The sequence below is a fragment of the Nelumbo nucifera genome, chromosome 3 (assembly GCF_055504915.1).
Source record: "Nelumbo nucifera cultivar China Antique chromosome 3, China Antique-T2T, whole genome shotgun sequence".
NCBI lineage: Eukaryota > Viridiplantae > Streptophyta > Magnoliopsida > Proteales > Nelumbonaceae > Nelumbo > Nelumbo nucifera.
The window spans coordinates 61,084,128-61,156,216 of record NC_142651.1 but is presented as its reverse complement, the minus strand read 5'-3'; the positions used below and the strand labels follow the sequence as shown (position 1 = coordinate 61,156,216).

Sequence of the window (72,089 nt, the reverse complement as noted above, 5' to 3'; positions counted from 1 at the left end):
GTGAAGAATAATAGCAGCAGCAATCAGCTAGGGGAGGGAGTGGACTTCGTATTGCAGTGGGGCAACCGGAAGCGACTTCGGTGTTGTTAAAGACAACTCCACCGATAAGACTACGGTTTGAGTTGACAGACGCATCATTAAAACCGAAAGAGAGACTTCAAATCGAACCACTTCCATCTTCGTCTCCTCCTATTCAAACTCATCACATACTCAGGTAGAGTACAAACCTCAATAGTCTTTCTGTTTTTCTCAGTCATTTTGGACTTCGGAGAAATCAATCAACATCTAATGTAACGAAGATTTATGGTCCCACCACACACCTCCCAAGTTCCAATCCCATGACTCCCATATCTGAAATTGCACAGTGTCATCACCGTGTCTTCCACAACAAATGCCTTAGAACTCTAGGCGACGGGGTGTGAACAGTAAAGCCAATTTCCCTTCCAACCAAGTTGTCGTTCTTTCACATTTGCAGGTTTTTGAAGTATCAAATTCACACCTTATTCGTTAGGTACATCCAATATGCAAAGCAATTGCATCCATCAGCAACATTGGCAACAAACATACAAAAATGAAAGAGAGAATAAAGGAAATAGGGGTTTTCAGGTGTTGCTTCGAGTTTTCTCTTCTTCGGCGATGGTGATCACTCTCTGGAATGTCAGATTTCTCATTTCTCTAATCCAAAAGGAATTTAGATTCATAAGAAGCTTCCCCAACTCGGTCCTCCACAAATGGGTTCATATGAAGCAACAAAAGTGTGATGGATCAGCCACCATCATCACCATCTAAGTGTCTTCATGTGTCTTGGGTTGGGTCACTGTACTCTTTTTGTAAATGGGGGTAATGCCAATGGCAATTATGTAAATAGTAGTATGAATATTCAATATTTTGATGTATCCTTCTATCACTTCTCCAAAAGCTTAATGTACTCTTTGAGGGGAAGTAGGTAGTCGAGTGAATCAATAGCGTGTAAAGGTTAAGCACGAGATCCCCTCGATACTAAACTATGTGCTTGTGCTTGCCACCAATTTATGCAATACAAAGAGCCTTTTGACTAATTTGTGTGCCTTCGTTGTTGCTTGTTGCTTTCTTATTGAATCCATAGGCTTACTCGTCGACTAGCGAGTGCCGCATGGGGCCCCAACACATAGCCCTGTGACAGTTGGTATCAAAGCCTTGTGGATGCCAGCGGCTATCAAGCCAAACGAGTCCCTGTCGTGCCCCACAACAACGCCAGTCCGATGAAGAAGCAAGATACGCTAGAGGAGATCCAAGAAGGGATCTCACGGGTTTATGATGAGGATGAGCCTAGAGGTAGCCCTCCCAAAGACAAAAGCGCCGGCTCAAAGCCTAGCAAGCATGATAAGTCAGTTGACAAGCTTGCGACCATGGACAAGTGCATCATGCGCTATGAAGCAATGGTTGGGGAAACTCGTGATTGTGTGGACAAGCTTCAACTCAACCTCGAGACCGTGGCAACGGTTATTGAAAGATTGGAAGAGCAGTCTGTTGACAACTCCAACAGGCCAAGCAACCCACTAGAGGACTTGGTGAAGTGCCTACAGGCCCAGCTCGACGACTTGAAGGGCGAGGTCACCCTCTTGAAGAGACTGATGGCTAGTACAACAAGTGCCCCTATTGCTCTAGTCCCGCCAAAGATCAAAGTCCGCGAGCCTACCCCATATGTAGGGACCTGAGATGCTTGGGAACTTGACAACTTCCTATGGAAAATAGAACAATACTTCACTGCCACTGAACTTGTTGAAGAGGCGGCCAAGGTGCGTACTGTTGCAATGTATCTTACTGAAGTTGCTATGTTATGGTGGCGCAGGAGATGTGCCGATGCGGAGCAAGGATTATGCTCCATAGATACCTGGTTCATGTTCAAGAGTGAGATAAAGCGCCAATTCTATCTAAAGAACGTGGAGTACCAAGCCCGTCAGAAGCTCAAGAATTTAAAGCACACGGTGTCATTGCACGAGTACGTGAAGGAGTTCTCAGCACTATCGCTCGAGATCACGGACATGTCAAACAAGGATTTGCTCTTCAACTTTATGGACGGCCTACAACAATGGGCTGAACTGGAACTCCAGCGACCAAACAAGGATGGCCCTAAATCCAACCCATATCAAGGCCAAGGGAAGACAGGAGGTGATAAGAAACCTTACTATGGGCCCAAGGGGGACTCCGAGCCAAGCAAATCCAATACATTCAAGTTCTATAGGAAACCTGAGGGGGACTCTAGCTACAAGGGTGGCCAACCTGGGAAGAGGACACCTCCCTCACCATGCTTCATCTGTGAGGGAAAACATTGAACCAAGGATTGCCCTAGCCGGGGGAAGCTCAATGCCTTGCTTGCAAAACACAGTGATGATGAGCACAACGAGGAGGAAAAAGAACCAGAGGAGACAAGAATGGGGGCTCTATGGAGACTCAATGCAATGAAGAAGAAGGCAAACTTGCAAGAAGCACCAAAGTTCAAGCTGAAAGGACTGATGTATGTTGATATCCGCTTGAATGGTAAACCCACAAGAGCCATGGTGGATACAGGTGCTACACACAACTTCATCTCTATGGAGGAGGTATCCATAGTAGAAATGGCACCCACCAAGGAAGTGGGATGGCTGAAAGTTGTGAATTCTAATGCCAAGCCCATGCAAGGTGTAGCTCGCGGGGTGGTCTTGCAACTTGGTGATTGGGAAGGGAAGATAGACATCTCAGTCATGCCCATGGATGATTTCCAGGTTGTTCTTGGCATGGAATTCCTAACCCAAGTAAAGGCAATGCCCATGCCCTTCCTCAATTCAATGTGCATATTCGAAGATCAGGCTCCTTGCATGGTCCTAGTTGTGCCAAAGAATAAGTCCAACCCTGAGATGTTCTCAGCGTTGCAACTAAAAGATGGCATGCAGAAAGGAGAAACCACTTACTTAGCCACATTGGTGAACTCCAATCATCCTAATCAAGCAATGGAGCATATCTCGCCTGTAGTTATAGCAGTACTAGAAGAATTCAGGGATGTCATGCCTCCTACACTACCAAAGAAGCTTCCCCCAAGGAGAGAAGTTGATCACAAGATTGAGTTGGAGCCTAGAGCCAAACCACCGGCACGCCCACCATACAGAATGTCTCCCCCTGAGCTAGCCGAGCTTCGAAAGCAGTTGAGTGAGTTGTTGGATGCTGGGTTGATCCAACCCTCTAAGGCCCCTTTTGGAGCACTAGTCTTATTTCAAAAGAAGCATGATGGATCTCTTCGGCTTTGTATTGATTATTGGGCTCTCAACAAGATCACCATCAAGAACAAATACCCCATACCCTTGGTGGCCGACCTCTTTGACCAGCTCAGCCAGGCCAAGTACTTTATCAAGCTAGACCTGAGGTCCGAATACTATCAAATGTGCATAGCTGAAGGTGATGAACACAAGACAACTTGTGTTACTCGATATGGATCCTTTGAGTTTCTTGTCATACCCTTTGGCCTCACTAATGCTCCAACCACCTTTTGCACATTGATGAATAGGATATTTCGGCCCTACTTGGACCAATTTGTTGTTGTATATATTGATGACATTGTAATTTATAGTAGAACCTTGGAGGAACATGTTGACCACTTCCGTACTGTTTTCTAGGTTTTGCAAGACAACAACCTACTTGTTAAGAAGGAGAAATGCTCTTTCGCCATAAAGGAGGTGGCCTTCCTAGTCCATGTGATTCAAGCAGGCACAATCAACATGGATCCAGCTAAAGTCAAGGTCATTCAAGATTGGACACTTCCCACCAGGGTCACCGAACTTCGCTCCTTTTTTCACCTCGTAAATTACTATTGAAGATTCATCTCAGAATTCTCAGCACAAGCTACTGCCCTCACCAACTTACTGAAGTAGACTAGCACTTGGACCTGGAATGAAGTTAATCAAACAACTTTTGATGATTTGAAGAGAGTTGTCTCGATAGAACCTGTCCTCGGATTACCAGACCCCAACAAGCCATATGAGATACACATAGATGCTTTTGACTTTGCCATCGGTGGGGTCTTGATGCAAGAAGGGCATCCTATCGCCTATGAGAGCCGCAAGCTGAGTGACAATGAGAGGAAGTACACTGTGCAAGAGAAGGAGATGACAGCCATTGTCCACTGCCTACGCACTTGTCGACACTACCTGCCTAGTTCCAAGTTTGTGGTCAAGACTGACAACATTGCCACCAATTACTTTCAGTCACAAAAGAAGTTAAGCCCTAAGCAAGCTTGATGGCAAGATTTCTTAGCGGAGTTTGACATAACTCTAGAGTACAAACTAGGGCCAATGAACAGGGTTGCTAATGCACTTAGTAGGAAGGCTGAGCTTGCAGCCTTATCCGTAGGTGAAGGTCCTTCTAGAAGCCAAATCAGACTAGACCTCATTGAGCACATCAAGGAAGGACTCCAGAAGGACCCCATTGCTCAGAGTTTGATGACAGCGGCTCATGAAGGAAAGACTAGGCGATTTTGGGTTGATGAAGGCCTTCTTTTGACAAAGGGAAGGTGAATGTTTGTACCGAGAGTTGAAGACTTGAGGAAGACTCTCCTACATGAATGTCATGATAGCTTATGGGTAGGACACCCTGGGTGGATGCATACCTTGGCCTTTCTACAACATGCTTACTATTGGCCCTGTATGGAGGAAGATGTTTAGGAATATACAAGGACATGCCTGATTTGCCAATAAGACAAGTCGGAGTGCGCCAAGCCACTTGGAGGAAGATGTTCGGGAATACGCATCCATTGTTGTTGTTGTTGATCGATTTTCCATGTATGCCACTTTCATCCTATCACCAAAGCACCTCTCAGTTGAAGACACGACATATCTTTTCTTCAAGCACATGGTGAAATATTGGGGAGTCCCATAGAACATTGTTAGTGATCGGGATCCCCGATTTACTAGTGCTTTCTGGACAAAGCTATTCAAACTACTTGGTTCAAACCTGAGCTTCTCCAGCAGCAGCCATCCAGAGTCAGATGGGTAGACAGAGCGAATGAACTCCCTCCTTGAAGAGTACCTCCGCCATTTTGTATCAGCTACACAGAAGAATTGGGTTCGATTGCTGAACATTGCACAGTTCTCCGTCAACATGCAGAAGAGCTCCTCCACCAATCAGAGTCCTTTTGAAGTTGTTACTGACCAACTACCAAGATGTTCGCACAGCATCATCAACGACCATCAAGGAAGAAGCCCCCAAGCCTTCACTTTCACCAGAGAATGGAAAGAATGCCTTGACCTCACCAGAGCCTCACTAGAGAAAGCCTCCAAAAGAATGAAAAAATGGGCCAATTTGGGTAGACGACCCGAGAACTCCCAAGTAGGTGACTTGGCCTTAGTAAAACTCTACCCATTGCCTTAGGTTTTTTCGAAGAGTACATCCCGAACTTGTGAGAAAATATGAGGGACCCTGTGAAATCCTAGCCAAAGTAGGTGCATCAGCTTATAAACTCAAACTACCCCCTTGGCTAAAAGCCCACCTCAGCTTCCATGTAAGCCAACTTAAACCCTACCATACTGATAACCAAGCCACATCCCGAAACCAAAGCCAACGTGCACATCCAACTTATCGACCACCCAAGAACCGATCCCTTGACTCCATCCTCAACCATAGGTTGTCCCAATCCTCCCAAACATTAGAATGGGAGTACCTAGTGAAGTGGAAGGGACCTGCAAAAGAAGTCACCTAGGAGCTTGCTGAAGACCTCCTTTCGTTCGCAGTGAAGCTGGACGAGTACCTGAGGAAGAATCTTCGAGGACGAAGATTGAATTGAGTGGGGGAGACTGACAAATCAGCCACCATCATCACCATCAAGCACGCCAACTAAGTGTCTTCTTGTCTCTTGGGTTGGGCCATTGTACTCTTTTTGTAAAGGGGGGTATGCCAATGGCAATTATGTAAATAGTAGTATGAATATTCAATATTTTGATGTATCGTTCTATCACATCCCCAAAAGCTTAACATACTCTTTGAGGGGAAGTAGGTAGTCGAGTGAATCAATACCGTGTAAAGGTTAAGCACGAGATCCCCTTGACACTAAACTGTGTGCTTGTGTTTGCCACTAATTTATGAAAGAGCCTTTTGACTAATTTGTATGCCTTTGTTGTTGCTTGTTGCTTTCTTATTGAATCCATAGGCTTACTCGTCGACTAGCGAGTGTCGCACGGGGCCCCAACACGCAGCCTCATGACAAAAGGTCATTCTACTGACCCTCTGTCCTCTTTGCAAACGGGTTCACACAAAGCTTCCCCAGCTCAGTCCTCTTAGCAAATGGGTTCATGGAAGCTTCCCCCAGCTCGGAACTAAAACATTCGCCGGTTCCTACTTGCTCCAGTATGATGTTTAACAACCACCACCTATTTTGTCTTTGTCAGGCCGTTCCAATGTCTCGTAAGCCTGATCTATCCTCCAAACCATAGGGACCGTCTCAATAGAGGCGGGGCAACGATATACTACTTATCTTTTCGAAAATGGGTTTTATTTTGAAAGTTTGAGGAATAATGGAGGGTAAATTTGATATTTTGATAATGGACGATATCAATTATCAGAAATAGTAGGGGTGGTGCGAGATAATAGTTTAAAAGTAAGGGTATAGTTAGTCAATTAGCTAAATAGTAGGGGTAATTTAAGAAATTTGTCCTTATGAAAATTGCTTCTTGAAAGTATCTCCATATAAAAGTAATTTCATAAAAGTGTTTTTGTAAAGTACTTTGTAAAAGCACTTTCTAAAAGTGGTTTTGTAAAATTATTTTTATAGTATTTATTTTTTATTTTCACTAGTTATTATATATAATTACTATTTATTATTTATTAATATTATTTCTTGTTCTTATTTATCATTCTTAATGTTAGTATTTTAATTTATCATATACTATCTATTATTTATTTGTTATTTATTATCATTATTTTTTTGGTAATAGTGCCACATGTGTTTCATATGGGCCTTTGTGTAGTTCCACATGCATGGGTGGGGTAGTCATTTTAATGGAAATAATTTAATATAATATTTAAAACCCAACATTTTATATGCATTTATGAAGTAGGAGATAAAAATGTTATTTTTGCAAAATTAAGTACTTAGTGGTCAAATGGCTCGCCAAACATCTTAACCCCAATAAGTACTTAAAATAAGTATAGGTGGTGTGGGAGAGTGGCCAGCAAACAAGAATAAATACTTATTGCCAAACAACATCTTAACCCCAATAAATACTCAAGCCACTTATTTTCCAAACATAGCCTAAGAGTACTAGTGCCAATGCTAGGAAAGGACGTACAAAACTTAAGGCTATGTTTGGTTTGAAGGATAAGGTGGGGAAAAGAAAGGAAAGGTAGGAAAAACCCATACAAGGTTTGTAAAGGTTTCTCTATCTTTCCTTTCCTTCCCCTATTTTTTCCTTCAAACCAAACACAGCCTCAAATTCTAATATCTTCATGGAAAGTCAGTAGATAAGGGTGCAAGTATGGTACCCGACTTTGAAGATTTTATACATCATTAGTCCCATGGGCCCTTTCAAACTTTAGCAAATACTGAATTGAAGCCATCCCAAGTTGCAACCCTAGTAGTAGAGAATTGCAAGATTGGGTGATACCATACATGAAAAGAAATTAGAGATGTTGAATCATAGCCTTAATTTTGGAGGTAGATTTATAGGGTTAAAAGTCACAGGTTAAATGGGCATAGACGGCATAAGGTTCAATGTGGGAAGACTTTGCCTCTTGCAACACAAGTAGAGCCAACCAATAAGTCTTCGAGACTAAACAAAGGTTTAAACTCTTAGGGAATAATTAATGTATTCTATTTTACACTATTTTTTCTTTTTAAGTCTTTCTTTTGCTCTAATGTATTCTGATGTTGCACGATCTGTACTCTCCTAGCTGAAAGGCAGCTTAGATGTCAGATTAACACGTGGCCAGTTAAACTATGAGAAGAACAATATTAGAGGGCCCAGGGTGCTTTACCCGATGTGGACACTCCGATGATTAAGTTAGTGAAGAGTGTTGTAGCGAGCTGGTTTGCTTGTAAAAATATGAGAGTATGAGAGGTAAATCACGCGTACCTTCTGAGGCTGGAGGTGTTGCCCTTATATAGGTAGTTGTCATAGGCCTCATGAAACATATTTGAGATCTCTGACCTGCATAACCAGGAGTTCATTTCGCACCTAGATATGGTCTTCATGTGATCTAATAAGGCTTATTGAGTCCCTTCGTTTCAGGCAGGATAAGGATAAGGCTCACTAAAGTGCGGTGTGATCTAGGAGAGATTGGAAACGACTAGCTAGCTTCTAGGTGAGGGCTATGTAGCACCTTATAGGTCGGGACACCACAATTTGCTCGGACCTCAGCCTTAGCTGAGGTGTCTGAGGTGTTCGTGTTGACTTAGCCTACTGAGGTGTTCAGAAATGCTGAGTTGTCATCTAATCATCAGGCCGCTCAACATGTCTGCATAGTAATGGGTTGGGCTCAACTTGCCTGAGGTGCTCAACTTGGGGTGAGAGTTCATGATGAGTTTGGGCGAATTTGGCTCGGCCTCTAGTTTGGCTGAGATCCAACCTATGGGCCAAATATGATCGACCCAACTAGCTCAACCTTAGGACAAGATCGTATCTCGGGAACACACAAATTTCATGTGGACTATAAACTCCATGGATGTAAAAAATGCACACAACCAAGTTCGACCTTGAAACTCGAGCGGTCGCCCTCCTAGGATCTGTTGGATCTGATCGATCTAGACCATTTGTGATTGGTTATACCAGCTACAAATAGGGCTATTGTGGACCCATTTGTCTTTGTCCTATTTAAGCTCTCATGCAATTGGAGGTCGTGGAGTGTGCATCGTCATAGCCAGGTTAGTCATCAAGGTCGGTAATCTCTTTTAGTGAGTTATCTTCCCTTGCTAGTTTCTTCCATATTTTCCTTCAATATGTCGAGTAATAGTGGGTCTAGCGAAGAGAGGGTAGAGTCCAATCAAGCCGAGGAGGCCACCTCAGTTCAAGACCGATGGGGTTCCCATAATAGGGCCTCAACTTCTCATTGTACCCTAGCTTCCCATTGACCCTCCAAGCCTAAGGGACCAAACCACTTCGGTCCTACTTGGTTCTCTGCCAAAGTTGTCTCCAATCTATCAGCTCGATATAGGACTACAGACTCTTTTGGTTACTCACTACCATTTGTGGGCTTCCCTTGGGAGAATGACAAGGAAGAGATCACGGTTTTTGAGGAGGTTCTAAAGGCTCGTCTTTGATTTCATCCATTTATTCTTGAGGTCCTCAACTTTTACAACATTAGTCTTAGCCAACTACACCTGAACTCTGTCTGAGCTGTTGTTGGTACTATCTCCCTTTTTCACCAACTCGACCTCCCTTTGGACATCAAAACTTTCATTGCCCTTGTTCAAATCAAACAAAACCCTACCAATAAATCAAGTTACTATAGCTATTACTTATCCTACCAGCCTAGAAGAGAAAGTACTTCTTTGTCACCCTAGGCACGGGGTGGCCTTTCCTGATGCATTGGAGGAAGGGGAACAAGGACATTAGGGAAGATCCGAGTGAGTAGATGGAGGCCAAGATGCGGGACCTAGTGGAACTTGAATTGCAACTAGACGACTACTTGTCCAAGGAGAAGTTAATTCAGGCTGGGCTTAGTCCTCTGGGTAGGTTGCCAACTTGAGTGTGGGTACTTTATCTTGTGTTGCTTTTACTTTATGTTGACTTAGCTAAGTTTTTTTCTTTTGTAGGCATAATGTTAGATATTTTGGCAATGGGGCTTCTCACCAACATGGAGAAACAGAAGAGGAAGAGGAAATAGTCTTGCAGAGACTCATCAGGTGCTGGCTACTAAGCCTGTTGCCTCTACCATGGCCGAGGAGGTTGGTCAAAGAAGACTAGGAAAAAGGAATGCCACACCAGCCCGAGGTGGTCTGGTGACCAAAGGTGCACCCTCAACGTCCCAGGGATAGTTTTGCGGGTGAAGTTCCCGAGGAGAGTCGAAGTATCATGGATATCTGCACCTACCTCATTATAAAGCAAGGAGGCCTCCTTCCTCGAGGAAATATCCAAGTTCATTGAGATGTGGCCTATTGAAATGGGTGCAAAAATGATGCGTTGTACCATGGTGGTTAGTTCTTGAGCCCATTAATGTGTTACTACCGAGGTTCTCTTTGGTACTTAGTGAATTTCCCTTCTTCCTATAGATCAATTCCATGGTGCACACTTTTGTAAAGTAGTAAGAGTAGAACATCGCGAAGGTTAATGAGGTCGAGGTGACAACGACTGAGTACAAGTCTAGGGTGGAGAAGGTTGTCAGGCTCATTGGCAAGTTGAAGGACAAGTTGATGTCTGCCAAGAAGCGCAATGAAGAGCTGGAGCTCGGCTACATGCAACTCAAGAAGGATCTCAAGGAGAAAGAGGTTGCCTTTTCCGAGCATGAGACCATCCTCATTGGTGGGATCAAAGAGGCCTAGACCCATTCCATCAAAGAGTACAAGGCCTTGTTGGAGTTTCATAAGGAGATACAGGACCTTAGCATTGTGGCCTTCCGTAAGGGTTTCAAGCTCTGCCAGAAGGTCATGAGACCAGTGTATCCTGGCTCGACCTCGAACATGTCACTTCTTCTGCCTGCACCAAGGAGATGGTTGGCATGCTCGATGAGGACCTAGACTCCGAGGAGGAGGAAGGCAATGAGACTAACGAGGATATCATGGATGAGGCCGACTTGGATGCCATTGGAGAGGATACCATGGAGGAAGATGTCGCTGAAGAGGATGCTGCCACTACTACTGGAGATGGGGGCGAGGAGCCCCAAGATGTCTGATAACCTTTTGCCTCTTTTCTTGGACCCCATGTATATACATGTACTGCACCAAGCCTCCACGCTTGGTCTAAAGAACTCTTCCCTTTTTTTTACAACACTTGACATAAAATTTTTTTTTGAAGTAATGAATGAAAGATCAATTCACTTTTGCACACCTCGCGTACAACAATTCTCAAGATACTTAACTTCAAAAATAATTATAAGTGTAGGTTCACCACAAGTGCCTAACTGCCAGAGTGGCTAGGCATGGTGTGGAAATAACCCAGGGTAACTATGCCCCAAGGCAACTAGGAAAAGTATGGAATATAACCCAAACTGTTTATGTGCTAGTAAGGCATAATAGAAAATATACTCAAATTGCCTATATGCTGAAGAGAGTGGGATTTATCGTGTTGCCGAGGTTATTACCAGATTGGCATAGGGGCCCTTAGGCTTAGAGTGACTTGACTTCTGCTCCTTGGTATAAATTTAGTCGATGTGCACTTTTTGCATGGTGGCTTGACCACGTCACCGAAGCAGGTGGTCTTCCATACTTAGAAGAATTTTATTGATGTTGTGGATGCTTAACTCCCAAGCTCAAATATAGTACTTCCTTAGGTTGTCGACATTCCAGGCACAGAACACTTGCCTCCCCTCCAACGTATCGAATTCATACATCCCTTCATCGGACACCCATTGTACTCTATAAGGACCTACTTACCTACACCTAGCTCAGGTGCCATAACTTTCTAGAGTACAAGGTCACTGACTTGGAAGTGGTGTCACTTAACTCTAGCATTATAATACTGAGCTACTCGTTGTTGGTAAGCTACAGTCTGGATATTTTCCAAGTCACACACTTCTTCAATCAAGTCGAGATTGGTTTGTAACTCGTCATCATTGGCTTCCTCATCATATTTCTCTAATCGCAACGTCGTTACTTCGATCTCAGTAGGGATGACAACCTCCGTACCATACGTCAAGTTGAATGGGGTCTCTCTAGTCACTATTTTGATTGTAATCCAATAGGCCCAAAGGATATGGGGCAGCTTGTCTACCCACAAACCCTTAGCTCGGGAGAGCCAAGCTTTGAGTCTGTGAAGGATTGCCTTATTGGTTACCTTGGCCTATCCGCTTGCCTGTGGATGCGCTACCAAAGTGAAACTCTATTGGATCCCTATCTCAACACACTAGTTCTGAAACTTTGTGTCTTCGAACTGCTTCTCATTGTCGGATATCAACACCTTTGGGAGTCCAAATTTCCATACTATATTCTTTTAGAAGAAGTTTTGTACATTTCGGGTTGTGATTGTCACCAAGGACTCAGCCTCCACCCACTTTGTATAGTAGTCAACCACCACAACCAAGAACCTTCTCTGCCCAATCGTTGGTGGGGATAGACCGAGGATGTCTAGTCCCCACTGGGTGAAAGGCCATGGGCTAGTCGAATACTTGAGGTCGACAATGGGCTGGTGAAGTATGTTTGCATGCCTCTAGCAGTTATCAGACTTCCAGACAAGCTTGGGTGCATCTTCCTTCATTGTACCAATAATATCCTTGCCTTAGCACCTTTTGGACAAGCGCCTTGCCCCCAAGTTTCCTCCATAAAGATTTTTGTTGATCTCATGTAGCACTTGACTTGCCTTTGAAGGTCGCAAGCAGTGCAAGTAGGGGTACGTGGATCTTGTGTAACAAGTTGACTAACACTACACCCTCTGAGTTGTGTTATGATCTATTGGTAGGGTCCTGTGGATCAGATAATCAATAAGTAGATCTATCCAGTTTGATTATGCTGCCAACACGGGAACAACCTCTTCTGCTGCCCTCACAATGCTAGGCCACAGTAGGTCTTCAACATATATTGTCATTTTTATGACATTGCTTGCACTGACCAACTTTGAAAGCACATTGGCCTTTGTGTTCTCTATCCTTGGTACTTTCTGGATGAACCAAAAGAGTGGAAGTCAGGCAGTAGCTCTCTCACCTTGGCCAGATAGGCCAACATGGTGGGCTCCTACGTCTCATACTCTTCATTCACCTAGTTTATGACTAGTTGATAATCACTGCATACCACGATGTGCTTCATGCCAACCTCCCTCATGAAAGTCATCCAAGCTATTAATGCCTCATACTCCGCTTTGCTGTTTGACACTTTAAGCACAAACCAGAGAGTGTACTCCAGCTTCACTTTTCTAGGTCCATAGAGCATAAGTCTAGCTCCACTTCCTTGTTAATTAAATGAGCTGTCGGTGTGGAGGATCCATGGCTCCTTGTCCTAAGCCAAAGTTTTCTGGGCCAAAATGGGTGCCGCGTTTGTTGATGCCTCTGACATGTTAATAAGCTCAATCGCCATAGTGGCCAGCATGCTGAACATACACTCAGTAACAAAGTCTACCAAGACCTATGCCTTAATTGTTGGGCATGACTCAAATCGAATGTAGTATTCGCTTAACTCGATTGCCCACTTCGTCAACCATCTTGAGACCTCGGGTTTCTAAAGAACATGCCTTAGAGGTCGATCAATTAAGACAACAATGGTGTGAGCTTGGAAGTAAGGACATAGCTTCCGTATTGCTAAGACTAAGGTGAAGACCAGTTTCTCGATGTCAGGGTACCTAGTCTCAGTTGCATGCAAAACCTTGCTTATATAATAGATGGGTCTTTGGACTCGGTCTACTTCCCTTATTAACACTAAGCTTAGTACCAAACCACTCGCAGAGAGGTAGAGTTTTAGCTCGTCTCATGGCTCAGGTCGAGTTAGCATAGGTGGTGAACTTAAGTATTTTTTGAGCTCGTTAAATGCAAGTTGGCACTCTTCGGACCACTTTGAAGTCCTCATTCTTTTTAATAGCCTTAATGAAGGGTAAGCACCACCCAGTCGACTTAGACATAAACCGGTTTAGGGCAGCAATTTGACTAGTCAACCTTTGTACCTCTTTTATTGATCTAGGTGGTTTCATATCTAAGATTGCATGGATTTTGTTTGGGTTGGCTTTGATGCCACGTTAGTGCACTATATAGCCAAGAAACCTCCCCAACATGACCCTAAAGACACATTTATTGGGGTTGATTTTCATGTTATACTTTCTTAAGATTTGAAAAACACAATTTAAATCATCATTTAGTAAATATGAAAATTGGGTCTTCACGACCATATTAACAACATAACATTCAATTTTATTTCCAATAAGCAGTTTAAAAACTTTATTTACAAGGTGTTGGAAAGTTGTTCTAGCATTTTTCAATCCAAAGAGCATAATTTTATAACAGTATAGCCCGAGTTCAGTTACAAAAGCAGATTTCTCCTGGTTAGCTAAGTACATTTGAATTTAGTTGTACTTGGAGTAAGAGTCCATGAAGCTCAGCAACTCATGCCCCAAGGTCACATCTACCAAGTGGTTCATCCTTGGGAGTGGGAAACTGTCATTTGGGCTAGCTTTGTTGAGGTTGGTGTAGTCGACGCACATGCATCACTTTCCATTCGCTTTCTTCACGAGCACAGGGTTGGCCACCCAACTTGAGTACTGGACCTCTCTAATGAAGTCTATTACAAGGAGCTTCCCGACCTCCTCATCTACTACCCTCCACGTTTCTAGGGCAAGATTTCTCTTTCTTTGCCTAATTGGCCTAACTAAATGTTCCACATTCAACTTATGAGTAATTACTGATGGGTTGATGTTGGGCATTTGTGCTGCCAACCATGCAAAAACATCTAGATTAGTAAGTAGAAAAATTACTAGTGTAGACTGAAGCAGTTCCTTTAGGCAAGTTCTGATCTAGATATTCTTTGCAGGTTCAGTATCGGAGACTAGGATCAAGACAGTATTTTCCATTGGTTGAGCTTGCTTGTTTGTATGCTCAGGGGCGGCTCCAGCTCAATGTCATCTACCAGCTTTGCTTTGGCCTTCAATGCCATGGCGTAGTACTTCCAGGATTCAAACTAGTTGCACTGTACTACCCCTACCCCATACCTCGTCAAAAACTTCATCAATAGGCAATAGGTTGACACCACCACACGAAGTGCATGTAGGATGGGTTGACCTAAAATTGCATTATAGGAGGACGGGGTGGCAACCACCAAGAAGGTGTGCTCGAACCAGACCGTGTTGGGCTTTGTCCCTATTGCAACTGGCACTTTGATCCTACCTAAGTGTTTCACTACATCTACTAGCTACAAGTTCTTCCAATCCAGCTACATCTTTTCGAGGGCTTCCAATAATAGGATGTCTGACAAACTCCCTGAGTCAACCAAAATCCGCTTTACTTCGAAGTCATATATAATCATTTTGACAACGAGGGCATCATCGTGCGGATATTGGATCCCACGAGTGTTATCCTCAATGAAGTAGATGACTTCCTCCATTGAGGGCATTTCGGCAGGTTCTCATCTTCATGCTCGATTTCCTGGATTGCATTCTTCCCTACCGTTGTGCTGCACCCTGCTACTATTGAACCTCCTATAATCATGTTGATCACACCGCGGATCAACCTTTCCAGTGCTGGTGGATCTCGAGGGGGCTAGTCACGATCTTACTGCCTGCTTGATTTTGGTGTGTCTCTGGGCTGGTCAACAGGTTATGCATCTTTCTCATCGCATTTAATAAATTGCCTAAGGTATCCATGATGGATCAACTCCTTGATCTTATCCTTCAAGTTTCGATAACTTTTTGTTTCGTGGCCCATGTCACAATGGAAGTGACAGTACTTGTTCAGGTTACTATTGGTGGGCTTGCCTCTCATCCTAGGTGGCCACTTCACATACTCAGCTATTTTTATCTGCATTAAAATCTTGCCCCTTTTGGCATTCAGGGTAGTGTAACTGCGAGTTTGGACTGGTTGGGTTCTAGATCGCCAATCTGATCTAGAACTCTGACATGGTAATCTACTTTTCCATGACAATTTTCTTTGCCTACTGTAGGGTGATTGACTTCTCTTCGGCAACTTACTTCTTCACCGCTGTTTGCTGCTTCCCGCTTCTTCCTCTAGTCATTTTTTTCTCTTCCCAGATAGCTTAGTTGTAACTAGGATCTGAGCACCTCCTCCGCCTCCGTGAACTTATCTGCCCTAGTGTGGAACACCTCCATGGAGTTTGAAGGGTTCAACCCAAGTTGCCAGCATAAGTCAGGGTCAGTGTGGTGGACGCCCTTCACTATCACAGTGAGGTATACTGTCAGGTTGAGATTTGGGATCTGGAGCCACTCAAGGTTGAATCTCTTAATGTATTCTTGAAGAGGCTCATTGGGTCATTGGATGACATTCAAAAGGGAGGTTGAAAACGTAGAGCACCTCTTACTTGTGGAAAAGTGTGTGGTGAATAAGTTTGCAAATTGGTTCTAATTCTTGATTGAGTCGGTAGGTAATCCCTAGTACCATAACCGAGCTATACCTTGGAATGTTGTTGAGAATGCCACATAGAGGCATGCATCATTTGCCCCATGAAGTTGCGTTAGGGCCTAGAAGCTATTACTGCGGTCTATTAGGCCAATTGTCCCATTGTACGATTCCAAGCTTGGGGCTTTAAAGTTTTTAGGCCACAGAGATGTAAGAATCTTTAGTGCTAGAGGTGAGGGTCATGTCATGTGCGATACTGATGGCTACGCAATGACCGAGCTAACCTCACCCTTTTTCTCCTTCTTAGCTTCCTCATTGCTAGTAGGTGTGAGGTTGCTCTTTTCGGTGCCTATGACATGTGCACCTATGGCATCTCCTCTTCGACACCTTGGTAGTACTATTCCCTTCTGTCCTTACTAGTGTTGTGGTTTTATTGTTCTCTTCTACTAGGATCTGGTTCTAGTTGTCAGGATGACAAGGCAGGTCTAGAACCTGGTCCTAGTTTCTAATGTCGGGTTGCTGATTGTCGGGCTGCTAGTTGTTTTGATACTGGTTGTTCTGCTACTGCTAGTTCACATTTGGTTAGGGTGGCTATGGCTGCTACGGTTGCTATAGTTGTTGGTGTTGTGGTGGGGTGCTGTGGCAGAATGAAGGTAGTGAATCTCTCCTGCTAAGCCCACATTTGAAGGGTTATGCTATGGACATATTGCACTGATTCACTAAACTGCTGCACATCAATCCTTGCAAGAACCACTAATGTCTCAATTGCGGGGAGAGGGGCATTCAGCTAGTGTAGCAGGAAGGGTTGATTCGTCACTATTGTCACTGCAGGTAGTGTCAAAGGCACAAAAAATTGCTCGATGGTCACTGAAGGCACTTTGGGTTGGTTTTAGACAGTGTGTGCCCTTAGCTCCAATCAGATTGATGTGCAGATACATTTATTGTAAATGAATAAAGGTACATTATTGTTTCACGTTGTCATTGGTATGTTTTTGTGAATTTTACCCCTTTAACTGGACACTTATGAGACTCGTGTTAGTTTGAATGTTCTCAGCCATTGGATAGACTTGGGGAGTTTATCTTGCTAAGGTTGACATTGATATACTGCCAAAGAAGTTGGGGCAGCTTGTCTTACCTACTAGGGTTAGACCCAAAGCACATGTAGTGTGTGTTTGATTGAAATACTAAACCCGAACCATTTTCAGTTATGCCTTGGACCATGGAGATTGATGGGCAAAACTGAAAAGTTATATATAACCCCTAGACCTTATTATGGTACTGCACTACGTGTCAAATTGGGCTATCTTTGATATGCCAATCAATGAGATCCATTATAGGTCAAAACTTAGTATGTTTGGGCAGTCTGAGAATTCACTTTAGTGGGTGATCATAGTGATAGGATTGTCCTCTTTGTCGAACAAAGTGAATGATTGGGACTGCACTTTTTCTAATGGAAACCTAAACTGCCGACAATAGGATTTCAACCGTGTTTGAGATTTGGTTTTGAAAAATATATTTATATGATATATATATATATATATATATATATATATATATATATATATATATTACGTCTTAAGAAAATGTTTGCAAAATGTTTTAATTCCCGAGACCCATCCGAGTACAGAGTGTAACACTATACCTTGTAATCAAGGGAGAGGTCCTTCCCTCTTGGGTAGTGTTTGTTCATTATGGGCTGAGAGGTTAAGTGTAAGAGACTATTAAGGGTTGATTACCTAATTGTCTATATCTTACTTAAGTCCATTATCCTTAGGAGTTCATAGGATGGTTGGATTCAATGATCATTTAATTGTAAATGTTGGGCTCATTTTGAGCCCATAATTAATATGATTAATTAAGATGACACATGATTGCTTAAGCTGTCATGTAACATGGGTGAATATGGGTTTGGACATGGGTATGGAGAACCCGTTCTCTTAAGAGGATAAGACCTATCTCTTGATAGAGTCCAAATCCAAATAAATCTTTGGATAAACATCCTAATTCGACTTGGAGAGATGCTCCATAAAGGATAAAAGAAGAAGAGATTGAACTGCTCCAGATCATTCTGTGAATTCTGCATTCTCTCTTCTCCTCTTGCCGTCCAAGATACCTTAGTTCGATTTCAGTTTTTGGGACTGATCTTGATCAGTTTTTCTCTGATTTTTGCAAGAAAAATATAGAGAAAATTGATGCTTACCTCCCTAGTTCAATCCAAGCTATTGGATTTCAGTTTTGCTAAAAACTGCATTGCTTAATCGACTCCAACTTCAAGCTATGCCATCTTTAGTGGAACCTGGTTTTGGTATTTGATTTGGGCGTGAACTACCACCTTGGGAGCTACATTTGTGGAATCCATATTAAGTATACATCTCCCTCTTGTTTGGTTACAAATATAGTTCGGTTTCATTACAAGATCAATCCTAGAAAAATACAGTTTTTCTAAAATAGGGAATACATATCTCAAAAGTTTAAGGAAATTTTTTTTAATTTTTTCCCATCCATTTAGCATGGTTTGTCCATCTATATGATGGATCCTAACCTTCTTTTAGTTGGGTGGCAAGTATCTCTTGCCCCCAGTGACTTGTATGTTGTTTTCGTTGGTGTTAACGTTGCTTGGGGGTGCCATTGAATGAATAAGTGAAAAGAGGGTGAGAACTTGGCTTTTTTGTCATTGGTTCCCATAGATAGTGCCAATGGATGATGTGCAACCTAGCTAGAAGGCAGCTCAGATGTTAGACTAACATGTGGCTGGTCGAACTGCAAGAAGAACATTATAAGTCCCAAGGTTCTTTACCCAGTGTGGGCACTCTGCTTCCTAAGTTAGCGAAGAGTTTTGTAGTGAGCTTGTTTTCTTGTAAGTATGAGAGTATGAAAGCTAAACTGTGCATACCTTCTAAGGCTGGAGGTATTGCTCTTATATAAGTGAGCTATCATAGCCTCACAAAATATATTTGAGATCTCCAGCCCATGTAACCAATAGTTCATTTTGCACCCAGAGATGGACTTCATGTGAGTTGATAAGGCTTATTAAGTCCCTTTGATTCGGGCGGGATAAGGATAAGGCTCGCTAACGTGCGGTGTGATCCCAAAGAGATCAGAGACAACTGGATAGCTTCTAGATAAGGGCTATGTAGCACCTCGGTAGGTCGGACACCACAAGCTGCTCGGACCTCAGTCTTAGGCGAGGTGTTTGAGGTGCCTGAGCTGACCTAGCCTGCTGAGGTGTTTAGAAATGCTAAGTTGTCATCTAATCATTAGGTTGCTCCATGTGTTTATGTACTAACCGATCGGGCAAAATTACCCCTTATCTATTCTTTGAGGAGTTAAGTCACGTCCCCCCTCCTAGTGGCTATTAATAAATATTTTCTTTTCTTAAAAATGGGCATAAATAAGTATGGTTAATATGGTGATTGTGTGGCGGCTAGAAATAGACGGGGTTTCGATTAGGGGTGCAACTTGATTTGACCCGAGTTCATAATTTACATTGCTTTAGGTTTGGATTTATTCAAATTTTGACAAAAGATCAACCAAAATCTGGAGACATGGCAAAAGAACATATGAAAAGAAAAACTAGTGGTGGTAGAAGTATCATAAAAAAGTAGTTGGAATCAATAGAAATATTAGCAATGTATTGGAAGTGGGAGCACACCCTCGACTTACAACATCCTAGGAACTTTGTGTCTAGTCGAAAAAAGGCTGGAACTTGCAAAGCTATAGTTGATTCAACAATTAGTCTAGTTTGCTGTGATGCTGACCTTGAACGTAAAAGATTGCGACCAATGAGAGGGCTTGATTTAGAATATTTTTATGAGGGGTAAAATGGGTATTTTGGGTCTAAATTTTGGTATATGTCAATTAGGAGGTTAAGGTTTTGATGTGTTTGGAGGTAGGGGTGCTCACAGTTTGGGTAACCGAACCATAGGCCTTTTTTTGGACTAAACCGTAGTATCAGTTTTTGGAAAATCAGTAACCAAAACTGAACCGAAACCAGTCGGTTAACCAATTGATCGGTTCAGCTAACCAATGGTTTGGTTCATCGGTTTTTTGGTTTTTTTGGCTTTATAATATTTATTATAATAATATATAAATATATAATAAAAAATTATAAATATATAAATTATTATATTTTAAATAATATGTAATATATAATATATTATAAATGTACATTTATATATATAATGTGTATTTATTAATTTATAATATATAAAATACATATAATATATATATAATATACAAAATATATACAAAAATATGTATACCAGTCGGTTCGGTTAACCGTCAGTTTTTTAAATTGGTTAATCAAAACTGAATCGATACCTTCGTCTTTTTAAAATCACCAAACTAAAACCAGTTTTCGACCGGTTCAGTTTTTTAGGTTTTTATGCTCACCCCTATTTGGAGGTGTTAGATTATGTGTTACGACGAAGATCTTGAATTTAGAGAGTGATAGCTGATAAGGTGGTCTATTTATTATCTTTTATATGAAGGGTGGAATGGTCATTTTGAGATGTGAAATTTGATGGATGGTCAATTGGGAGGTTAGAGGAAGTTTTGATCATGTCAAGGATATTTGGATCATGGGTTTAAGTCGTAGCATCTGGTTCATCAAAATGGAATCTTTGATGGGTAGATGGCAAAATCAAGGAATTTAAGGCTGAAATTTAGTGTGAATGGCTGTTTAGAGGTTTTGTTTCATATGGTGGGGCTTGGCCATGTGATCAGTGTGGTGATGGAGTACAATTGGAACCATCGGAAGGGAATCATGTAGATTTGATGGTGGATTTAAGAGTATTTGAGCCAAGATTTGGTTTCTTGGGGTATTGATATGTTCTAGAGAGAATGGTAGGGTCTGATCGAGCATCTAAAATGTGAGAAGAGGGTTGGACAGAGGACCAAGGAAAAATTGGGTGCTCTTTTTATTTTTTAATTTGGTTTCTTGGGGTATTGCCAAGTTGGTTATAGGGCGGGGTCAGCTTCTAATCTTGCGCTTTCCTCTTGTAATGAACTTGGATGTGGGCCCAAGCCCACTAAACTAAAGTTATTTTTTAATTTCTTTTGCCAAGGGTCTTTGTTTTCTTTCCCTAGTATGTTCTCTTTTGTGATTTAATATGCATATGGATACACTATGAAAATTAATATAAATCATATATATAATTTGATGATTATTTGAAGCATGTGATCCTCGAGAACATACTTGGGAAACAATGAAAAATTGTTGAGGAACTAAAAATATGAATGCGTATTTTAATTCTTACAAAATTAATATTATTTTTATTACTATTTATAAATTATATAGATTTTAATAATCAATTAATTTTCTTTAACCTTTTGATAGACATACTCTAAGAAGAGGAAATGTTTAATGATTAAAATTCAAAGCCTATATAATTATGACTATTAGGTAAAAAGTATGGTGTAATATATAGCAGATTTGTTATCTTTCAGCTTGAAGACATTGGTTCCAATCCTCTTGTCATTTTTATACAACACAAATTATAGGGTACCATGGCTTTAGAATTGGTAATCCTGTTCCCAACCCATTTGACCCACCTATATCCACCCATTCTAGTGAGGGTCAATATGGATCGAGTGACCCATTAGGGTCAGGGTGGGGTTGGGTCGAGGGTTACCCTGGATCACTTTCTTAGGGTTGAGGGGAAATTAGATAAAACAAAAATAAAAGGATTTATGGTTCTATTGGTCTCTCATCTCTCTTCTGCATCTTGTTTTCTTTGTCATTCTACATTCTCTTCACAACAAGCATTACATATATGACGAAGCAAGATTGAAAGTATTAAAAATACAATTTAAAGAGGCTTAACAAATATGATTTAGGTACATATGGATATGGTGGAAAATATAAAATGCACGGATACACTCTAATGATTAAGGCCATACAATGTAAAGTACGGTTTAATATAAAAATATATAGCAGATTTGTTATCTCTCTTTATCAATCTTCTTCTTGGTTTCTCAAAAAAGAAAAACAAAATCCCATTTTGCTCAATCGTTTGATCCAGAACTTACACTGTAAACATGGTGTTTTCTGGTTATCCAATTTTTTCAGAAATATATAATTTGCACAATTTTATGTAACTTTCCTGTAATTTCTTTTTTGTTTTGAAAAATATATGTTCCTCAATTTTTTTTCTTCTGTTTTGTGTTTTTGATGGATATGATGTATATACACTTGATCAAGTTTTTGCATTTATTTTTCAAATTTCAGAAACTTTTGCATTTTCCTATCTTATTGTGTTCTTCTATAATTTCCAATATTTTTATAATTTTTGTTTTTTTTTGCAATTTCTGTTTTGTTCTTTTTATACATTTTCTGTAGTTTTTGTTATTTATTTGCAATTTCTATGTTTTTTCTATAATTTTGCTATATTTGGTAATTTCTGTTGTTTTTTCTGCAAATTTTGTTTTCTTCAATTTTTATATTTAGTTTTTTGCAATTTTTTGTATTTTTTTACAACTCTTTTGCATTTGTTCGATTTTTTTTTCTGCAATTTATTGCAATTTCCTGTCTTTTTCTGCAATTTTTTGTCTTACATGAAATATATGTTTTTTTTCCATTTTATTTGTTTTTATGCATTTTTATTTTTATTTAAAAAATGAACGTTTTATATCTTTTAAGTTGAAAGATATAGTTCTATTCTTTTATACAATTAGAATAGAGAAAAAGTATAAAAAAATCTATTTTGAATTAAAGGGTCAAATGGGTGGGTCAGGGTTAAAGAGGGTTATGACCCACTAACATGGGTGACAAATGGGTTATTGGGTCAATATGGGTGGGTTGGTACTCAATCCACACCCAACCCAACCCAACCCACCAATTTGTCACCCCTAGGGGTGAGCAAGAAAAACAAAAAAACTGAACCGAAACGAAACTAAACTAAAAATTCTGGTTAACCGAACCAATGAATCTATCAGTTTGGTTTTGGTTAACCAAACTGACCGGTATACATATATTTATATATATTATATATTAGAAATATTTATAATATAAAATATATTATTTGTTATTTATAATATAATAATACATGGTTTTCAAAATCGGACTGGATCGGACGATTGGACCGGAAAACCCAGGAAGTGACCGGTTCTGTTTTTCCCCAAAATTGGATTTTTGCCAAAAAATGTTGATTTGGTCAGCAAACTGCTGACCCAGGCAGTTGAACCATTTGAATCATTCAATGGTTTTGACCGTTTTTTATTTTTTATTTATTTTTTGTCAGAATGCAACTGTTCAGTTTGAACAATCGGACCGTTCGACACGGGAACCAGACCCCTGACTGGTTCATTGTCTAGGTCGATTTTAAAAACCTTGTAATAATATATATATATATATATATATAGTCTTTTTATAATATAATATCATATTTTAAATTTATTATATATAGTATTATAAAAATAAAAAAACGATGAACCAAATGATGGTTAACTGAACCAATCGACTGGTTAACTGATCAGCTTCAGTTTTGTTTTAGTTACCGATTTTCCAAAAACCGGTACCACTGATTCAGTTTAAAGAAAGGCCCACGGTTCGATTAAGGGACCGTGAGCACCCCTACATGACTTAAACTTTAAATTTTGGAGTCAAATGATGCCATTCCACCTGTGCTCAATATAGCCTAACCTATAATCCAAACCGATATGTGTAGACGGAATTCAATCCTAAGTCTCTGCTACAACTAGGAGGAGTAGCACCTTGCGACTGCACTAATTAATTGAGTTCACATCTGCGCCCCACAATGCCCCATAGCACATCCTGCCCTTGTATTGGGAATATCTCCCGATTAATTCCCCCATTTTCATTCACAGGCAAAAAGTATAATGTCAGTGGAATATTGGGTGCTTTTAAAACCAATTTGTGCAACGCACAGATCCCTTGCAGTTATATCATCCGAGTTATTTTTAAGCATAGATACGGCTGTGCAGTATACATATGGATATTGCATGGTAACAACTATTCAGCCTTGTCTCCATAGAAAACAGTAAACCTAAACGTCCACAATTTGTCATTAGTGGATAATCTAGTGATAGAGGAAGAAAGGTGGAAACACTGAGCATTTCCATTCCTTTCAAATGGTATTAGGTAAGAAATACCCAAAAGGTTTTCATTTCAGCCAACAAGCAGCCCCGTTGAGACAGCCAGTAGCTCCCAAACGCTACCCTTATTTCAATGTCTTGTATGGTCATTCCTGATGTCCTTCTTTCACGTAATCAGGAAGAAATGAACAGATTGTCATCATGGAATCACATAAAAAGAAACAAAAGTCACTTTCTTAAAATTCACATATTAACATGTACAAATCCCTCATTAGGAAATTGTTTCTTTCTTTCTTTCTGTTCTTTTTTTCTTTCATTTTTTTTTTGAAAGGAAAATGTTTTTGTTGTAACATAAACAACAAACAATATGAACGTAACAACAAGAATATTAATGTCGTTTGGAAACTCATAAAATATAGGGATCTACTGGATGGTTCCTCCAGCTATGGATGCCACTTTACAAATACCTGCTGATGTGGTAAAGGGAACATTTTTGTAATGAGCCACTAGCTCAGTATCAGTGTGCAGATCTACCTGTATCGTTTCCCAGACTTTCTTCTTAGGGTTGAGAACATCATCAGGTTCACCATGGAACCCAGGAAATGTAATTCTCTCTCCCACAGGAGCAGACTGAGGCGGGTCTACCAATTCAACCTGGTGAAAGAAAACACCAATGTACAGAAGATGCAATTAGCAGTTACATTTCAGACAATGATAGGGGTGACAATTCTTGAATCTTGATTCAACATGGATCATAACACCCAATTTGTTAACTATCTCCCTCTCTCTAATGGGTGCAACATGTGCGACAGGTAAATTTAGATACTCTAAATGGGCGCTTAATAGTTTGATGGGTTAAATGGGTGAACAGGAGCTCAAACTGCCCTATTACCACCCCTATCTTCTAGATATACCAATCATATTAATCAATCTAGTATTAGCTTCTACATCTCTTGTATTTTAAATATAAGTTGTATGGATGGATGACTGATACAAAGAAATATTTAGCATATTGTTAAATGCCCATCCAGTTGTTGACTTCTCTTGAGATAATACATAACAATGGTAGATATCAAAAGATAACATACACTTGGAATTTAAGAACCTGTATTTGTCTTACTGAATCTAGTTTTGTGTGAATCATAAGAAAAGTAATAAACCAAGAGAGATGAAGAAGAAAAGGGGAGAAGAAAGGAAGAGAGAAATTTGGAAAGCCAAAAGTTTAGGTGACCATCTCAACAAGAAAAATAAATAAAGAAAAACAGCACCAACAAAGAAAATAACTCAAGAAATTAACCATCTCAACACTCTCCCTCAAGCTGGGCATATATTTTAATCATATCCAGCTTGCCCAAATCAGTTTCTAGTATTAAGTTATTAACTTCTCAACCCCTTTTGCAAACACATCAGCCAATTTCATCTCAGAAGTAACAGCAGGAAGAAAAATTTGTGTAGATACTCTTTCATGAATGAATCCCTTCCAAATCATGGCCATTAGGGAAGGGATTCAAAAGGCTAAAGAGATGAATATCAGAAAGTTGTTAATTGAAGGTGATCCGAAACTTGTAATTAGCTGATTCCGAAAAGAGGATGGTTGGTGGTGTTACATATATGAGAAGGGGAAAGTTATTAAATTGCTACAAGGGGTAGAGGTGATTTGTAATTGAGTTAGAAGAGATACTAATGTCTTTTATGATATGTTTGCTAAACATGGGGTGGGAAGGAATAGTGTCAGTCCACTTCAATATGCTTAATCCTATCCATATAGGACTGTGATCTTAGCTCTGCTTGTGAGAAAAACTATATCCAAATGATTGAAAAAGTTTTGGTTTTCCTCCTGTGTGACTTTACCATAAATAAGAAACTCTCCCACCTTCTCCCATTTTAAGTATAACTTTGTTATTTATGCTAACGTCAATAATCATTAGCTGATATAAACTCTCTTCCAGAGGATGATAAGAAAAATAGAACCATCATGCTTCATGAGATTTTTTTTATGAATAACAAGAAAAAAGTATTGAATAATCACATGGCAGTGAGGTAATGAAAACCCAAATGCTATGTTGCTAATTAGAAGTTTTTTTCTTTTGATGAATACTAATTAGAAGATTATTTTATTACTTACTTTCGTGTGATCATTGTTGGAAGCGGCGAGAACCATTGCTTGTGATTTGACACCTCGCATGGTCACTGGCTTGAGGTTGCAAAGAACACAGACTCTCCGGTTCTGTCCATAGATAATATTGGTGCTTACTCATAGATGATTAAAATGAAAAAAAAAATATTGAAAGCATTGAAACAGTATAGAAACAAAAGGCAGAATTTTGACTAATGCCAGTATCAAGGTGAAGAGGAGAACAAAAGAACCTGCATTTCTTCAAGAGGAATGTATTTGACAAGGCCACTAACAACTGTTCTTGGAGATCCTTCACCCACATCAATCTCTTCCACATAAAGGGAATCAGCATTTGGATGTTTCTGAACCTTTTTTATGAGACCAACACGGATATCAAGCCTACTGATGGAAACGACTTCAGCAGTTGCCTTTAGTTTGGCTACAACTGTAGATTTGTTTGGTCTTTTTTTGTCATCACCATCTGTTGGAAAAATGTTGAAACTTCATCCAAGTACCCAAAATAAAAGCTGAAAACAAACTGTCAAAACTTTTTTCCCAGAGGAAGTTTCTGTATTTATGTATGTGGCTGTTCATTACATGTACCTTAAAAATCTACCACATATACTGAAGGCCATTACTATTCATGTATGTCAATATAATACATAGCTTTCACTATTCTGCCCATGTATTACCTTCTTTTACATGAAGAACTAGTTCAAATCACGAAATTTGAACTGGTTCAAATCCCTTTTACTTGCTCATCCTAGATCCTTTACATCTGTAATATGTTTGTGAATAATTATGTTCTTTTCTAATTTTAGGCATGAAATCCAATGTATCACTAAATCTTCTAATGATGTAATCATTATGCAGAAAATAATTTTCAAACATTGCAAACACAGGATAGTTCAACATGGGCATCCGTATCTGGTCACATGAATTATAAGACAGCAGATATTTCAACATGCCTAAGATGCCAAGACAGGCATGGACAGAGTAACCAATGATGAATCCAATTTTTGAGATCCAGGAGACATAGGAATACAATATTACTATCCAATTTAATAAGCTGACATCATACTTTTTAGCTTTTTGCTTAAGCTAATTGTCATTTTTGATAATGAATTTTCATTAAGCTTATATCATCTTTAAATTTTCTATATTATTTATTAAAACAGACCATTTCAGAAGTGTTGACTTTATACATTCTAGGAATGTCCATGCAATATCTGGTATCACATTAGAAACACATTTTATCCAACACAGGGATCTCGGAATCATGGCAGCTTGCTTAGCATACTCCATACAAATAGAACAGATTACTGATTCTAACACTAGATACAAGGATACTTCTCTAGTGGGTGGAACTTCTTCAACATCAGAGGTGCAACTAATCTAAATTGTTTAAAAGCTAAATTTAGAAGCATATAACCACATATTGGATGGGAACAAGCATTCCCATCCATATCCTGGATATATAAGGGACAATGAGATTTATTCCATTTCTTGTTTTAGACTATTGGTATATATTTAGACATTTTAGCTTATGCAAATAAATAAAGCCATCTCCACTCCCCAAGAATGAGTGAGAATAGCATAGAGAAGTGACAAGGGCTACCAATAACATATATGCAAAGATACAAGTATCACTAATAAAACCCTATCTTGGGGGGTGTTGAGAAGAGTGATATTTTATGTCTATATTGGTGGCAGGGTAGATTAGGCAATTTAGCTTATGAAGGACACTCCAGTCCAGAATTGATCATAAACAGGGTTATTTATGTAAATCTCCTTTTTATCAGGTTAATATATATAGTGGGCCAACCGCCTAAGGAGGATTAAGCTTTCTAATCCTCTCCTAATCAGATCAGCAGTTCTTTTCCTTTAACATCTTCTTCTCTTCTCTTCTACTGTTTCCCTTCTATTCTCTTATCTTGTTTTTCTGTTGTCTTCACTTTACTGGTTTGCTGCAATATACCAAATTTACTTTTTTTTTGAAGAGTAAAGAAGAAAAATTTTATCAAATAAAAAGAAACTTGTAATGTTTTACTTTCAAGTCCATCTCTCTATTGCAACCTAAATTTGAGGTGTCAAAACTTGTAATGTTTGACTTGATTTACTACATATATTTTATTTTAATTATATAATCCATGCTCGGATCACCCTTTTGGAAAAGGCTAGATGATGATGATGTATAAAATAGTCATAAAATGAAATAATCTGGACTACATTAGTCAGCTCAATAGGCCTTTCAGAAATTATGGTGTTTGCTTCCAACTTGTTTACATATTCACTAAGACAAAATTTGGTAAGTAATTAAGGGGGTGTTTGGCAAATCTTTCTGCATGGTCTTTCGGGCTTCTCAAAACTTGAAAGACCAAAATTTGGTCTTTTTCCATTTGGCAATGAAAGATTGAAAGCCGGAAAGACTCATGCCCTAAAAGGGTCACGGAATCCCAAAATGATTGAAAATCAAAGAAGCTTCAAATGGAGCTTCCTGTCTTTCCACCCATATAATCTTTCGTTTAACAGCCTGGTAGACCAGGATACTTAGCAAACACTTTAAAGACAAGACCCCAAAAGCTTATTACATCTTTTAGCCATCTGGGCTGTTGAAAGATCTTCCTAAAAAGGCTTGCCAAATGGCATCTATAAGTTTCCACAAATTCAGCAGTTACTGAACCCTCAGAAAGTTCTAAGGATCTACATACTTGAGTTGGACAAATTATTTGTTTGTCTTTGCTAGAACAGACTTAAACTCATGGACCATGGACCTTTTTTGGAATTGGGTATGTGGGTGTAAGATTTTACGCCCATGAGCCATATGCAATATTTTCAAGCCTTTCTAACCTACCAAGACAACTGAATTCTTTACATACATTCCAAGTTGTGAAGATTTTGAAATTATTTTAGATTTTTTTATGAATATGGAAATTATTTTGATCACATAAAAAGAAAAGAAAAGGTGAAGTTATTACCTGAAACTTTGGTTTTCTTCAGTTGCTCAGCAACCTTGTTTGCTTCAGCCTCTGCCTTCAAAACCCTATCAGCTTGACTTCCAGCAAACTTCTCCCTAAAGAACTCCACCTCTTCATCTTTCTGTACAATAAACAAGATTCAGAAGATCAGCAGCCTGAATAAGACCAAAATGCCATCATGCAGAACAAGAATAGAACAAGAGAATACAGAAAGTTAACAGTAAAAGATTTATACCAATTCCTTAAATAGTGGTGAAGGCACCCCTATCTCATGACCAGCAGGTAAAATCTCCCAAGGTCTTCTTGCATTGTCCAGATCTCCTTTCTCATCACAAAGTGAAAGTTGTGTTTTAGGCCAGTTAAGCTGCTTCAAAACCTTAAATGTTGGCACAAAAAGAGATACCTCAGAATGGATAACTGCAGTAAATATGTAAAATACCTAAAATAATATAATCAACAATTAAACATTAAAGAAGTGTTTTCTCTACACACAGTCTACTTGGTATAAAAGTGACAAAATACCTCAACAGAAAAAGATGGCATGAAAGGTTCCAATAGAGATGCAAGAAGATACACTAGACCAACTGAAGTTCTCATAACAATGGAACAGGAACATTGATCATCTTTGTAGAGCTTCCAGAACTGGCTATCCTATTTACCATTTAAAAACTAATTAACATACAGTGACGATTAATAACTAACCCACTGATCAATAATAATAAAAACTAAAAAGTTCCTTAAACAGAAAGGTGTAGGAACGTTAAGAAACTTACTTGCAGATAAGAATTTCCTTCACTAGAAATGCTCATTGCAATTTTAAGACCTTGTTTTAATTTGACCTATGCAAAACATTTTTCTATTAAGCAAAATCCTTCTGAGGAAATGAACTAAACAAAGGAAACGGCATATTTTATAGATGCATTCATTTACCTTCTCCATTGATTCCACATATTGCTCAACTAGTTTACCAACTTTTTCTGCTAATATCTTGGTTAACTCATGAGTTTCTGCATCTGGAGCATCAGGAATGATGGAAGCATATCCTAGGCCTGCAGAAGCCAGAATATTAACAAGAACTGTATCGACACACATTTTGCACTAGGACAAGTTTATGAGAATCAAGAACAAATATGAAGTTACTTGTTTTTTCCAGAAAAAGCCATTGAAAAAAAAAATGAGAAACAAATGAAGTAAAACTAGTGTTACTTTTATAAGGAGCAGAAACATGAAACAAGTAATTTATTGAATCATACAAGAAACAAACAATCCAGTCCAAGTATTTATCATTGATGTGTTAGTGTAGACTGTTTTTTTTTTTATCAGAAAAGATTTCATTAAACATTAAAGATTAAACTTAGTACAACTGTTGGAGAATTCCAACACCCCTTGGTAACAAAAGTTTACAAGTTTGCCCAGAATAGATTTGGTCTGTCAACTCTCTGATTAACTAGAACATCTGCTACCCCAGTTGCAGCTCTTCTCACCCAGCTGAAATTTGAATTTAATTGTTTTGCAGTGACATCATTTCCCTAAAAGCATGTCTATATTTCCAAGGTGCTGCTTTGAGTTGCTTTGCCCATTGAATTACTAGTTCTGAGTCACCTTCAACTTCCAAATCTCCGAGTCACCTTCAATGTGTACACCTGTTTGCACTACTTAAGACCAAGTTCTAATAATGTCATTGACTGAGAAAACTCTGAATAGATCCAATGTTTTTACCCAGTGTGCAGCTCTCACTAAGATAGCTTCCGTTAGCTCCGCCTTAGACCTGCTCTTCTCACTGAAAATTCTATTGTTCCTTTCTTCCCAAATCGACCATACCAGGGTTGCTGTTACTGTCCTCCACATGGTCTTCCCTCTCTTCTTTTTTTCTAAGGATAAAGATGGAATTTTATTAAAAGAAAAAGGAAAAATAGATACATCAGAAAGGTGATAAGATATCACCAGAGGAAGAAAAACAACCTCAAAACCCCATAATGACCCAAAACCCCACAACTTACAAACATAAAGATTTACCCAGCCAATTCCGAGCGAAGCTCAAGGAATAAACCCAATACAAATCCCCATGGATACAAACATCACCAGCCCATCAACTGACCAGAAGCAAAATCCCTCCCTGTATAACCACCAAGTCTTCAGTCTTCAACCGTGAGCATATCCTCCTGGATTGAGTCATCCTCATCCCATATCTTGCTTCCTTCCAGATGGACTTTGTTATTTGATATCTCTTCTCTTTTTCTTCTTTCAAATTCCTCAAAGGCCTTTTAGCAACCTCCTCATCACCCCAGAAAAACAGACCCAGGCTCTTCCCTCTCTTTTCCTTGAACCTCGGGAAGTTTGGGTTCAATAAACTTGCCACTTCTTGTGGAGGGGCCATCTGCAACCAAAGAAACAACAGAAATATTCCCAAATGCAAAACATAAGAGGATGGGAGATTGACAAGTGAGGAATGGTTTCACCACTAGCCATACAAAGAAAATTGAGCCTCTTTTTCTGTAGCATGTCACAAGTGCTGATTCTACCAAGGAACACTTCCCAACACAGAGGTTGTAATTTAGGTGGGACATGTTTACACTAGATTTCCTTTAATGGACCCCCCCACCGAAGTAGAGTGATTTAAAAGGTTAAAGAAGGAAGAACAAGAGAACAAACCATTAGAGGATGGGGTCCATACCCTAACATTGTTCCAAAAAAACAGTTTCCAAAGAAGAAAGCAAAGAAGTGAGTGACTCACATTCATTGTCCCTAAGGCCCCTCCTAAACCCGAAGTCCAATTGATCCCAGTTGGAGAGGTTACACCAAACTTGGAAATAGGTTCAAAGTTATAAGTTGAAAGGGAGTGATTTGTTGGATATTGTTGGCAAAGGGGCATATCACCATCCCAAAGATCCTCCCAAAAATGTATTTTATTCTCACAACCCACATCAAACCGAATAGAGAAGGAAGGGAGTACCTTTATTATTACTTTTCATGGGGATTTTGAAGATGTATGTGAGTCAGACTTTACATCCCAGCAATTCTCTCCTAATCCATAGCCACTTCCATAGCAGAGCCGCATTCCTCTTGATCAGATTCCCTATTCCTAATCCACCCTGCTCCTTAGATTTACATGTTCCCATTTTATCAAGTGATCCTTCCTTTTATCCCCTGGTTCCCAAAGGAAATCCCTTATAATCTTTTCTAGCTGCCTAGCTATTTTGACCAGGATCCTAAAGGTGGACAGGTAGTAGATAGGCATATTTGCTAATTTGGACTTAAGTAAAGTTATTCTTCCCCCCAAAGAAATGTAACTCCTTTTCCACAGAGCCAGTTTTTTACCAATTCTTTCTAGGATAAGTTTCCAAAAACTTTTTGATCTTGGGTTTCCCCCAACGGTAGGCCAAGGTATTCTAGGGGCCAATTCTTTCACCTCACATCCAGAATTCCTGCCAATAACTGAATGCGTCCCTCTTCCATATTGATTCCTACCACACGACCAATTCACTTTAGGACTTGAAATCCTTTGGAATTATTGACCAAGTCCCTTAGATTTCCTATTCTCTCCTTATTACTGTCTTCATAGAAAATTATTATGTCATCTGCAAACTGTAAATGAGAGATAATCATATCATTTCTACCTACCCTCCAACCCCTGATCAGATTGTCCAAATCACCCTTGATCATTCCACTTCGGACTTCAGGAATTATAGTGAACAAGAAGGGGGATAAGGGACCTCCCTGTCTCAAACCTTGTTTTGCTGGGAAAAAAAAGCATCTAGCAAGCCCATTTATCAGGATTGAGAATAAAGGTTAAGGTATTGTTGCACATCTCATTGTATCATAAGATACATATTGGTTTTCAAGTCATCGATGTGCTAAATACAAGACTTTAACAACACATGGCTATATTCAACAATTAGTAACCTTCCCTGAGATGGCATGGTTCAAAGCTTGAAAGCTGAAACAATTTTATTATTTTAATCTGTGAGTATTGCCCCCTTTGAATCACATGATAAAAAATTGCATATTGCACATATCAATACTTGGAACCATGATTGAGAAATGTACTGAGCTAATACATCCTCTTATCCAGTTCCTCCATCTCTCCCCCAACCCTATCTTCTCTAACAAACCAAGAAGAAAGCCCAATCCACCATGTTAGAGATCTAAGATGGTTCATTAGTAAGATTTCAATGAAGTTCTTTCATCATTAAAACTGTCTCTTGAAATTAAAATGCAAATTTACATATAATGCCCAAATCAGATACATTTAGTTGATTAAGTTTGTTTTTGGCAAGGAATAGTGTTAGTTGAGACCCATTATTGGTTGGTTCTGATTCTTGAACAAGGGGTAGGTGGAAAATTATAGGGGGTCCCAAATCTGCCCACAAGCCTTTTGTTGTAGACCCAACACGCTCCCTTTTGATAACATAAAATTGTCTCTTGCTGTATATTTATATAATAAATTAAAACACATTGATGGGTCAATTATATTTCAGAAAAACATGTCTTTCTGATTCTATATACAAATAGCAACAAAAGAGGAGGAATAAAACATAAAAATACAGGGCCATATGAAAAGTAGAAACAGAGCTGAAAATTTTCAACTTCTATAATAATCCCAGGCACAATTCAAATTATAAATGCTTCTTATATCAGTTTTACTATCTTAAGCTCTAGTGCTTAAGACATAAATACCAAGACAATAGCAACAATAATACATGGAAATAGAATTCAGATTCAGTCTTTAAAACAATTAAATAAGCTAGCTGACTATATTAGTATTTAGTAAGACAGAAGACCTATTGAACTATGCACAGCCTTAAATTAGAACAGTACCAGTCTCATTCCATAAGAATGAAATTCACTAACCTTGAGGCTTGACTATGAAGCTCAACACTCGATTAATAAAATTTCCCAAATTATTAAGCAATTCACTGTTGAGTTTGGCTTGCAGGTCAGCCCAGGTGAATAATGTGTCTGATACCTACATAATATCAAACCTTTAGAAAATAGTGACAAAACAAATTACAGAGACCAATACAGAAAACATGACCTTAGTTCTTCAAACCACCATGGATACCATATAACAGACTTACCTCTGGCCTATTTGTTAGTAAGTAATATCGCCACACTTCTGCAGGAATTTTTGTATCCTTTGCATCATTACCAAAAACTCCCACTCCCTTACTTTTAGAGAACTTTCCTGTAAGATTTGAACAAAATAAGTCTCAATTCTCAAATATAGATATATCATCCAAGATCCAATTCTTACAAGGCTGATCACTCTTTTTCTTAGATTAATAGCAAAACACCTCACTGAAAGTATTTCAGTACCCAGATATTATAATATTATAAAATTGAAAATTTTCAGGTACCTGCCAGCCATGAAGTATGACAACAAGGCAACCTCTAAATGATGGAAAAGCCACAAAGAAATGGTTAGGCACATACCTGCTTCATAATTTAAGTATTCTGTAACACTGATAGTCTTCATCAGTGTCCAGTTTTCGCCAGTTCCAAGAAGTGTAGATGGAAACATTACCTGAAAATAGCATATCCTGAAAATCAACACCTCATTAAGATATACTTAATTCCATGGTGCTAATCAGTTTTTATAATTACAATGTTAATCATTATTGCAAAAATGTATAACCAGCCTGCAACAATGTTTTGTTTGATCCAGTGTGTAAGATTAAGGCTTTAGTAGAAAGGGTCAAATCATATGTGAAAGTATGGTAATCACTGTCAATAAGTAATGGAGGCAGCAACCAGAAATAAAGAAAAGAAAAGAAAAGAGGAGAAAGTAGAGAATAGAGAAGAAGAGAAAGAGAAAGGAGAAGAGAACTAGGTCAAACTGATTGGAGAATAGATTAGATGTCACTAATCCTCTAAACCAGTCGGCCCACTACTTATATTTGAAGGGATGAGAGATCCATCATATGGATGGCCGAACCCTGTAGGTAGGTTGGACGAAATTTCAAAAATTTCTCTCTCTCCCATCTGGGAATCACATTCCCTGTTTTAGAAAATCTGCATTTTCAATGATCAATCTTAAACCTAAACCGAACCAGATCTGAAACCAAAAGGTAGGAGAGGGATATACCTGATATGGAGTAACAGTAACTCCCAACGAAGGTATTCACGCCCAAGGAAAACTCCAAAGACTGCTCCCACTGAAAATAACACAGTGTAGGGTGGAGCAGAATCAGCAGGTGGTTCTTCCCAAGAACCGAATCCTTCAGCAAGAATTCGATGGAGGCTATGTGAGCACGACTTCAGATCAGTTTTTCTCCAAAAACTGATATCAAGAACCCTTCTTGATCGCTCCTACAGGTGGAGAATGAACTGGCAATGGCGGCAGCAGGAGGAGGGCGCAAGAGTAGAAGATGGTGCAGTCTTACTGTTGTTGTCTTCTCTCTTTCTGTGATCTGAGATCAGATTCAGTTGATGTGTCTGGAGGTCCGCCCTCCTCCTCTTTTTATAGGCTTAAAGAGAGCTCCTAATCTCATTAGGAGTTTCCTAATCCAAATCCTTATTTGGATCTGGACTCTCTTTAAGAGATAAGGAAAGCCCTTATCTTATCTGCAGATTAGATCAGCCCTCCTAATCTTATTAGGAGCTTTCCAGATCCAAATCTCTATTTGGATCTAGACTCTCTGAGTGGATAGGGATAACTCTCTATCCCATCTGCTGATCCAAATCCCAGAACCGCCCCTCTTTAAATAATCTAATTATACTAGTTCAAATTGGGCTTTAGGCCCAATAAGTCCATGTGCTCATTTGGCCTCCAAACTGCTGCCCAGTTGGGCTTCCTTGTATGGCGTGTGACCCAAATATTGATCTACACATCAGCCACATGGGTTCAGCCTAGCCTCTGTTACAAGGCCTGGCCAAATTCACTGTTATGGACAGTGAACCCCTGAGCCCATCACCATGGGCTCTTAATGGGCCCAACACTTACACTAAGTGGTCTCTGGGCCAAGCCACCTTATAAAAACCCAGGGACTGAGGGCAAATGCAAGATTAGCCCATCAGGTATTACCCTCAATGGTCTTACACTTAACCTCTCAGCTCATAATGATCAAACACTGCCCGACAAGAGAGAACCTCTCCCTCGGCTACAAGGAACAGTGCTACACTCTCTACTCACATGGATCCCGGGAATTAAAACCTTTTGCAAACATTTTGAAACCATAATATATATATATATGTATATCTCTATATAAATATATTTTGCAAAATAAATTTCAACGATTGAAATCGGCTACCGGCAGCTTTGGTTTCCATCAGAGAGAGTGCATCCCCGATCATTACCTTTGTCCGACAAAGGGGCTGATCCTATCACTATGATCACCCACTTAGATGAATTCTCAGACTGTCTCAACATACCCAGGTTTTGACGCCCTCTAAGGATCTCACTGATTGGCATATCAAAGACAGCTCAATCCGACACCTAGTGCAGTATCATAATCGAGTCTAGGGGTCAGGTGTAACATTCCAGTTTTGCCCACTAATTACCAAGGTACAGGGCTATAATTCAGGTCTGGTTCAGGGTTTCAAGTAAACCTACACTACATGTACCTCGAGTCTCACCTTGGCAGCTGAGACAAGCCACCCCAACCAACTTGGCGGCACATCAGTGTCAGCAGGATAAATCTCCTCAGACTTATCCAATGGCTGTGAACATTCTAAACTAACACGAGTCTCATATATGTCCAGTTTAAGGGTATTACACAGAAACACACCACAATAACATGAATCAAATATGTACTTTATTCATTTACAATAAATGTTATAATGTACATCATTCTGATTGGAGCTAAGGGCATATACTGTCTAACAATATTAGTGTAAATAAAATGTGTTTACAAAAATACCCCTGTTTGTGATAAATTCTGGACAGGAGTACCCTTAATAAAAGAAAGGAAATACTAAGCTATCCTACTGCCCCAAGCCCAAATACAAGAAATCTATTCCCCTCAACAATATGGGAATGGATAATGGTGTAAACTAATGGAAAATACTAGCAGTTCTCCACATCAATGGCAGCAAAGCATAGAACCACATTAATTTCTATGACCATAGAAGACTTATTTTTCTTTACTTTTACTTCCATTTTTTTATTTTGGGCACTGTAGTGCACTCGTTTTACTACAAAATCAACTCAATCAGTTGTGCCCTTACTGTTTTCTACCGTTAATTGTTTGCTTCCAACAAGAATATGCTAGGCTTACTGACTAGACAATGTGAGCTCCTTTCTTAACCCAAACCTAAAATATCAGCCTGAATGGTGACTCCTAATATTGATGTTGATAATTTCTCCTGGGCTTGGCCTAGTCATCAGACAGGTCTAGAGAGGAAATGCACCAGATCCAGGCACAAGAAGAGAGGAAGGGAGATGTTCAATATAGCCTACCTGCCATCTTTATTTTGGGAGAATCTTGGATCTAGGGGCATAGAACTAATATATGGGTATGGTGCTCCCATTACTTGCAACTGTCCTACTTCTCAAGAATCAGACCTAACCATTAAATTGATCTAAACTAAAACTATGGTTGTACCATATATCAGTTTAATTAGATGTCTTTTAACCATCTGATTTGGGGTGTTATTTGTAGAACTACTTTTAAATTTAAGAAAAGCTGATTTTTGACTTTGTTGATCTTCTAAGTGGGACTTATCAGACAGTGGGTTAGAATACTCCAAGTGACAAGTTATGGGAATCCATGCCCTTATACAGATTGTGTGTCACCGGACCCCCCACTTTAGCCTTTTATTTGTTATATTTGTCTTCTTGTGTCAGTTTCTCAAGAATCTCAACTAGAATGTACAACATCCAAAACAAAAGGGCACTTATCATTTGCCAAAATACCAAAATATATGGTTTTTCCACTGCAGTCTCATTGTAAGATAACTTACAGAAGTCAGCACTATAAGGGATTACGCATGCTTACAGTATGAAATGGCACATTGTCCTTGCCCATAAACTGAAAAAGCTCCACATTTTCAGGATTTTTCCACCATTTCTCCCATTCATCTGTGTAGCATTTAGTGATTGAAACATATCCAATAGGAGCATCAAACCATACATAGAAAACCTATCATTAGAGTAAAATCAATCAATATATGTAGTATGAACATACAATTGTAAAATTATACATAACATAAGTTGTACATGCCTTAAAACAAAAGGAGAAATGGAACAAAAATGTAGTAAACAAGGATATAGGATATAGCCAATATAAGATGAAAACTATATGTAACTCTATATCAATCTTATTTACCTTGTCTTTGAATTTGTCATGTGGAACAGGAACCCCCCACTTAAGATCCCTGGTAATACACCGTGGTTTTAGTCCCTCTTTTAGCCAGGCATTTGTAGCTTGAACAGCATTCTGACTCCATGATCCAGCCACTGACATGTTGTTGATATACTCCTCTAACTTATGCTTCAACAGTGGGAGTTCTAGAAACATGTGATCTGTATCACGAATATGTGGGGTTGTCCGACAGATCTGCAGACAAAACAAACTCAAGTGAAGTAGAAGAAACATAAGATTGAAACTCCAAAATGTAGCATGTTCAAACTTCCATCAATTTCAAGTGCAACTCATTCTACAATCCTAGCAGGTTAAAACTGCACATTATACCTTGCATTTAGGATCCTTTAGTTCTGTTGGATTCAACATTTTGCCACATTTTTCACACTGATCACCTCTTGCAGATTCATAGTTGCAATCTGGTGTAGGGCAGGTGCCCTCCACGAACCTGTCAGCTAAAAAGCGTTTGCATGTGTTGCAGTAGAGCTGTATTACATTAGAGTTTAATGGCGATTCAATACCGTATATCATGAAGTTCAGGTTAAAGGGGAAGACAATTCATAAGGTACAAATTATTCCACCAAACAAACAGAAGACATAAAGCACTAGTTCTTACAAACACATGGAAAGCTATAAAGAAAGCACATGAAGACTAGCCTGCTGCATAGTGTTTTCTGAAAGCCAATTGTTCTCCAAAAGCTTCTTGAAAATTGCTTGGCAAATTTCAGTCTGCTGTGGAGTAGATGTTCGCCCAAACTCATCAAAACTTATGTCAAACCACTTATATACCTCTCTATGAATCGCATGGTATCTGCATGGATCACATACACGAGTTCAAATATAAGAATAAATGAATGACTAAGAAGGAAGAGAAGAAGAAAGGTCAGAAGCCAAGGCTACCCTGCTAAGATGCTTTAAATCATGTAGTTTAATTGGAAACTGTTAGAGCACCACTTTCTAACCATATCAATCTTTCTTTTTCGTAATAGGTTTCCAAGTATATCGAACTTAAATCCTGTGTATTTTCTCCTTCCATTTATTGGGTTTCGTATGAAAGCCTTGACTTCGAGCTCCGGGAAAAATTAACTTAATCTGCAACCCGGCAGCTAGGCTCAACATGGGTTCACTCTGAACTTCCCAGATTGTTGTCAATTGAAAATTAACCTATAGGATTTGAAGTAATAAAAGCACTTACTTGTCGCAAATCTGCTGAGGGGTGCAGTTTTCTTCCATGGCTTTTGTCTCAGTCGCTGTGCCATATTCGTCTGTACCACATATGTAAATGGTGTTGTATCCACGGAGACGGCAGTACCGAGCAAAGACATCAGCACTCAAAACACCTGAAAAACAAGATTACTCAATTATTAACTCAATTGGAGAAAGAAGGGGAGCAAATTCAAATCAGTACAAAAGAAAAATTGAGAGCAGAAAACTGCAATTTACATAGTAAGAGAGAGAGGGAGAGAGAGAGAGAGAGAGAGAGAGAGGTTACAGCCGATGATGTTCCCGAGGTGGGGAACATTGTTGACATATGGTAAAGCACTGGTGATCAGAATGTTCCTGCGGCCCTCAATGGGAAGTTTGGGGACTTTCCGATGGCCGGCGGTGTCTGAGACGTCTCCCATCTGCAAATTCTCTAGATTTCTTCAGGGTTTTAGAAAGAAAGATTAGGAGGGGGGCATGAAGGAATGAGGTGATATGAGAATTGTGTTGGAGAATAACTCCGGCTCGAGGTGGTTAGGTGGTTTTGTTTTTACTGGATTTCTGGTGTTGGTTAGAGAGGTTCAGTTGTTTTGTTCATCCCCTGCTGTTCTCTGCGCCGTGGCTGGATGGACGGCTGCTTGTTCCAATCGGCTGCGTAGGTTGTGCCACAGACAGAGACGCTTTCTTGGTGTGTAAGAGAGAGAGAGAGAGAGAGGACCGGGGGAGGGAGAGTGGAGAGAGAGAGAAAGAGACGTTACAGCCAGCCAATCAGGACGACGGAATGGGAAGAAACCAATTGCTGGATTTTTTTAATAAGCCTATGTTTGTTGGCAATGCAAATCTGAACCGAAAACAATTTCGCAGTCGGTGCAGTTTGGTATCCATTATAATTTGTACCTATATTTGTTGCAAACTTTGCATTTACCGTCTCTTTTGCACTTACTAGTCATTGAAATTTTATAAAATTTGCACCACCTTCCTCTTACCTTAAATTTCTCATATAAAATACCGAAGTAGGGACCATATCGTTTTGCTTCCTACCATACTCCTAAGGCTCAGTTTGGAAGGAGTATAAATGCAAATATATAGAATGCAAAACCTTAAATTTTATATTATTTTGTATATATTTGTATTGTACATATTTACATCTGTATTCTTTCCAAACTGAGCCTAAATAAATGATCTTCCTCTTGTCTCCATAATTTATCATATAAAGTGTGGGCCCTGTGGGGATCATATCATTTTACTTCTCACAAACAAACAAAGCAAGGCTAAATTAGGAAGGCTTTGTTTGTTAATTGTAATGCAAATTTGAATTGGATACAAATTTTGCATCCAGTTTAGTTTTGCATATATTTGTTTGTGACCATGACTTTTTATTTTTTATTCTTACCGGATACAATATTTGCTCTTTTTGTCTCATTTCCACCTGAGTAGTGCAAATTTTGCATCTTAAAAAGTGATGCAAAATTTGCACTACGTGCTCCTAATTTCTCTCTCATATAAAATTGGAACCACTTCAATTTGCTTCTTACCTTACTCCTCCCAAGCAAATAGTCATTCATGTTGCCTGCACTCTCTTTCATATAAGGTGGGGATCACATCATTTTTACTTATTATAAACAAACAAAATAAGGTTAAATCATTTGTGAGAGTATACCATAATTTGTAGTCAGCCTATTTGCACTCCCATTCATTTACACCAATGTAAATGAAATTTGTACTAGCAACAAACTTGAGACCAAGCAAAAGTAATTTAGAATTTAACTCAATCCGTTTGCACTCCCATGAATTTACTCCAACAGAAATGAAATTTACACTGCAAACTAACTGAGCATAGAAAATTAAGCAAAGTAGCAAACCATGTTGAAAAGTTAAAAAAAAAAAAAAAAAAAAAAAAAACACACACACACATTGAAAATGGTTTAGCCGGTTTTTAGGGCCAATTGAACCAACCATAAAGATGGTGAACCCTATGAAAATAGACAAAAAATTAACTACAAAATACATATATAGATCATTTTCGAAAGAAAATAATTATTTTTTATTTATATATTGTTAAGAAATATTCAATCTTTTGACCAATGTAAGTTATATCTAATTCCATTGACTTGGGTGTTAAAAATCTTTTAAGATTATTGAAAATTATCGGCTCTTGAATATAGGCCCCACACGGTTACCAAGTGCATTTGTCCAAATATTTTTTATCATTAATTTATCTAATTAAGTTAAATAATTGACCATTTTTACTCATATATTTTATTATTAGAAGGGTAATTTTATCCAATAATTGTTCTGTAACTTTTTCCTAGATGGAAAAGATATTTATCAACCATGTGAAAGAATCGATTTATCGTAAACCCTCCAATTACAGAAAAATGAGGGTAAATTAATTGATCAACTGTTATGGGCCCGTGCGTAGGATCTCGTCATGAGGCGGTTTGTGGGGAAAACTCCTTGCCTTCCCTTGCCCTTCCCTTTGCGAGTTGACCCTATGGTGGCGGACTGAGGGGTGATTTGTTCAAGAGATCACCTAACTCTCTTTGCTCTCTTTCTTGACTGAAATTTCGATACCTTTATTGAATAAAATCAGCTCCTTAAATAGGAGATTACAAGAGGGTTTCCTTCTTGTATTCGGCTAAGGTGGTCCCTCTCTTATCGCAACTTAAACTTCTTTCGAAACTCAAACTCTTACTTCTAAGGGGAACACAAAAATAGGGGATAAGGGAAAGGTACAGCTGGTGTTGGCGAGCAGGGCTGCTGTGGCTGGATAAGTGTGGGCCCACCCGGATGAGCTATCGTGTGGGCCCCGCTCTACCGTTGGCGCGTGCATCTCACCTTGCTGCTGCTATGAGGTGCGTGCTGCTGCCGTGTGGTGCGTGCCGCTACCGTGTGGTGCGTGCTGCTGTCGAGTGCTGCTGACGTGCGGTGTGTGCTACTGCTGGGCGGTGCGTGCCGCTAGACGTGCGGCGGGCAGACTATACCGCGACACGCTGCCGGGCGGTGCGTGCCACTAGGCGCGCTGCTGCCTGTGGTTGCGACGCAACGTGTTGCCGGATGTCGTGTCCATAACATTACACTCCTCCTGGACAACGAGCTTGTCCTCAAGCTCAAGGTCGGGGTAGGCGTTGTGCGGGTTGGTCCAGGGAATCCAAGTGGCCTCCGCTGATGGTAGTTCGTCCCAGTCTACTAGAACCTCGAAGGTGCCCTGATTGATGCGTGACCGGACAAGAGCTCTAGGTTGGAGGATGGGTCTGCCGTCCTTGAGAGGGGGTAGAGGAGGCACTTGCGTTGGGGGAGTCCTTGTAAAAGGCTTTAGTAGGGACACATGGAAGACGTCATGGATTTTGTTGTGCTCTAGCAGTTCAAGTTGATAAGCAACCTTCCCGATCTGTCGAAGAACCTTGAAGGGCCCGTAAAACCTTGGGGTCAGCTTTTGGGGGCCCCGTCGCTTGAGGGAGAGCTGCCAGTAGGGCTGGAGCTTTAGCCAAACGAACTGTCCTGGCTGGAAGGTGACCTCGCGGCGGTGCTGATCGTAGGCTATCTTCATGCGTGCCTGTGCCTGCTGTAAACGTAAGGAGACTTCAATCAGCAGGGCGTCGCGGTCTTGGAGGCTGCGGTCTACTTCTTCCAACCGTGTTGAACCCGGTTCGTAGGAGAGAAGACGAGGAGGGTCTCGCCCATACACCACGCGGAAGGGAGTCATGCCAAGGGACGAGTGGTAGGATGTGTTATAGCAGTATTCGGCCCAAGGAAGGCAGTCCACCCAGCGTCGTGGTTGGTCCCCTACGAAGCAACGGAGGTACATTTCTATGGTGCGATTGACAACCTCCATTTGCCCGTTCGTTTGTGGATGATAGGCGGAGGAAAAGGCTAGGGTCGTGCCCTATAATTTGAATAGCTCCTTCCAGAAGGTGCTGGTGAAGACTGCATCCCTGTCACTGACGATGGACTCGGGCAGCCCATGTAGGCGGAAGATGTGTGTGAAAAAGGCATGGGCCACAGAAACTGCGCTGTAGGGGTGGGACAATGGAATGAAATGAGCATATTTGGAGAAGCGGTCCACCACTACAAATAAGATGGATTTCCCACCGACTTTAGGCAAACCTTCAATGAAGTCCATAGAGATATCGGCCCAGATCTGCGTTGGGAGTGAAAGAGGCTGCAGGAGTCCTGCTGGGTGTAAGTTCTCCCACTTTTGTTGCTGACATACAGAGCAGTTCTGGAGGAAATCCCTAACCGAGCCTCGCATACCATGCCAATGAAAATCTGCACGGACGCGGTGTAGTGTCTTCTGAACCCCTTCATGGGTGGCGTTGTGGATGCTGGCGAGGATAGCTGGAATCAAGGGACAATCTATTGGGAGATATACCCTTCCTTTGTACAGCACAAGTCCCTCGTAGATGGTCCAGTTTGGTTTGGTTGTGCCAAACTGCAATTCTTGCACCAGGTCCCTCCACGTTGGTGATTGAGGCAACACGCTCCTTAGGTCCTCCAGTAGGGTCATGCAGGGCTGGGAGACTGCGTAGAGGTGTGCCGTGTCCTCTTCACGCCTAGACAGTGCATCAGTGGCCCGGTTAAAGACTCCCGCCTTGTGGTCTACGCGGAAGTCAAACCCTAGCAGTTTGCTTGCCCAGTGCTGTTGGGGTGGAGTAGTAAGCCGCTGCTCTAGAAGGTATTTGAGGCTGTAGTGATCTGTCTTAACAAAGAAGGGCTTGCCCCATGGATACGGCCTCCAGTGTTGGACGGCCTTGGTCAGTCCGATCAATTCGCGCTCGTAGGCCGGTAGCTTGAGGTGCCGATCTGCTAGTTTGCGGCTGAAGAAGGCTATGAGGTGCTCTTGCTGTTGCAGTACTGCGCCGATGCCTATGCCAGACGCATCACACTCCACCGTAAATTCTTAGTCAAAGTTTGGTAGTTGCAGCACAAGGGTAGTGGAGAGTGCGTCCCTTAGGTTTGTGAAGGCGGTGTTAGCTGCTTCATCCCATTGAAATGCCTTCTTCTTCAACATCTTGGTTAATGGGGCCGCCAGGAGTCCATAGTCCCTTACAAACTTGCGGTAGTATCCCGTGAGCCCCAAGAACCCGTAGAGAGCCCTAATGGTCTGAGGCTTGGGCCACTCCCGAATGGCTTGAATCTTGGAATTATCTACCGAGACTCCTTCCCTGCTGACTATATGGCCTAGGTAAAGGACCTGCAGCTCTCCAAAGGAGCACTTGGTTCATTTTAGGAAGAGCTTGTGTTGTCGTAGCAGCTCCAGAACTGTCCTTAGGTGACAAACGTGCTCCACCCACGAAGTACTATAAATTAAGATGTCGTCGAAAAATACTAGGACGAACCTGCGGAGGTGGGGCCGAAATACCTCGTTAATCAGGGCCTAGAATGTAGATGGGGCATTGGTGAGACCAAAAGGCATGACCAGGAATTCAAAGTGGTCGTGATGCGTTCGGAAGGCTGTTTTCTCCACATCTTTAGGGGCCATTCGGACCTGGAAGTAACCTGACCTGAGATCCAGCTTAGAAAAGTACTGAGACCCGTGGAGCTCATCTAGCAATTCGTCTACCACCGGGATCGGGAACTTGTCCTTGACGGTTCTACTGTTGATCTCCCTGTAGTCCACACAAAATCTCCAGGTGCCATCTTGCTTTGGCACCAACAAGACTAGTGAAGAGAATGGAGAGCGGTTGGGGCATATGATTCCCTGTTCTAGCATCTCTGTACACTGCCTCTCTATCTCGTCCTTCTGTAGGTGTGGGTAGCGGTACGGCCTCACGACAACGGGTCCTGCCCCTGGTATTAAGGGAATCCGATGGTCACATGACCGGCCAGGTGGAAGGCCCTTAGGCTTTGAGAACACGTCTGAAAAATCGGCAAGAAGCCTCTCCATCTCTGTAGTGTGCAAGGTGTCGCCATGGAGAGTATGCACCTGTGGTTTTCTTGCTCTCATCTTGGTTCCTTTCTAGGTGACCCGTTTCCCATGTAAGTCAAACATCATGGTCAAGGCACTAAAATCCCATAGGATAGGGCCGAGGGTGATGAGCCACTTAATTCCCAACACTATGTCGAACTCGTCTAGGGTCAGTACAAATAGATCTGTGAAGAATGGTTCAGAATCCACCTGGATTTGGACGTTTTGGCAGATCCCTGGATTGTGAACTCTCTCCCCATTTGCTATAGCCACCTGGAGCCGCGGTCTGTCTTCCATTGGTAGCTTCAGTTGGAGCGCAGCCTGCTTGCTGATGAAGTTGTGGGTGCTCCCTGAGTCAACCAGAATCCGTACCTGTTTTCCAGCCACCTGGGCCTACAGCTGCATGGTTTGGGAGTTTTGGACTCCAGTAATGGCATGGAGGGAGATCTCGGGTTCTAGTGCCGCTTGTTCCTCTTCTTCCTCCTCCAGTTCGTCTACCAGAAGGCAGAATAACCGCTTGCAACGGTGGCCGGCTAAGTACAACTCGTCACAGTTGAAGCATTGGCCCTTGGCTCAGCGCTCTGCCATCTCGGCCCTGGATAAGCGTCTGATGGGAGGTGCTGTCGTGCTGCTACCCATGCTAATTGCAGATCGTGTAGTGTTGTTGGTGAAAGGGCGTTGTCCCTGTTGGCAGCCATTGAAGGCCCTCCTGCGGTAGACCTTGGGTTTGCCCAAGTCGTTGCGGGACGCCCCATGCTGGACGGCCCTTGGCTGATCTGCAGCTTCCGCTCGAAGGCTCGGGCCAGATTCATTGCTATGACCAAGTTGGGTGGGCTCTGCATCTCCACATCAACTCTCAGAGGTTTAGATAGGCCGGCTGTGAACATATCCACCTACTGGTCTGGCCGAACTGAAGAGGCTCTGGCGAGAAGGGTCTGAAACTGCTGCTGATACTCCACGATGGTCCCGGTCTGCTTGAGGTTAATGAGCTCCCCCAAGGGGTTGCTCGTTAACGGGGGCCCGAACCGGAGGAGGCAATATGACTTGAACTGGCCCCAACTAAGGCTTGGTTCTTCCTGCCCCACTCGGTAGAACCAGAGCTGTGCTTCATCGGTCAAGTGAAATGCTGCCAGGCTGACCTTGTCCTTCTCTTCTGTGCGCTGATTGCGGAAGTATTGCTCACAGCAGTACAACCATCCAAGTGGGTCACCGCTGCCGCTGTATGAGGGGAACTCCAGACGACTGTATTTGGGTATGATTGCTGTTGTCGGTGTGTTGTTCTGTCGCTCATCGGAGCCCTCTGTCCGATCTGGGCGGCGGCTGTGGTTAGTGGCTGCCCCTTCAGGGCTCCCTTCCCTGGTGGAGAAGTATAACTCCAGTAGACGCCGAAGTTCCCTAACATCCTCTTTAACTTCTCTTACCTCCGCGTGATTTTCCACGAGACAATGTTTCAGCTCGTGAACCTTGGACGATAGCTGCTCCATGTCACCCATGACTCTTGGCTCTAATACCAAAATGTTATGGGCCCGGGCGTAGGATCTCATCACAGGGCGGTTTGTGGGGAAAACTCCTTGCCTTCCCTTGCCCTTCCCTTTGCGAGTTGACCCTATGGTGGCGGACTGAGGGGTGATTTGTTCAAGAGATCACCTAACTCTCCTTGCTCTCTTTCTTGACTGAAATTTCGATACCTTTATTGAATAAAATCAGCTCCTTAAATAGGAGATTACAAGAGGGTTTCCTTCTTGTATTCGACTAAGGTGGTCCCTCTCTTATTGCAACTTAAACTTCTATCGAAACTCAAACTCCTACTTCTAAGGGAAACACAAAAATAGGGGATAAGGGAAAGGTACAACTGGCATTGGCGAACAGGGCTGTTGTGGCCGGATAAGTGTGGGCCCACCTGGATGAGCTGTTGTGTGGGCCCCGCTCTACCGCTGATGCGTGCGTCTCACCTTGCTGCTTATGTGAGGTGCGTGCTGCTGCTGTGTGGTGCGTGCCGCTGCCGTGTGGTGCGTGCTGCTATCGAGTGTTGCTGCTGGGCAGTGCGTGCCGCTAGGCGTGCGGCGGGCAGACTGTACCGCGGCGCGCTGCCAGGCGGTGTGTGCAGCCTGTGCCACAGCGTGCTGCCGGGCGGTACGTGCCGCTAAGCACGCTGCTGCCTATGGTTGCGACGCAACGTGTTGTCGGGTGTCGTGTCCATAACATCAACTTTCCCATTGACCAACTTAATTACTACTTCCACTTACTAAAAAGCGAATTGGGGCTATTCCATTTAGGAGATTCACCTCTATTGGGTGAATTTTAATAATTTTCAAATCAAAATTACATGTTCTTGAGTATCATAGCATGACTTGCTGAGAGAGTACTGAGAGAGAGATTTGTGATGTATCCCGACTTTTAGTAGTTAATGGATGTGGACTTTCAAAAGATTAAAAAAAATGGTTATTAATTAATGCTTGAACAACAAAGGGGAACTTTCATTACTCAAAAAAGCTGAATTTCTTTGTTAATGAATTTGTTTTTGCCACATCAGAAAAACAGTACAAATTTTGCTGAAGTGGCAATTGTTTTTATTTTAAAAGATAAAATCATCCACATGTGAACACCCTTAATTTATAAATTCTTCTATCTAAGTTTGACTATAAAAGAAATTATGTTTGAACTGGTATTAAAAGGATGATTCAGTCCACCCAAACCTATATAATATATATATATATATATATATATATATATATATATATATATATGTATATACTTGTATTTTAAATAAAATAAAATATTTGTTATATGTTTTATGTGTCAGCATGTGCGACTGAGTCTGGATCATGACCCATCTTTAACACAATGTTTGTAGGTTGGTCTGGACCTACTCTGACCTCAAAACTCCATCTGGTCCATTAATAAAGGTAACTCAGATAACTAAGGGTACTTTGCAATTGGAATCGGAATAAAAATCTCTTGTTAAAATGGTCTATTTTCATAATCTATTTGATTCAAATAGAAATCAGAATCAGAATTTGAATAATCAGCTGAAATGAGATCTCCTTCCCAAGAGAAAAGAAGGGAGTGGCCATTCCCTCAAATAGGAAATTTCCGTGGGAATGTGATTCTAGTTCTATTCAATCGATCAGTTGGAATCAGAATGGAACGAGCCAATTGATTATAAGTGTGTTAAAAGAATAGATTAATGAAATAGGATCAATCAATCAATTTCATATAGTTGGGATAAGGCATAGATGATGATAACATCAAATATGGATTTCCCTGCTAACAAATCCAGTTGCAGCTGTGGTAATTTCATAGTTGAGTTGAAAAGACAAAGAGGAAAGACGTATTAGCCCTTTTTGTACGGGCCAATGAGTCAAATTAATTGGAATAAAGCCAAATTGAATCATCTACCCACAATAACCCTATCCAAACTTACCCATAGGACACCACAGCCGCACATGGGGAACAATATTCACCATTGAAAGGTCTATAAACCCCACTAGCCTAACAACATATGCTTCAAACCCTTTTTGAAATCCAATTATTCTTCAGTTACTCTGCACAACCAAAGACTTTTGGAGACCAACATTGATTTCTATTCGATGCCCTCTAATCAAAGTAGATTCCTAATTGAGGATTCTTGTGCATGTTAATCCACTTGGGAATTGGAATGACCTTATCATAGAGCATTCAGCTATACGCTACCCCCTCAAACCCAATTGCATGGAGTGGTGGTGGGACGAAAACCATCGAGGTTTGTGGTGCAAATTTCATTTTGTACTGGTGTAAATGCATGGGAGTGCTGAGTGCAAATAGGTTGAGTTCCCACCACTATGGAGGTTCTAGGAGGGTTATTTGTTTGGGACTTGGGAGTGAGGAAGAAGGCAAGATAATGTGAATATCATTTTATATGTGAGAGATTGAGGTAAGATCAAGGTTTTAAATATTGATACAGGGTGTATCGGTGTTTTTTTCTTATGTTTTGTTTTATTTTTTCAAAACTGGTTCAGAGGGGTCGGTTTAAGTCTTGACTGTCCTCTGAACCATGGCCTGACCCAATACAATCCCTGTAGGGGCATATCGGGAAGACCTCGATATGTACGTATTGACTGATATGGGCCAATACGTAACAATATTTTAAACCTTGGGTAAGATGGTAAGATGGGGGGTGCAAATTTTGCATTCAGGTAAAAGTACAAATCATCCCCTCTTATCCAGACAAATAACTTCTTATTAACTCAGGAAATAGCATTTCACAAGGGGCTTGCTCCCATTTTTAAATAGAATTCAAATCACTAAAAATTTTGAGAGTGGTTAACTCTACTTTCAATTAAGAAGTTTCAAGTTTAGCCATGTGTCAAACCGTTCTTTCAAAAGCGAGGGTAGTTAAATAAAAAACAACTAAATAACCGTTTCCCATCTATATAAAAATAAACTTAATTTAATCTCTTAAGTTAAATAATAAAAAATGGGTGTTAAACAAAAATGATAAGCATACATGAGTTAAAAAATATATCAGAACTGGACTGGTGCAAAATTTGTATCTAGTCCAGATTTACACTGCATACAAACAGAACCTAACAGTTTATTTGTCAAGCTCATTTTAGCTTTTGGTGGTGTTTGACAATTGATTGCTTCCTTTGGAGGGCATTCACACCAAGGCTTTTGGCTTTTCAAGGTGGGGCTTTGGTCATTGTACAGTCATTTAAAGGGCTCTCCCTACCCTCGGGCAAGCTTTAGTTTCTTCAAAACAGATGAAACCAAAGCATCTGAACCAAATTTGTTGATGAAAGAATGTAAAAAATTTTAAGTACAAAAGCAGTTTTTTGCTGAATGCCATGTAAAAGCAGCTTAATTCTGGTATGTTATAATTTTTTAAAGAGTAAAATAATCACCTAAATACCCATGCATTATCATTTACAAATAAGTGGTGAGCCACCGAATCATTGTATTGGGGTGTTTTTAATTTTAGAATAGAATCACTTTTACATTTGGGCCCTGAAAGTTATTTATCCATGTTTTTTTATTTTTCTAATAAATAAGATAATGACCATTTTAGTCATAAAAAGTCATTGTTAATTAAAAGGGTTTATCCATCCAAATGTCGGCAATTCTTCTCACTTACCCACTTGAATAATGGGTGTTACTTACCCGGATACCCAAGAAAAATGAATTTTCTATAGATCCCATACAAATCTAAAAAAAAAGCATAAATATCTCAAAAAATAATAACTAAAATCCCATTGACTGACTTCCCCTATCAAAATCCATAAAATAGACAAGCCTTTATGATTTTACATCTATTTTAATAGTACCAATTCCCATGCGTACGCCATTGCTATACCCACCTACTTTATTCACTTTCTGAAAAGTCATAAAGAAAGCAAACAGGAGAAGGAATCAATTCTATTTCATATAAAATATGTAGCATTAAGCATATGCCAGATTGTTGGAAGTGAATTTTAACATTTGGTCGTGTGGGACTAAAGTAGCCAAGAAATTGCAAGGTTATATAGGGGGTGAGCATTATTCGGTTAAATCCGAAATACTGAATTGAAAATTTTGGTTTCAGTTTTCAGAGTTAGAAATTTAGTTAACCGAAAAAATTGAATTAATTCTAATTTATTATATAATATATAACATTTAATATATAATATTTTATATATTTATATATTAATATATTATATATAATGTATTATAATGAAATTCAATTTTATAATATATATATTATAGGTTATAATATATAATAATATATATATATATATATATATTAAATTCAGTTTTTAATGAAAAACTAAACCGAAAATTTTGGTTCCGGTTATTTCGGTTTTCTTGTAATTCAGTTTTAGTTCAGTTTTCATTTTTTTTATTTCTATTTATTCGATTCGATTTTTAACCGAATAAACCGAATGCTCACCCCTAATTTGACCTCTTACATTTAACCAACCATATGCCAGATTTCCCCGATAGGAGGAGACATTAGGTCAATAGGTCATTGTAGCTCTCACTATCCTCTCAAATCAATAGTGTACCAGTTTGTGGAACTCCTTCCAAGAGGATCAAGACATATCCTTTGACTTACCACGTGCAAATAATTCAAGGATTTCTGGATTTCTTATAAATGGATCGTGTGCTTTCATTTGAATTGGACTCCCAAGGATGATCATGCCTTCTCCCAATCACTCTATTCAATTCTATAATCTATTCAATTCTCCCAATCACTCTATTCAATTCTATAATCTATTCAATTCTCCCAATCACTCTATTCAATTCTATAATCTATATCCATTTTTAAATTATGAGTACTTAAATCATTTTTTACTATTTTGACCCATATTCCTTTCTATTTATCCTTTTTTTTTATTCACCTTTCCATCTATCCTTAACCCTTTTAACTTGCAACAGATTATTTATTAGGGAAATTCCCGATTAGTATCCTGTATTTTGTGTCTAGTGCTACTTTGGTCCCCAAACTTTAAAATGTGACAATTTAGTATCCGAACTTTCAAAACGTATCCATCCAGTACCTGCTGTTAAGTGGCATTTGAAAAGACACAAATGGCCTTCGAGTGTCATATAATTTTCTTTATTAACCACCAAACATTGACAAAAAATGAACAGTCTCAAATCCTTTTCTCTTCTATTCAAGAAAGTTGGAATCACTAGGGGTCACACCTTAGTGGGCATTTTAGTGACTCCAATTTTCTTGAATAGAAGAATCAAAGATTTGGGGTTGTTCGTTTTTTGTCAAGGTTTGGATGATTGATAAAAAAAATTAAATAACACTCGAAGAACATTATCTTTTCAAATGACACTTAACAAATAGTAACGGCTGATTAATGGTAGATCTTAAATTAACACGTTTTAAAAGTTTGAATTCTGGATTGTCATCAACATGATAATTTTCCCATATTTATTCTCATAGATGGTCTTCTATGCACTTGACCCCAAGGATCAATGTGGTAATTAATGAAGATGGTAAATTTGCTTGAATTGACATATTTGCAACTACCTTGCTTCTGAATTCTAATGTAAAGGGATTAAGGGAGTTGCTTCTGAATTATGATGCAAAGGGAGTATTATGTGGGCCCACAACTCACCACATTGAAATTTGTCTCTACTTGGACATTTAGCACAAGAAGATGATTTAAGTCAACATCATGGGCATGTGGGCCCACAATTCACACATGGAGATAGTGCGGTCAATTTGGTCGGGTCTGGGCAGTTCTAATTAGACCCTGTTCCGAAGATCCGAACTGATAAATAAATGTGCATAAATAGTTCTAAATTAGACCTGGGAGTATGGGGTCCGATCCGATAACACCATATTATAATTGAGGCACCTACTCATTTGTCAAACTGAAACATAGGAAACATTGAAACACCATATAAAGTAAAATTATTATAAATTTATCATGAAAATAATAAGTATTAAAGATGTTTTGGTAATATGCCAATTCCCAACCTTTTCCTTCAAACCAAAAACAGGTACAGTCGAATACAAAAAAAAAATAAATAAATAAGTAGATTCCACTCCACCTCAGAATTCTGAATTTTATTGTAGATCTACAACAATTCAAAATTTCAGATACTTCCACCTAAATAGGGGAGTCATGGTCCCCCCCCCCTATGGTCCAGAATTCTCCACTTGGAATAGAGTTTTCCATGTAAAATTCCCTTTTCTCAAACTCTCCACCCCAATGGTTCGACCCCCTATGGGTCCACCCATACTTATTCCCTCTCTCCCCCATTCCACTTTAGATTTTGGGCCCCCTTACAAAAAATTTCTGGCTCCGCCCCTGTTGATATCAATTAATTCCGATCTGGTGAGTTAGTACCTACCCCAATTGTACGGTGGAACTAAGATTTGTAAGGTGGACTAAATAGTAAAACCCCCCAAAAAAACACAGATACAGCCCAAAGACAATTTGGATCTTTCACCAAACTTACTTTTAAGCTGTCTGGATAGAGACTGACCTTATAAAGCCAAAAGCTACCATGATAAAGATTTCTCAAACGGGCACTAAAAATATGTCACAATATCATCATGATTTTATATAAGAAGTGGGTTGTAACAAATGTTTTTTCATAATATCTGCTTTGGGATTTGTGGGAGATGGAAGTAAGAATGCTGGAGATACAACAATGTGTGGGTTGTAACAAACTTTTGAGCCGAGCCCGTTCTAATTTTAACAAATTCTCAATCGGAGCCTAAGTATGTATTTGGCAACAATGCTGGAGATACAACAATGTGTGGGTTGGAAGCACCGTTTTCTGAGAAAATTGACTTATTATCCATGCGATTTTGTTAGCTAAGAAGAATGGAGCTAGGCCTGTAAACGGTATTCAAAAATCCAAATTTGAATCCGAAATTCAACACAATCGAATCAAATTCGGATAATTCGAATTGGATATTCGGTCGAATTTGAATATTAATTTCTTACCGATTAAATTACCGGATCGAATTCAGATATGCATTGATCCGATCCGATAAATATCTAAACCAATATATATATATATAATATATAATACTATTGTACATTAATGTAATAAATAAAATCTCTTAGGGGTAAATGAGGAAATCTATTCCTCAAACCCCTAGTCAGCCAGCCCTAAACCCTAAATCACTCGACATTTTCTTCTCAGCCCAGGTTTTTTTCTCTCTTCCATCTCCTTGCAAACCCTAACCCTAATCCTCCCTTTTCCGCCACTGTCGCCATCATCGTCGCCCAAGCTACCACATTGGCCACACCAGAAACTCGATGATCGAGTACCAGTCATCGGCCACCGCCCCTCATCCTCTGCCTCTCCTCAGTTCTCTCCCGTATCTCATCTTATCATCTTCTCTTTTAAATCTTGATCCATTATCGCAGCCGCTTGAGCAACCACCATCACTAACAGGCAACAACAACGTCAATGATAGCAGTTGAGTGACAATAGACTCGACGGCAACCACCATCACCAATGACAACCATTATCTTCTCTATCTCTCCTTCACCGCATTGCCATCGTCAGTGGTAGTAGTCTCGATGGCAAGCACCATCATTGACGACAACCAACATCTTCTATATCTCTCCTTCGTTGTTGCCGCACTGCCATCACCGCTCACCGGCCACCACTGCCATCAGTCGAATTCGAATCGAATCGAACATTCGATTTGATAATCGAAATCAAATTCGAACTCAAAGATTTGATATCCGTCGGATATCGAATCGAATTCAAATATTAGTGTTCATAATCGGTTTTGAATTCAAATCTAGCCTGATTTAGTTCGAATTCAATCCGTTTACAGGCCTAAATGGAGCTGAATGTGTGCTTGACTTTAGACCCACAGGGCTTAACATTATTGCAAAAATAAATTGCCCATAGACCCCGAGCCATCCTTTCGTTATTAATTAGCCCCCATTAAAATGCATTTGTTCCTAGATGTGAAATTCTTTATAGTAGAAGTTGTACATACGTTACAAAAAAAGAAAGACAGGGGTAGAGTGTAGATATCTTATTTTTGTGTCCTTCAGTCTTTTTGTAGTACTTCGAAATTCAAGCATGCTTCAACTAATTTTTCAGCCAATTTAAGGGCATTTTTGCAATTTTACAAAAGTTTGGACCTTTACGATATGATACTTTAGATATGTAGAGCCCAAAATTCCAAATCTGATGACACCAAGATCACCCAAATCTAGCACTGTTTACCCCTTCATCTTTAGGCCCAAAGTCAGAACTAATTTCGATCGTCTAATTAGGATCATTTTGATCCTAAACCTCATCTCATATCAAATCAGAAATCTAACACATAAGTACATAGAGTTCAAAATTTATAATCTAATGACACCAAGATCAATCAAATCCAACGCCGTCTATCACATTCATCTCAAGACCCAAAGCCGAAACCGATTCCGATCGTCCGATCAGGATCATTTTGATCTTGAACCATATCTCATATAAAATAAAAAAAAATCCAACCCTATAAATGCACAGAGCTCAAAATTCCGATTCTAACTATTCTAAAATCATCTAATTCCAAGATTGAATCTAACTATACCAAGATCATCTAATCCACCAAGATCAAGAAAAAAAAGCTTGAAATGCTCTTGAAGACAAGAATAGTGCAGCAGAAAACCAATCATACAACAATGCTCCCACACCATTTTTGGGGCGACATAACCAATGCCATTGGTCCTCCAAAATGAACCAACATAACCCACACCATTTTTGTAGGTTAATCATCAGTCCTACCTAGTATTAGTTAGCATTATCTCCATAGGTCACTTAGTCCAATTCTATAGACATTTGTTCATTAGTCCTGCATTAGAGACGAAGTATCCCTTGCATAGTATTTTTTTATTAAAAAATCTCAAAGTCACTTCTAGATTCTTTCTTTAGACCTCCAGGATATTCAATTGTTAAATAAGTCTCTTGGTTGTCGATTCACTTCAAGTGAATAAGTTCATTCATCATTTACACACACTCTAATAGTTAAGTTCATCTATTAGTCATTTAGCATTTAGTCAACACACTTTGCATTTGCATAGCATAGTTGTGAGACTAATTTTAACTAAGTAGGCATGATCTCTAACAGGTCATTCTCATTCACATTTTTACTCTTGGTATATATTTAGCATGTTTAATTACTTGTTTTTTAAATAGGTAGCTCTTAATCACTAGGCCCTTTTTAGCTAGTTGGTTATCTAATCTAGTTTTGTCTACAAATGCTTAGCTTACTAGTTTATCATTTCCTATTGTAAATCTAGTATATTTAGTAATGTAATCTATTAGTCTTTTTAGCATTGTTTCATTCATTAATCTTTTAAGCTAATTCGCTTGTTGTTTAAATTTTGTTGTTAACTTTCTTTTGGGTACTTCTCATCTCTCATTCCTTGTGTTTTAACAAGTTTGTGTGTGTGCATGATATATTTCAATAAAGCTTTAAGACCAAATTTTTTAGAATTCCTTGGATCATTGGTGAAGTAGAGGCCGCTTTAGCCAGGTGTGTGTTGGGTGCCTAACACCTTCCCACACTGTACCTTTGTCCTCAAACCCCAAGAATCTCTATTTCAATTGGGCAAACGAGTTACCAAGAAAAAATTATCTTTCTTGTAAAAATTCTTGATTTTCTTAAATTCCCATTTCCCAAAAATTTAGGTGGTGACTCCATCGTATCCCTCTGGTTAGGGAAGCCACAACAAGAGGTTTCCTATTAAAATTAGATTTTTCTAAAGTGTACGATAGAATGGAATGGACCTTCTTAATTCATGTACTGTCCCTGAGGGGTTTTTCTAATGAGTTTTGCAACTTAGTGAGCAATTTGTATCTCTCTGGCCTCAGTTTTAGTGCTTATTAATGGTTTCCCCTCTTCTACATTGGAGTTCAAGTGAGGCATTCGGTAGGGTTGCCCCCTCTCCCGATATTTGTTCATTCTTGGGATGAATGTCCTCTCTAGCATCATTGGAAGTGCAAGTGTTGCATGGTTTTAAGTTGGGAATGGGGATAATCAGGCTGAATCACTTAATATTTGCAGATGACATCTAATTATGGGAAAGAGTTTGGAGGCAGAAGATGAAAGAGTAAAGAGCATCCTCCAGTTGTTTTTTCAGTGGTCTGGGCAATTGGTTAATTTTGACGAATCAGCCATATGGTTCAATAAAAATACTCATACAACTAATAGAAGGAAGCTTCTCAGTTAACTAGGCATTAAGCTAATGGATGACAAGGAAAAATATCTTGTAGGTTTCCTTCTACAAAATAAAATAGGGAAGGAGGCAGGGGAACAAATCGGGCTTCAAGGATGGAAGCAACAATATTTGTTCCATGTTGGCAAAACAATGTTCCTTAAAAGCACAGTGAGTTCTATACAATCATACTTAATGATCCTTGGTTCCTAGTTACTCTACCTCATTAATGAATATTTTTCAAAGTTTTGATAGGACTCCAGAGAGACATAATGTTGCTGAGTTAATTGATGTAGAAAATTTGTGTTGGAAGGAAGATGAAATTCTAAGATATTTTACATGAATATATGCAGGTAATTCTAGATACTCCCCATTATTTGAGGCCTCAATGGGCCATGAAGATGAACTAATTTGGATGGATTCAAAGCATGGGTTGTTAACTACTACAGGTGCTTATAAATCCTTAAAACATCTGGAGCCTAGTAGCTCTTCAATCAAACTAGTTTTTGGTGATGTGTCATGGAATGCCTTGGCGCATTAAACACATACCCCCAAGAATTCAATGATTCCTCTAGGCTCCATTTGTTTGTGATACAGACAATGAACGGAGGTATTTATGTACTTCAGTTCACGTTTACAAGCGTTTGTTTGATATGTAAAAAAGTAATGATTATCAGATTAAAAATGTATTTTTTGACACTTTGTGTTTTGAGAAGAGAACATTACTGTAGTTATTTTTTACATACAAATTTGTGTTCTTTTGATAATTAACTTTTTGACCAAAGTTAAGGCATTGGAGCATAAGATAGTTGGAACATTTAATGATGGGCCCACACTTTGCACCGATTTCAAACAAACAAGATGAATGTAAAAACGATTTAAAATGTGAACTGTGTTTGCAATCATGAACCGAAAAAAGGGTAAATATGCAATGCCCATATTTGTGTTTGCATTGCAACCAAACACAGCCCTAGATGTTACTAGTGAAAGATGAGTTGGAAAAACGATTGGTAAAGATTCAAGGTGGCACAAGCCATTTGGTTTGGGTAATTTTGGGGATTCGGGTGGATAGTGGGAGAGGTAGATCCCTCTTGAGCTGGTGGGTTGACTGGGTGAAAGTGGATGATGTCACTAATGATTTTCAGGTGTCCTTGTTTGCCAAATGTAGGATTGTTCTATAGCACATGTGGAAAGCCAGATGGAAAATTGCTATGGAAAACAAGCTAGTTAACATGCAATCTATTTTAGCTGGGGCCCAAGCTTAGATTGAACAAGTGTATCAAATTCACCTAAAGGCCTTAGCCCATCTGTCTATTGCTAACCATCAAAATTTGTAGTGGATATTTAGCTGGTGGATAAAGTGTTGATTGAAGGTGATGCGCTTGAAGCTATAAAGCTTTCTTGGAGAATTCCACTCCTTGGCATATCAATCACACTTTGGCCGCATGCAGAGGTTACATGTTAAGAATTCCAAATTGCTCAATATCTTTCACTCCCAAAACTGTGATCAGGGCAGCTGCTCATCTTATTGCAAAAACTTGTCTTGTACTCTCTCCTAACTTTGTAAAAACTTGTATTTTGACTTATGCTTTTCTTTTGGGTAGTCAATGAAACTGTGATCAGGGCAGCTGCTCATCTTATTGCAAAAACTTGTCTTGTACTCTCTCCTAACTTTGTAGAAACTTGTATTTTGACTTATGCTTTTCTTTTGGGTAGTCAATGAATTTGCCATGTTAGGCTTAAAAATTAAAAAGAAAAAGGAAATGGGTGTGAATAAAGAAACAAATGATATTAATCTTTAACTAAGGCTTAGATTGGAAGGAATACAAATACAAATATGTAGAGTGCAAAACCTTGTATTCTTTTGTATGTATTTATACTATACATATTTGCATTTGTAATCTTTCCAAATTGAGCTTAAATAACAAACCAAGATGTTGCAATATCTTTAAAAAAGAAACATGCTTAAGATCTTTGTTGAAGAATAGCTAATTATCAATATCCATCAAGTATGGTGTCATGGGCAATATTTGGCCCCTTCCTATTTGTAGGCAAGGTTCAAAGTATTGATACACTAGATACGCATGAGGGCTTTGATACCTAAGAATTTTTTTTTTTACTTTTTTTTTTTCAAAATTGCTTCAAGAAGTCGATTTTAGGCCTACGCACCCCTGAAACCAGTCAAAATCTAAAACACCCTTTATTTAGGGTTTTGGGGGATTACAGATATGATACAATATCAAAATTTTGAATCTTGATTGCAGATACAATTGCTTTTCAATGGTGGATGTTAAAGCCACCTCACCAAACTTAAAAATTTGGTAAATCTATGATTCCTGAAAGGTATGATATAGGAAAGTTTTGACCAATCAAAACTTTGTGAATTTTGATGAATACCATCCGATTGATTACCACTTTTATGATACCAGTTGATTGTTTATAACTTTTTTTGGGATCATGTCTTTTCTATCATAGTCAAATAATCCTTAGAAATTAAAAAAGAAAAAAGAAAAATAAGAGGTATGCCTTTAACATCCACCATGAAAAGGCAGTTTTACCTACAGCCGGGTAAGAGAAATATTTCACTAATGTCATTTTGTCAACAACAATAGAGGGACTTGCACCTTCAATCTTCTAGTATAGTTGAAACTCTAGTGATAGAAACTAAATAAGAATAATAGGAAAATCTAGGGGTGTTTGATAGTATGGCAAAATTATATTGTTTTTGCTGATGTTGCAGTTATATTTGATTTCAAAAACAAAACCAAAACCATGTTGTCAAGCAAACCCTAGTCTTTAGTTTTAGAGTTTTTAACTTTTAATGAGGTTTAAAATAAGAAATACTATTGTAAGTGATCCTCTTGAAGCTATTGAATCAAGTTTTTAGAAATTTAAAAAGCATCCTATTATAACAATAACTCTAATGTTGTACTCAAATTACTAAAATGTAATTAAAAATCTCAATCAACCTAAATGGGTATTTGTGCACAAGTCCAAGTCTCCTAAACTTAACACTTTTTTAAATCCTAAATGAGGAAAAAGGCTATTACCCTATGTTCATCCTAGCTATATAGGGGTCTTGGGATAAGTAGATTTAGAGTTATAAAGTGGGTCAGGCCACTCGCGGGCTGGCATGGCCCAGCATGACAAAGGCATGACCTGGTCATTATAGTAGTTGGGATGTGCTAAGCCTGGTACAAACCCTTGTGCCATGCTGGGCTTGGGTTTTGAGGCCCATGGCCGGCATGGCACGACATGTGCTGCTCTAGGTAGCCTAACCCAAGAGGGGGTGCATTGGGTTCTATTGATTTTCCTCAACTAAAGTCTTCTAATACTTAATAGCTATAAACAAATACTAGAGAGTAATAAGAACACGATACTTGTGTGATAAACAATAACAATTTAAATAATAAGTATCAACAAATATAAATAACACTTGTAAGAAAATGGAAAATACACAAAATTTATAGAGGTTTAGCCAACCCAGGCGTCTGTCCTCTCCCTAGGCACACTTGAGAATTTCCACTAAACTAGATGGACTTTCTAAGTGCTACAAAACTGATGAGGGCAGATTTGGCCCTCCAGTGAAATTGCGACATGTGGCACCTCGTGATAACTAGGCAAGCACCCAGGCAAACAACTTACCAAGTTGGTGTCCCACCCGGGCACCGGTCTGGCTGGCCTGGCACGACCTGCACGTAGCCTACGGGCGGCCTGCATGAGGCCTGGCGCGGCCCGCGCGGCCTGGCGCGGCCTGCCCGACCTGGTCGGATCAGCCTGGCACATGATCCGACCTGGCCGACCTGGCAACCTATAAGACACCCACCGAGAACCATTAACGGCATACCCCGTGAGCTCGGTAGCTCACCAAGGAACTCGCCAAGGAGCTCGGTAGTTCACCAAAGAGCTCGCCAAGGAGCTAGGCAGCTCTCCAAGGAGCTCGCCACCAAGGAGCCAGGCAGCTCGGCATAGCTCCCCCGGGCTTCTCGCCACTTGTAGGGTAGCTCGGTACAGAAGAGTAGTTTGGCGTATCGTAGGAAGATCTCCTGCCTGACAACCTAGCCCAGACACCGACCCGCCGACTGACATAGGCGCCGACCTGGCAACCTGGCCCGGACACAGGCGCCGACCTAGCAACCTGGCCCGGACACCGACCCGCCGACTAACACAGGCACCGACCTGACAACCTGGCCCAGACACCGATCCGCCGACTGACACAGGCGTCGACCTGGCAACCTGGCCTAGGCGCTGACCTGGCTGCCTGACACAAGCGCCAGCCTGACAACCTCGAGGAGTTCATCACCGTACCCTGGTTCTGACGGGATATGATGAGTCTTACCGTTTGAAGGCTTTTCACCCACCTAACCCGCGAGGACACCACTATATAAGGACTCCGACCCCCAAAGCCAAGGGAAGGAAAAAAAGGATGGTAACCCCTGCTCTCTAGCTCTCTCATTTCTCTCCAAGCTCTCTGTAATCAGAATGCTAACTTAGGCATCGGAGAGTCCCCGCCGGGAAAATACCCCCGGGTCCTCTGATTCAGTTCTCACAAGTCCCTCAGCTCCCGCCGCCTACAAAGGAGAGGAAATCACCTCACGCAGAGGGTGTCGGGTTGCGCTGCACCAGGGAGCTCCACCATCCTCTGAGTTGCAGGCTGCCTAGGAGCAGGTCAAATGACGAGTCCACCAGGCAGTTCGCCACCAGGGAGATCGCCACCAGGGAGCTCGCCACCAAGCAGTTCACCACCAAGTAGCTCTCCACCAAGGAGCTCGCCACCAAGCAGTTTGCCACCAAGGAGCTCACCACCAAGTAGTTCGCCACCAGGGAGCTCGCCACCAAGTAGCTCATCACCAAGGCACATCACCACCGGGTCAAATAACGAGGTACTTAGCCAAAAAAATTCATACATCACAAAAAATGGTACGTGACCAGAAACGGTTACATCAATTGGCGCCGTCTGTGGGAACACGCTACAAAAAGCTAAGTTCTCATCCTACAAAAGCTAAGTTTTCATCTTACCAACCCAGGCGTCTGTCTTCTCCCTAGGCACACTTGAGAATTTTCATTAAACTAGATGGACTTTCTAAGTGCTAGCAAAACCTTTACAACTAGTTGGATTTCCCAGTGTCAACAAAACTTTCAACCGGAGAGACTTATTGGTGCTATCGAACCTTTATCATGTTCAAACTTTGAGCAATTAACAACTATTAGCTAAACAATTACAATAGATATAAATAATCAAAGCACAATAATAAATGCCTCTAACTAGGCTGATATGAAAATATAGAGCAAACTATTCAAATGCAAGGATGAGCATAAACAAATATGGCCTTAATGCACGTGAATAGACTAATGATTATTGTATAGAGTTAATGAAGTACCATATTTTTTTTTTCATGTTGTTTCTCCAAGGATAAAAACTCTTTTATCTCAGAATCTCTTTAAACAAGGTTGTTTTCTTTCTCTTTTTTCATAGTATAGCTCAATTTGCTTCCTTTAATTCTTTTCCAGCTCAAATTCATGATTTATAGTATGAATCAAGCTTAAAGAGCTTTTGACCATTATAGATCCATTGGGAAGGGATTAAACTATTTTTAGAAATATTTAGCGCTTGTTCCCAACAAGATTGAAGTCTTACCGGAACACAAAAAACCATCGAGTCTTCAAACAATAAAAAAATTTCTTGTTTTTCATGAAGTAATTGACTACAATGACTAGGTAGTCAAATGTTTTAACTTTGTTAGAAGTAGGTAGTTGACTGTTAGGTTCTAGTGTGAATCTTTTCTCTCTGGTACTCGACTATTAAGTGTATTGTGTTCTTGGTTATTAGACATAGTCGAATACCCCTATTTTAATAGTCTATTGGCGAGAGTCAGTGTGACATCAAACTTGGCTGGCTGTCACATGTAGTCGACTACTGCCTTTTGGGTAGTTAACTAATGACTATGTCTCACCTTAGGAAAGCCATTTAACCGTTGGTCGTCTCTAAGGTCAATTAATTAAGCCCGTTCTTGCAAATGATTATCATAGAAACATGTAAATGTCAAAGCCAAATAAATGGATTTGATCTACATGGAAGCCTCTAAACTAGTATGGGCCTCCATGGGCCCAAGGCCTAACTCTACACATGCATAGCCCAAGAATCCAAGTGTGCCAAATCTAATTAGTTCTATGTCCTATCGTCATTGGGTGATCCGGATTGGCAGGACCACTAACTCCCATATAATGGAGCATGTATGGGAATTAGCCCTAACCCAACACCCCACTTATTAAATATGTTAGCTGTCAATTGCCATTGTCTTGAAAGGTCCAGAAGACTCTCTATTAGATAGACGAGTGCTGACACAGAAGTTGTTACACAAGTTGTGCCATTGCATCTCATTGTAACCGATTGGTAGTGGAACTGATATAAAATCTTAATGAAATACTCCATTATAAGAATTGTTCCACCTATCTAACTCTTTCTGATTACCCTTTCTCTCTCTCTCTCACACACACACATTGTCTCTTAGCTTGAGTTACAAAGGTCATAACAGCTAGTAGCTAGGGATGACCACTAATAAGACCTAACAACCTCAACAAAAAAATCTTTTCAATAAATGTTATCCCAGCAATGCTAATTGTTTCCCCAAAAGTCCCGGACTACCAAATCAATTAATGGGTACTGAAATTGTTCATAAAATCACAAATAATCCATGTAAGGATATTAAGCCTAAAACTAGAAATTATTGGGAATTAAAATTAAAGATATTAAGATCATCAATTAAGTGATAACATGAGAAAAGTAGACTAAGATGGTATGATCATATGCATGGAAGACTATATTGATTTATTGCAAATTGAAGGGATAGAAGGAACATGGGCTGAAATAGTAATAAGAAATAATTTAAGTATTTGTAATTTAATAATAGATATGGCATTGAATAGAATGGAATTGTGAAATAGGATCCATGAAACTAACCCCATATAGTAAAACAAGGCTGCTTAGTTGATGACGACGATATTAGATCATCAGCTCTCAATTCTAATAGTGTTTATCCTCTCTATCTCGCTGGATGAATACTCTTATGATGAAAATATTATTCTTCATAGACCTAGGGTCCATTCATTCTTGTTGTGTAACTTGGTTATTTTTTAAGAGACATCAGAACATTTTGTGATTTTGTGTCATATAGTTGCTTATCTAACCTGAAACCTATATTTTTTATCATGAAACTTTTATAAATACACAAATGACATATTTTGAATGAAATGTTCATAAAATTTATATCACAATTGATATAGTTAAATTGACTTTTTCTTGTAATATAGTTTTCACTAAGAATAGGTATGATATCCATGTTTAAGTCATTAATTGGATCCATTAATGCCTCAAATATAGTATTGGTTTGTTTCAAAATGGATATGGGTTTGGGCGGTGAGACATATTTAATATTAATGCCTTCATATAATATAATATTGGGAAAATTCTCAATTAGTACCCTCTACTTTGGGTCTAATGCCATTTTGGTCCCTGAACTTTAAAATGTGTCAATTCAGTACCCAAATTTTCAGAACATGTCAATCTAGTACCTAATCGTTAACCAACCCGTTAACCAGCCGTTAAGTGGCATTTGAAAAGACACAAACGTCCTTCGTTTGTCACTTAATTTTCTTTATCAACCATCCAAATGTTGATAAAAAATAAACAGTCCCAAATCCTTGCCTCTTCTATTCAAGAAAGTTGGGGTCACGTCTTAGTAGGCATTCTGGTGACCCCAACTTTCTTGGTTAGAAGAGGTAAGGATTTGAGATGTTCTTTTTTTTATCAATGCTTAGATGCTTGATAAGCAAAATTAGATGACACTTGAGTGTCATTTATATCTTTTCAAATGCCACTTAATGGCTGGTTAACAACACGTAATGGATTGGTATGTTTTGAAAGTTTGGGTACTGAATTGTCACGTTTTAAAGTTTGAGGACCAAAGTGGCACTAGGTCCAAAGTACAAGGTACTAATCCAGAATTTTCCCTATAATATTTTATATATCATAATTATGCATTTACCCACACGTTACCTATATTAGAGTGAAATTAAGTAAATCTCATCCATTTTTATTTGCAAGGTAATCTCAATTGGATACAAAATTTTCACCTAGTTCATTTTTACATTGATCCATTTGTTCGCAATTATCATTTATACTCTTACCTCTGATGCCAATTTTGTACTTTTTGACTCATTTTCATCTATTAGTAGTGCAAATTTTGCATCTGAAATACTAATGTAAAATTTGCACTTCCTCCTAACCAAGGTTTTAAAAACCAACCTGAAACCAGAACCGTTATGGTGACTAGTTTTTAGGTCGGCAGTTCGACTCTCCGGTTTGAATGGGTGGTCCATTACAACGAAAAAAATAAAAAAGATATAATTAAAATAAAAAAATGGTCAAAAACCATTGAATGGGTCGAAAAGGTCGATGGTTTGACACCCATATCAATGGGTCTTTGACCAATTCAATGGTTTTTTGCCAGGGACCAGGTTTGGAGTAAAACGGAAGTAGTTGCTTGGACGATTCCCGGGCTGAACGGTTCGACTATCCAAGTGGTATCACATCGATTTACTTCCTATCTTAAACCCCCAAATAAGTAACTTTCCTCCAACCTCCTTTCTCTTACAAACAAACAAAACAATGTCACATTTGAAGCAAAAGCAAATTAGGATTTACACCATTTGCATTCTTTGTACATTTCACGCCACTGCATCACAAACAAATGAACCTTATGAGTTGATTTTTAATGTGCGAGCAATAAACTCAAAAATTAATGACTCAGGTTCATATTCATATCCTACCCAAGTAGATACATTTGCTATATAACAAGAAAAAATAGATGCATTTACTGGTTAAAGAATTGGATGTGGTTTAGCTTCTATTAAACTTGAATTGGATAGACGGATCCACTCTCTTGATCCATTTTTAACGTAGCGACTTTTGGCATACTGGGACCTACATAAGTTACGTTTGGTGAAAATATGAAAGACCCACATTAATGTTCAAAATGCCAATTGGGTGACTAAGGCCTACTTGGAAGGGCTTCTGCATTTGAGTTGAGTTGCTACAAAAAAGCTGCTCATGTTATCATGTTGATCATGTGTTCTTGAATCTTGATAAGTTATTCATAGTAGGGGGTGAGCATGGGTCGATTTGGTTCGGATCAAAGGCAGATGGGTAATTTTCAAGTTTTTGGAACTGCAATATACCCTATGAAGGTCGGTTTCAAGATCAATTTTGGCCTTAGTGCTTTTGGGGTTGGTTCTAGAGTCTACCTGTGAAATATGTTCTTTCTTTACTTCCCCCCCCTCCGCCAAAAAAAAGAAAATGGAAAAATTTCTTTAAAATCTTGATTTTCAATAATTATAAATTTATAATATATAGTTGAAAAAATCAACTTATATTATCTTTATAATTAAATTGAGTAATTTAATATATAAATTATCATAATATATTAATATATGGTTCAAATTTTATCATTATAATTTAAATTTTGTAAACATTACCTTTTGTATTACTTATTATACAAATTCAAATATTAAAGTGAAGAAAAAAGATCAAATCACTTAAGTGACTTAATTGTAAAGTGAGATCATGGCCTTTGTAACCATGATTGCTTGAGTTCAAATTTTTACATCCTCAAAGTGTTCTAGGATTTATTTCTATGCAAGTTTGGTTCCAAGATTGGTTCCACTAAGGCCAACTAAGGCCAATTCTCCAGGTCGATTTGAATAGGATAAATCCCTAGACCTTGGAACTAGCCTGGGTGGGGGTTAGTTCTAAAAATTTTGAACCACAACCTACCAAATAATAAATTGGGTAGGGTCGGTTCATGGCAGGTATGAGATCAATTCTATTCGGTTCGGGGTTGAACCTACCCATTTACTCACCCCTAATTAATAGTAGTTTCATGTTTTAATCATTCAACTGGTGTTTTAGACGTTAATGTAGGCATTCCATATATGCACCAAACATAACGTATGTGCTTTTTGTTAGGGCCCACCACAAAAAGCTAAAAGCCACTACCTAAAAAGTTCTCCCAAATGTGTCACGAGGCTTATCAACGAGGCTCTATGCGGTGCTCAATTGGGTCATGTAAGCCTACGAAAGAAAGCAACAACACACAAAAGGCAACAAAGAAAGCACATGTATTAGTCAAAAGGCACTTTATATTGCATTAAGATGACAAGCACAAGCACAAGCACACAAGTTTGTGTTGAGGGACTTCGTGCTTATACTTTATCCGGTCTTGGCACCACTCAACTACCTACCTCCCCTCAAAGAGTATGTTAAGCTTTTGGGGGAGTGACAGAAGGAAGCATCAAAATGGTGAAAGATCATACTGAATAATTTCAATAATGCCATTAGCATTCCCTCTATACAAAATACAAACATAGCCCATCCGTGACACACATGATGACACTCTGAAGGCATACTGAGGGCACGATGGAAGGTGCTTGATGACATGGTGGAGGAGTCACTTGTGACAGTCTCCCGACTCAATTTGATCTATGTCCTCAAAGATCAATTGAACTCTTGGAGCTGCTGGAATGGAAGGAGGATTCTTTAGCTATTCCATGAATATGTTGTTGTCCAAGGCTTGGATGTACACTTGGGTGGTAGGGTTGAAGTGGCTTGCTAGGTTGGGGAATCCTATGGCTAAACCTTTGGCTATGTTATTTCCTAGCTGCTTCAAGGTATGACATTGGATGATTTGACTTAGTTGTAGGTAAGGTTTGGGCTAGGTTATGGTCAAATTGATGTTTTGAATTGTTAGGGGATTTGTTCCCATGCATTTTTATCCAAGGATGGCTACTCACAAGGCTACTACATGGTTTGGCTTGACGAAAGGTGCAAAAGTGGTTTCTATGTGGATTGAGTGGCACTCACTCTCCTTGGTGGTTGTGGTAGTAGGTGCGGCTATAGTTGGAGATTACCTTGGGTCTTCTACTTTGCTTGACAGTTGATGGCAGGCACAACGACCGTTGCTACTGGAATGCTGAAGATGGCTTGATGGATTGTTGCTTCATGCTAGCGTCGAGGTTAGGCTTCGAAGTGATTGCTTTGGCAGGGAGCGTGGAGGTCTTCTTTGCTGTATTATTGTTGTTGGCTTCGAATAGGTCTTCAACATGGAAAAGTTGTAGCACTGATACTTGCTTCTCGTGGACTCTAGTGGAAGTCATGACATGTACCATACAAGGGGAGTGCTCGTCCAATATGCATAATGCGTTGTGAGGCATGAGTGTTGCTTCTACTTGCATCAAGAAAGCCATTCCAAAACAATATGGAAGTCGTCTATGGGTACCATGAATAAGTCAATTTCTTGTCTAAGGCCCAACTTGGAGATCAACCCCACGTCTCATTGGCACTAGAGTTCATGGCCTTGAGCCACCCAGTCTCCTTGGTAATATCCAGGTTAAGTCACCTGGCTTTAGCGACAAAATGAAGTTGTGGGATGCCCTTGTATCAACTAGGGCCCAAGTTGGCTTCCCACCAAAGAGAAAGAGATTGTTTACATACTTCAGCCCCTTTTGGGCTTTCTTGGCCATTTAGGATTGACCCATTTCTTCACCATAGCATTGAAAAGTTGTAAGGCGCCCACTCTTGATGCCTGTACAGACTTTTCCTCATCACTTTGCTCATCATCATTGAGCTTGACAATAAGGGCATTAATCTTCTTCTTTGTAAGACAATCACGAATCCAATGCTTCTCCCCACAGATAAAGCAAAAGCGCCGGGTTCCATTGCATCTTGGCTTGTAGTTGTGTTGGTGACCTTGTTCTTCTTGTGGCTTCTTCCCATAGTCCTGTCTTACTGGCTAGTTGAAGTTGGAGTTGTCATGAGGAGGGTGTAATTGATTTGCTCATATATCCACTCAAGTTTAGGGTACGTGGGCTGATCGGCTTTGAGGCTTCTTTATCTGACAAGCTCATCTTAGAGTTGCTTTACCACTGCCATTGATGTGGCAAGATCCTGCACATTGTGGCATTGGAGCTCCAACTCGGACCATGGCTTCAATCCATCCATGAAGTTGAACAATAAATCCTTGTCGGACATGTCCGTAATCTCTAGGGTAAGGGATGAAAACTCTGTGACATATTCATGAATTGAGTCATCGTGCTTAAGTTGTTTCAACTTTTTTCGGGCTAAGTACTCCATGTTCTTTGGATAGAATTGTCACTTCAGTTCTCGCTTGAAATCAACCCATGTGTTAATGGTGCATGTTCCTCATTCAATGTCTTGGCATCACCTACGCCACCATAGTATAGCAATGTTAGTCAAATACATGGTTGTACTATGAACCTGAATTGTGCCATCATCAATGCTAGCTATAAGGCAATGCTACTCCATTTGCCATAAGAAGTTGTCAAGTTCTTGAGCATCTCGGGAGCTGGCATAAGATGTGGGCTCCTGAATCTTCACACGAGCAGGGGCTAGGAGTGTTGGGCATTGCTCTCTTCTGAAAGGTCATATCCCCTCTCATGTCGTCTAGTTGTGCTTAGATGTTAGCAGGGGCGGCCATGACAACTTTCATGACCATCCAATCTCTCTTGATTTCTTTTAAGTGTGGTTGAACAACTGTAGGCGTAGGCATGGCTCTCTTTCATGTTGACCACTCGATTTTCATCTCGTTGATTGGGTCTTGTATGCTAGATCGAGAGGAGGGCATCACCTATGCCACCATAGTGTAGCAATGTTAGTCAAATACATGGTTGTAGTATGAACCTGAGTTGTGTCATCATCAATGCTAGCTATAAGGCAATGTTGCTCCATTTTCCATAAGAAGTTGTCAAGTTCTCGAGCATCTTGGGATCTGACATAAGATGTGGGCTTCTGAATCTTCATGCGAGTAGTGGCTAGGTGTGTTGGCCATTGCTCTCTTCAGAAGGGTCTTATCCCCTCTCATGCTGTCTAGTTGTGCTTGGATGTTAGCAGGGGCGGCCATGGCAACTTTCATGGCCATCCATTCTCTCTTGAGTTCTTCTAAGTGTGCTTGAACAATTATAGGTGTAGGCATGGCTCTCTTCCATGTTGACCACTCGACTTTCATCTTGTCGATCGGGTCTTGTTTGCTGGATTGGGAGGAGCTCCCTTCTTGTCGGGATGATGTGATAAGGACTTCCTTGAGAGTGCCATTTAGGACATCTTAGACCTCATTCAAGATGCCACTCAAGTGGGCTTCTATCTCCACCATGGAGATCTCAATGGCTTCAACATTGAGATGGATATCTTCCACTCGATTATGCATCTCCCTAACTGCTACCTTGCAATGAAGGATGCATGTGTCAAAGGCGACAAGCTTGTCAACCTACTTTTCACGCTTGCTCGATTTGGATGTATAGCCCTTCGGGGCCTTCTCTATGATGGCTTCATCGTCTAGTGCTTCATTGGTCTCCTGGGCATGGGTAAGCCTAGGTTGTATCTCGTTTGTGATTTCCCGGTTGTGCTTCATTGTGCCACCACTAGTGCCACTGTGCAAGGGTCGTGATGTGTCAGAAGAGCAACCAGCTCTGCTATCAACTATCATGGGGCTTGACGACAAGATCCCGTGCGATGCTCGATTGGGTCGAGTAAGCCTATGACAAGCAACAAGACACAAAATGCAATAAAGAAGGCACACAAATTAATTGAAAAGCAATTTATATTGCATTAACATGGCAAGTACAAACACACAAGTTTGTTTCGAGGTGACCTCGTACATAACCTTTACACGATCTTGGCATCATTCAACTATCTACTTCTCCTCAAAGAGCAAGTTAAACTTTTAAAGGGAGTGACAAAAGGAAAAATCAAAATGGTGACAAATCATATTAGATAATTATAATAATACCATTGACATTCCCCCGGTACAAAATACATACATACCACAACTATGACATGCATGATGACACTCTCAAGGCATGATGAAAGCGGTGGAAGGTGCTTGATGATGCCGTGAAGGAACCATTTGTGACAACGGGGAGTAAAACATGAAGTTATAAGTAGCTTATCAAGAACTCCCATGCTCAACATGAGCGGCTTCTCTATAGCAGCTCAACCCAAATGTAGAAGTGGCTTCTCGAAAAACCCCGTTTGCTGTACGCCAAACAGGGCGTTATAGAAAGGTAAGAAACAGAAAGGGTTCCCAGTTTCCCACCTTCGGTTAGATTGAATTTTGGCGATGCATATGTAGTATGTACAAGAGCGCGGGGAATATCGTTTCACGTACGGGCGTTCTTTATCCATGGCCGAAACAGCTTTTGTCAGCCTGCAAAGACGCAAAATCCATATCCCAAATCCATGCCCTTATGATTTTCACTGGAGTGTTCAGCAACGGAGATTCGAACGGCCAACTAATAGCCTCGTATGCGCGGATTGGTGATGTTACATCAGCTCGCAGGGTGTTCGAAGAATCGCCTCAAAGAGGAGTAGTCACTTGGAATGCCATGATCATTGCCTACTCTAGGAATGACTCACCAAATGAAGTACAAAATCTCTACCGGAGGATGATTCTGGAAGGTGTCAGACCCGATAGTTCAACCTTCACGGTCACTCTCAAGGCATGTTCTAGTTTGTTGGATTTGAAAGCTGGCGAAAAGATTCGATCACAAGCTATTGATTTTGGGTATAAGGATGATATTTTTGTTGGGTCTTCTATTCTGAATTTGTACGCCAAGTGTGGGAAGATGGATGAAGCATTGGGGATCTTCAATGGAATGACA

At 39.9% G+C, this 72,089-nt stretch overlaps 2 protein-coding genes across 4 annotated transcripts in view; one reads left to right on the top strand and one right to left on the bottom strand.

The window, feature by feature from the left end:
- Window positions 1-24,407: 24,407 nt before the first annotated feature.
- On the bottom strand, window positions 24,408-40,571 carry LOC104602208 (putative methionine--tRNA ligase). Its single transcript, XM_010265821.3, has 17 exons — window positions 40,084-40,571; window positions 39,787-39,931; window positions 39,249-39,402; window positions 38,922-39,077; window positions 38,556-38,786; window positions 38,226-38,369; window positions 34,723-34,813; window positions 34,368-34,474; window positions 34,141-34,255; window positions 30,220-30,338; window positions 30,063-30,128; window positions 29,812-29,940; window positions 29,525-29,665; window positions 29,290-29,410; window positions 26,563-26,792; window positions 26,321-26,422; window positions 24,408-24,849 (listed from the first exon to the last, which is right to left on the bottom strand). Exons 1-17 carry the CDS (start codon window positions 40,214-40,216, stop codon window positions 24,619-24,621), a joined length of 2,415 nt encoding a protein of 804 aa, XP_010264123.1. The 5' UTR covers window positions 40,217-40,571; the 3' UTR covers window positions 24,408-24,618.
- A 30,597-nt stretch (window positions 40,572-71,168) lies between these two features.
- LOC104602207 (Tetratricopeptide repeat (TPR)-like superfamily protein) overlaps window positions 71,169-72,089 on the top strand; it is a 7,193-nt gene continuing 6,272 nt past the window's right edge. For all 3 annotated transcript variants that reach the window (XM_088899763.1, XM_010265820.3, XM_088899762.1), the window contains exon 1: window positions 71,169-72,089. This exon is cut by the window's right edge. In XM_088899763.1, coding sequence (XP_088755889.1) covers window positions 71,562-72,089 — 528 coding nt within the window. In that variant the 5' untranslated portion in view covers window positions 71,169-71,561.

Excerpts from the sequence above, each read along its gene's own strand:
- LOC104602208 (XM_010265821.3), bottom strand. The coding sequence starts at position 40,216 with ATGGGAGACGTCTCAGACACCGCCGGCCATCGGAAAGTCCCCAAACTT. Across the intron at positions 26,793-29,289 it reads GAAGAAAACCAAAGTTTCAG|ATGGTGATGACAAAAAAAGA; the intron begins GTAATAACTTCA and ends TTTTTCCAACAG. Across the intron at positions 26,423-26,562 it reads TTCCTCTTGAAGAAATGCAG|AACCGGAGAGTCTGTGTTCT; the intron begins GTTCTTTTGTTC and ends ATCTATGGACAG.